Consider the following 72,089-nt stretch of genomic DNA (forward strand, 5'->3'; position numbering starts at 1 on the left):
TTGAAAAACTATTTTTGGAGAACTTTGAATGATTACTTTTTATTTTGTTTGTTGTTTAAGCAAAAGGTTATTCATTAAATAACACCATAAATATTTGTTTAATGAACTAGTGCCTAAGCATGGTGTTGAACATTCCACTTATTTTAGTAATCATGCATGATAATCAAGAGCGTCCTTTTTTGTAATTTCAAATTTGAATTTATTGTTCTTATTACTTGTAGTTTGTAATTTGAACCATATGTCTTATCGTCACTTCAAGTCTTCAACACGTCTGTATTGAAGATCTTGGTTTCCAAAACCGTTCTGTTTAAAAACCAAGAAACGCAACAAAGGTATGATATATATACCTTTTAAATGAAGATAACACAATATTAGTTATCATGTGTACTCTATATTCGTAGGAAGCATCCTACCATTTTTATAATTAAACATGATCCTATAAGATGAATTTGTACTTGTCATTCATTAAATTAGTAATTATCCTTAAACCTGATTCTTTTATGTATTAAAAAAGCATGTTGAGATTTCATCACACAAATAATATAATAGAAATCGTTTGAGGTATTGAGAGAATAAAACGTTTGATGCACGAATAAACGTATAAACCAGTATGAAGTTGCATATTTCACATCTACAAAAATCTATTAACTTTTACATGTATAGAATTATGATATATTGATATACATATAAAATTGAAACTTTTTTGTGGTTCTCTCATTAAATAAACAGCCAATTTTAATTGATTTATGCTAAGACTCTAAGAACATAAAAAAGGAATTGAACTTGTTTTTTTTAAGAACAACAAAAGATTTCATAAAAGATTTAGTTTAATAACAAGAACTTCAAGACTCTCCGTTCCTTTGGTCACAATAAAATTATATGTATATATGATGTTTTTCAGCTTAAACAAGAGAAACAAATACCTAACAACTGTTTCGTTTCTTATGGTATGAACAAACTCAAAATGGACAGATGCTAATATACATTGAGGTAGGGCATAGATCGATGTGATAGGCTTATATACACAGTGAATTCAAATATCGTATCAAGCATCCAAAATCTAGGTATAGTTATGTATATGTATATAACTACATACGTATATAAGGTGTAGTTTTAGGTGTAAAGAGTTTTTTTTTTAAACAGTTTTTAAATACATTGTACTAATACCATTTAATTAGCAGTCTTTGAAAGTCTATATTAATAAAGAACAGGAGATTCATGTCAATCCATAACCAAGGGTCACAAATTGTTCCTTTAACTAAAACTGATCGAACTATAAAGTGTTATGACTAGTCGAACTTCTTTTAGAATCGTAATAATTATATATCCAAAGTATTTAATCACTCTAAAGCGGACCCGTCTCTATTTTCCCTTTCTAATTTACTTATTTTAACTAAGGAAATTAACAAAGAAATTAATCCATTCTTGTTGAAAAGAATAATCAAACTTATGGTAAGTATTAATATTTTATTTTATTGCACGTTAAGAGGGTGTCGCCCATAACATCCCGCACCGAGGAATTTCTCTTCTTCCACGTTACTTTTCTCATTTCATCTCTAAGACCATCCCAAATGCTAAATGTCTAAATGCATGCCATGCCATCATTCTCCCTCATGCTCTTTGTTACCACACACCCTCTATCTTCCATTTTTGTTGTATTTTCTCTCACGATATCACAAATGCATTCATTTAGTCAAGATTTTTCTACCTTCTCTCTCCCCTCTCTCCTTAAGCTCATATTCCATGTCACAATTCACAAGTGCACCCTACATACGCTACCTTGGGTTTGATCTAACATCTTTCTAAGCTCATGATGTAGGCATCTCTCACATCCTTAAAACTTTTTAAAATTAATAATAAATGTAAACTAATAAAAATACTTAAAATATAAGTTTTATTAATAAAATCATTAATAGAACAAAAAAAAATTATTTCATTAATTTAAAACCAAACATAAATAAAATAAAAAATACATAAAGTTTGTTTAAATTAAAGAAAAATAATGTCTGTCTTTAAAAAACTTTAAATATTTATTTATTTATACATTATTTATAGTAAAGTTTGTTTAAATAATAAGTAAATAAATAATATTGGCGAGAATAAAATAATTTAAGTAATCATGTTTGTTTAAAATAAAATAAAAAATAAATATATGGTTTAAGATATAAACAATAATTTCTATATATCGAGATTACACATTGAACAAAATAATTGTATCACTCATCTTCTCCGGCTCCCTTGACAAAATTTTCTCATGTATAACCATTCCACATTGAAATTATAAGGGGTGGGGCAGCGATATGGGCTAAGGTGGCACCTACCCTTCATCATTTCCGTAACGACACCCGGTATTCTTGTATTTGGTGTCTTAAATGGAGATAGTCATGTGATATTTATTATTTTTATTTGGGCTGCACTTGATAGCTTTAACTTTTAACAATTTTCACACGTATATCAAGCATTGTCCAACAAAAAAATTCTGAGTAGTTGACGTTTCTTGCACAAATTTAAGCCATCGAGCTCGATAAGTTATGATTTTCTTTTCTTTTTTAATGTTTTTTAAAAGGCTCACCAAACAATAGAAAAATGGTATAAAATGGTTGTAATTTTGTTTTAGAAGAATCAAAATTTATCACTTATTAGTTATTGAATGTTAACTATAAACTTTGCAAACTTGATTGTGAATATTATATTAAAAACATATCTTTTCCACTTAATGAATGATGAGATTTCAAGCACAAAATATGTTTGTTTATCATTGTTATTTTGTTTTTGTTAGAAGCTTAGACCTAATAAAGTAACACATAAGCATGCATGGTGTTTCGTTATACTAATTAAGCATGTGAGTGACTCATCAAGCTTATATCCATGTACGTTTTCTTATATTAGAACTGCTTTTTTGTTGTATTTGTCAACTTTTTATCTTATAAAGTTTATAAATACAACCCAAAAAATATTACAATGAATATATAACTATCTAAGAGAAGAACAACAATATATATGGAACATCTTAGATCTCCTTTTTTTTTCAAGGTATAAAGTTAGTCGCTTGACGCGGAGAACATATTCCTGTCCACTAAAACGTAGCATGGTGGGATATAGGTGAAAATGAGATGCTCGTAGTCACTAGTTGAAGCCCAAAGAGTCTAGTCATGATCTGGCAATAAGCATTAAAAACTTACACAATAACGTACTAATATGAAGTGCGATGATTAACTTAATTTGTTGTATCTTATTATGAGAAAAATGTTATTTTTTTTTTCATCAGTTCAATCCCCCTAGACATCTATTTATTATCTAATAAACTCGTTATAAGAAATTTGTAATGTTAATCATGTGCATCGTATCTTGCAGGGAAACTTCTTACTAACTTCATAAGCATGATCTGATTAGATCTTAGATGTACTTTTGTACTTGTACTAACTTATTTGATTCTTTATCCCTAATCATAAAATTATTTAAAACCCAATTCTGTAATTATGACATTAATTGTTATATAGGGGGGAAGAATGTGTATAAAGAATTTTCAAACACAAAGTCCATTAAACAAAAAGGGACAGGATACCTACTTAGAAGAAGATGTCCCTTAACTCCTATCTTGTTTGGTTTAGTGGTTTTAACATGAAATTTAGAATGTTTTAAAGATGAGGCAAAGACAATCAAGACCTAATTTATGTTGTCCCCACAAAGACAGAATATGTTCAAACACATGTTTCTACACATGAATGAGGTGGACCCTTGTCTTCTCATGAATTACACTTTCAACCTTTGAACTACATCATGAGACCCTCATCACTCAAGTATTCAAGTTTGATATAGACTAAATCTTTGGTGGGAGGATAAGAGAAGCTATGGCTGTTCGTATATGTCTTCGTCAACGAGGCCATGCTGGCCCTAATACATCCAACCACTTGTTCTGTTGTCGAATTTGTTTGTTTGGCCTGTAAAGAGTTTTGGAAACTCAATAAATGTATGATGTGGTATTTTACGTAAAACATTTATGCGGTTTAGTTCATAAGGACTGATTCTAACACACATGAGAAAAAATTAAATGCGAAAAAACTAAAGATTTTCTTTCAACAAAGTGACTATTAAGAAATGAAACCTTGATCTAAATGTGTAATTTTAGACCACCAAATTATTATTATTATTATTATTATTATTATTATTATTATTATTATTTGAAAAACAATTTAATAAAAAGACGGATAAAGTGGCTTGTGGCTGAGTATATTAAACTTTAGGGAGTGAAGTGCAATTTATATATAATATTACTAGTTTGCACATTCCATGGTTGTAACAAGTGAAGGCCTTCAAAACATATTGTCCCACTAAGGGTACAACACATTAGAAGAATATATTACTTTAAAACTGGACTGAAAATAGAAAATTCATATGGATGATTGCCTTCCTTCGTGACCATATGTAATCAGGTCAAGCCTCTTTCACCAAGAAAAAGTATCCGGTTCTATTGCATGAATTTTAATATAAAGATATACATTTTTTTGTTTTCAATAAAACTAAAGTATAGTTGATTTGATCACGAAACTATATAAGTTCTTGCTTAATGCTTTCTTTGCATGTGCATCTAGTATATGTTTCTTTTGCTTCAACCTTTTAATTTGTCACTCTGAGTATTTGAAATGGATGTAATAAACACACTTTTACCCTAATCCGTATATGATATCCGCAAATATTTAAATTTAAATAAATAATGCAAATGAAAAAACTAAATTGGTGTATTATTCTTGGGAAAATTAGTTATTTTAAATTTTGATTATAGTTTCCTAGACCATTAAACTTATTAATTATATCTACATTTAAAGAGTTTATGCAATGCTTTTTAATTATTTTTTTTAAGGAAACTACAATGATAAAAAAAATAAAAGCTTATTACAATATATTTTAATGTATTTTTACTGTTTTAAACATATCATTATTGAAAGAAAGTGTTTAGTGGGTGATGTTGGGACAATAAGTAAAATATTTGAGGTCCCGACATCTCACATGGGATTACTATGACTCATGTTTATGTATTAGGGGTTTTGAGATCTTTTAATTTTACTATGACTATGAGTTGAGCTATAGTCAAAGATTTCATACAATTTGCTAGGATTCTTGTTCGTCATTTAGGGTTCATTCGTCATGGTTTTCCTAGGAATCCTAACAATGTTGACTTCATAGCATCCAGTCTCGTTAAACATGTAGTTTAATATAATAAGGAAAATGGTAAGCTATTAGCTATGGTAAAAACGTTTTCTATTATTGGTTGTTGGTTTCTTTAACTAAGCAAAACAATGTTGAGGTCGTTAATGCTTGATAGTTCTTTAGTGTTGGTTTTTCCCTTTTTTGGGGCATTTTCTGTGGCGGTGATGTTACATGATGTAAAGGAGAAGGAGTATGATCAGTGTTTTTGTGCAAAACCGTCTAAAATGAGTTTTTGAGTGAGGAAAGGAAAGATAGATAGAGTCGGGGGCGAACGCACTAAGAGCGCGATGGTTTATAGGAACCCAATAATTTTATAAATTTTACATACAAAACGAAGCATAAAAATTCTGAGTGAACCCGTAAGAATTTTAACGATGAATCCATAGCAAAAATTCCAAGGTTACCTTTATGATAGATCCATTGTCCCTTAAACCTTCTGCCTTGCTAAGTCGAAGGCCAACAGTAAAGATATTCACGAAAAACACACACAGATTTGGTTACCATATTTTTTTTATTGTGTGTTTTTAATCTCCTCATATTTTCTTTTATTTGTGATATTGTATTTTATATTGTTCTCCGACTTGACCCAACCAACCCGAAAAATTTAACGTTTGGTTGTGTGAAATTTTATCACCGAAAAAGTTGAACCCACTGGGAAAAAAATCTTGCCTCCGTCACTTGATAAAGAGGGTGTGTTTTTTTAGACGTTTTTAAGCCGGCTTTCATCATGAGAAGGGCAAGCCAAAGCATTGTAGTAGGAAGATGATTATGTATGGTCGGTTCTAGAAGCTCTAATGTAAATGGAATTTTACTTCTTTGTTTTACGCTTTCCTTTTTTTTTTTTTCTTATACCGTTGTCTTTGCTTAAATAAAGACGGTTTTTTCTTATCATTTTTTTGGATAATTGATATTTTAACGTAAAAAATGAATGAAATAGGTAGAATATAAAGTTTAAGAAAGTAATGGTGATTAACCTCTTTAACATAGTCTTTAGAAGTATGGTTGGTAAAACTTTATTCGTGGTTAGTTCTAAGAAAATCTAGCAATATGGGTTACAAGTTGTTTGGTATAACAATGCTTTTAAACCAAAACTGTCTACTTGATAATTATTTTGAAATAACCATCGGAATAGTTATAAATTTTTATCTTAATGATCTTATGTGATTTTAGGGGGAGAAAACATGACAATATAATAATAAAAAAAATAGCAGCATATTTAAACATCACAAGATCGACATTATATAAGTTTCACACGTACAATTGTTAATTTGAAGCTTTAAAAAAATGATTAACTTGTAATTTAAACATGTAGATTAGCCATATATTCATTTATTTGAGGACCTCATTCAACTACGTGTATATCTTGTTATTCGTTTCCCATTCACAAATTAAAAAAATAATAATGAAGGAAACGCCAAAATTGGCAACAAAATTTAATAATCAAATTCTCCATCACGGTCCGAGTAATACCGGCCAACAAACAATCGTAATATATATTTTAAATGCAAATGTAACATGCATCTTTTTATAATGTAAATATAATAACACCATGTTATAGTTTATGTAGCAATTAAATACCATATATTAAAATTAAATTGGTAAATAAATTGTCCAAGAGAGCAAATGTTGACACCGTCGACAGCGCCGACCAAGTCCGTCCAAAAACACAGTGCCACGTGGGATTTCACCACCATCTACGGTCCTTGCCGGCAGGCGCATCATTCCCAAGTTTAATAAGTCATCATTATATTATAATAAAAATGAAAATAAGAAACATCGAATCTTTAACTTATTCTATAAACTAATTCATATTTTAATCCTCTCGTTTAGCAAATGGAACATCTTTGAAGATTATTTAAAAGTAGCATATTAAAAGAATTTGTTGTAGTTATATAAAACGACCATTTTATCCTTTTAAAACATGTATTTGTGTAAATTACTCGTACACTAAGCTCTAAATTCATGAAAAGTTTTGCTTTTACACTGTGTTTTTTATTTTTAATTGTTTGACTAAATTATGTTTATAGAGTATAGTCCTTTTAATTTGTTAAAAGGGTAAAATAGGTAACTTTATAAAAATTTAACGATACTTGGTGTCGGAACAAAATCATGTTACAAATTGAAAAAAACACATATCTCAAACAACCAATTTTTTAAGGTTTTAGACTTTTTTGCTTTTACCAAACCACTAAGAATATTTGTGTTATTAACTCGATCAACAATTAGAAATGTAAGATTTTCTATTGTTGGAACTACCGGGATCACCCATCAACATATTCTTTCGTTATATAGTTGAGTACAAATCTCCTACGATTTACTAAACACAAAAAAAGAGAAAATGATTAGTTAATGAATTTTTTTATAGATATCCGTCGAAATTATATTCACACTGAAAACGACTTAACTGCTTGATATGTTGTATTTGAATTTTATCTTCATGATATTTTCAACGGAAATCACCAGCAGTTTTTAATCATTTCCTGAAAAAAATGATTAAAAAAATCACATCCGAAACTGTATCCTTTAGTTCTGTTAGTGAAATATTCATTGGGGGAACTGAGTTTATTTCGATGCAAAACAACCTTCTATAGCAACCGATCTCTCTAAGGAAGGGAGGAAATCATCAATAATTTGTCAGTAGTTACCGAAAGGTCAATTTACAACATATATTATAAAGTTTTCTTTTGGTTTTATGCTTTGGTGATAGTCCATCCATTTCCAAATTGTGTAAACTTGACCAAATTTATAATAAAAGATCTAAACCTATATAACAGATTATACTAGTTACCGAAAGGTCAATTTACAACATATATTATAAAGTTTTGTTTTGGTTTTATGCTTTGGTGATAGTCCATCCATTTCCAAATTGTGTAAACTAATACCCATTTTTGTTATTTGTCATTCTCTTAGTCCTTCTATCTTTTCTTTAACCTATTTTCAATATATAGTTTGTTTATAGATTTCTTGGATACCCCCATGCGTTATTAACATATTACCCGACCCAATAGGTCATATTTCTTTCAGTTTATAGCACCCCCACCCAAACACCGTTGCATCCTCGTCGCTGCCTATTTAGATCTGATTCCTAAATTTTTTTTTATATATAATGGATATCATTACAGAACTCTTAAATTATTAATGAACTCTAGACTCAAATAATGTTAATATACAAAAAAAAAATTATAAAAAAAAGTTTGTTGTTAAGAGTTCCTTAAAGTTTATAAATAATTTAATAATTCTGTAATGATATCCATTATATATATATATATATATATATATATATGAATATATGTGTTATATTATAAAGAATGTTTTTGTTGGTGACTATAGTCCTAAGTATAAATATGTGGATAATGGAAGAAATAGCATTTATATTTCAAAGATTGCAGTTTCCCCTTGCAATATGTTTTGCAATGACTATAAACAAATGTCAAGGTTATCGTTATCTACGGTTGGTTTGTACTTGAAAGAGCATGCGCTCTCGCAACCACAAATATTTTGAGAGCTACAAGCAGACATGTACTAAATATTTTGATTCTTCATAAACAATGTATATTGACCAATACAACAACAAATATAGTGTATAAGGAAATTTTTACTTATTTGTAAATATTTGTGTAATGTTTGTTTTGTAATTCCTGTAATTCTAATGTAATTTTTTTTTGTATTGATAATATATGATAATTGTGTTGTTGATCGTATTTTGCTTAATATTTAAAGTTTTAATTTTTCATCAATTCTCATGTAATACACGGGGCTCAAACTAGTTTATAATAAAAGATCTAAACCTATATAACACATCCTAAGAAGATTAATAGAAAAATATAGAGATAAAAGGCGTAACCTGCATATGATGTTTATTGACCTAGAAAAGGCGTACGACAGTGTGCCACGTCTACTCCTTTAGGATTGCTTGAAGAGTAGAGGTGTTCGTGGAAAATATATAAAGATAATTAGGGATATGTATGCCAAGTCTGAAACAAGCGTGCGTGCACCTGTGGGGGATACGGACTTCTTCCCAGTAGAGGTAGGCCTTCACCAGGGATCAGCATTGTGCCCGTTCCTTTTTGCAGTAGTCCTAGATGAGTTGTCAAAGTTGATTCAGGATATTGTTCCTTGGTGCATGCTTTTCACCGACGATATCATGTTGATCGTAGAGAGTAAACAACATCTGAATATGAGGTTAGAGGAGTGGCGTTCTGCTCTAGAGAGTAAAGGTTTAAAGATTAGTCGGTCAAAGACAGAGTATCTTTACTGTGACTTTGGTGGGGTAAACGATGATGAAGACGTCCAAATCACAATTGAAGGCCAGGAGGTTCCGCAGGCAACCAAGTTCAAATACTTGGGATCGTTTATGCAAAGTGGCGGGGCCATAGATAGTGATGTAGCCCATCGTGTCCAAGCAGGATGGTGTAAATGGAGAGCTGCCACAGGGGTATTGTGCGACAAGAGGTTCCCAACTAAATTAAAAGGAAAGTTTTATATGGTTGCGATTAGACCTGCGATGCTATGCAGAACAGATTGTTGGGCCATCTAGAAGACACACATGCGCAAGTTGGAGGTAGCAGAGATGAGGATGCTAAGGTGGATGTGTGGACACACAATGTTAGACCGAATAAGAAACGGGGCTTTTCGGGAAAGACTAGGGATGGCTAGTATATCTGATAAGATAAGGAAAGGCAGATTGAGATGGTTTGGACATGTAAAAAGGAGACAGACAATGGCTCCCGTTAGATCAGTGGAAAGCCTTATTATAGAGGGGAGAAGGGGTAGAGGTAGACCCAAATTGACTTGGGATGAGAGGATTAGGCGTGATTTGCTAGACTTGCACCTCTCTGAGGACATGGTTGAGGATAAGAGTTCTTCTAGACGTAGAATTAAGGTTAAAGACCTTTAGAATGAGGGGATATTATTATTATTATTATTATTATTATTATTATTATTATTATTGTGGTTGTGGTGTTGTGGTTGTTGTTAGTATTATTATCGTTCTTACTATTAATTCTACTATTAGAATTATTATTTTCTACTTATTATTATTTACTAATTTCTACCGTGTGTTGTGTTTTTAGTTTACCTATAGTGAAATGTTGAATTAAACTGACTAATATCATAGTCTTGTAGTTGATTGTGTGTGTTTATATATATATTTACTTACTTTTGAGTTGGGGGTCTCGCCGGAAACAACCTCTCTATCTTTAGGGATAGAGGTAAGGTGTGCCTACATCCCACCCTCCCCAGATCCTACTTATGATAGCCTAGGCTATTTGTGGTGGGAAATACTGGGTATGATTGATTGATTGACTAGTTGTTCGCGGAACTTAATAATCCAGATAGGAGCACTCATATTCCCACCACTCGTTAAATTATTAAGGAAAATTGGAAATAAATAATCCCACCTTTTGTGTATTGACCGATAATAATTTCACCTTTAAAAATCACTTGCAATGGTCCCACCTTTTAACTATTTTTGTCTCACTGGTCCTCCGTTAAAAAATACTTAACATCGTTATGTTTTTTCCCTAGTTTCAAACCGAAGTTTTAGGGCTTTTGATTGGAAGAACGATATGAGTCGACCGATTTAAAACTTATTTCGAAACGGTGATTCAAATGGCTTAATTTTTGTTAATTGGAAATTCAAGCACCCGAATTGAAACATTGTTTCGTCGTTTGGATCACCATTTCGAGATAAGTTTTACATCGGTCGAATCGTATCGTTCTTCCGATCAAAAGCCCTAAAACATCGGTTTGAATCTAGGGAAAAAAACATAACGACGTTAAGTAGTTTTTAACGAATGACCAGTGAGACAAAAATAGTTAAAAGATGGGACCATTGCTAGTGATTTTTAAAGGTGGGATTATTATCGACCAACACACAAAAGGTGGGATTATTTATTTCTAATTTTCCAATTATTAAAGATTTGTTAATATTTGTAAACAGGTTAAAATGATTTATATGAGTTATATCATCATATTAATTAAACAATAGTTCCTGATTGGCTAATTGCATAACGAACTAATTTTATCTTACTATATTGTTAAAGCAACATATATTTTCCATATGTCATTTAACTAGGTTATCCACATAGGATGCAAAGTATATAATTTCGATAAATAAATTATCCATCTAATAAACAATTTAATTTTAAACATTAACTCCTATGTTGTAGAATGTTTCAAAATAAATGGTTATAATCACTATTTATTGAGTAACAAAGGCAATTAATTGTCTTCATTGTTATTTTCTAAAATTTGGAGGCTTTGTTATTATTATTTATTTTTTGGATTTTGAGAAATTATTTATGAACGTCTGGACTGAATGTATGAATATTTGGATTGAAATAGTGGTTTAAGTCACGAAGTTTGGATTTTATTGTTGTTGTATTAAACGGTTTAATCAAAATTATAATTGTTATATCTCATTGTTATATTCATATTTGTAGAATTCTTTATGTTGTGTACTTATATGTTTATAATTAAAATAAAAATAGTTTTATTGCATACATCTTATGTTACAACATCTACGTGTTTACGATTCATATCTTACAACATATGATTTTAGTACATGATGAAGTTTATGAGACACGGGGGAGTTTATGAGACAAATCGGCCAATACAACCGTGGTCTCCACACGTTTCAAGGGACCAAAGTCATATTGGTCATACAAACCCCCCGGAAGAATACTCACCCCGTCCCCAAGATCCAATAACGCCCTAGACATTTGAAAATCACCTACTTGAATGTTAATTAAGGGTGTTCCCGGATCTTGAAGCTTAGGAGGGAGATCTCCTTTTTTTAAAACCGCACTTACCTGCTCGGTTAAATCCACCCATTTAGGCACTTTTTGTTGCCTCTTTTGAGTGCATAATTCTTTCAAAAATTTTGCATAAGCGGTCACTTATTTTATTGCTTCAAGTAAAGCTAAGTTTACTTTAACCTGTTTAAACACCTCCCACATTTCTTCCTTTTGAGGACCCCGTTTTGAAATTACATTTTTCTTACCCGGGTCAAGTAAAGCCGAAGGAAATGGAATTACATTTGATTCCACTTCCTTGTTTTTATCATTTAAATTTTGGGCTTGACCCGAGGCTTGAGATGGTTTCTCAAAAGTGACATGTTTAGTGGGTTTATTAATTTCAATTTCTTCATCATCACTTTCCTTACCCGTGATATCCTCAACTTCCCCATCAACCAATTCTTGTGACAAATTTGCCTTATACTCTTTACCACTTCTCAACACGCTAACATAATTAATAGGAACATTACGAGACGAGTTATGAGAAGGGTTTGCCTTGGTGTCGCTTGGCAATTTACCTTTGTTTTTCTTCAATTCCGCTACCTCAGTTGCAAGTTGACCCATTTGAGTGGTCAATGATTGAATGGCTTTATCATGGACTTCATCCTTTTGCATTCGGGCTTCATCAAGTTGATTCCTTTTTTGTATGTCTTGTTGCATTTGACTTCAACATATCCATTACTTCATTTCCACTTGATGAACCTTGACCAGAAGACCCACTTTGACCTCCACCCGTTCCTTTAAAGTGATTTTGACTTCCTTGATTGTTCCCACTTTGAGCATTCCCTTGATTGAAATATTGTTGACGAGGGACAAAATAGGTTTGAGAAGTCCCTTGGAAGTTAGGGTTGAGTTGAGTCGATGGGTTGCCATATCGAAAATTGGGATGATTTCTCAACCCGGGGTGGTAAGTGTTTGAATTCATGTTGTAGTTCCGACCACCCCCTTGACCTTGAATTGCATTTACCTCTTCAACTTGCCCTTCCACACCGGGACACAATTCACTTGCATGTCCCAACGCGTTACAACTCGTGCATACATCATATATTTGATTAGAAACTTGAGGTTCTTCATTGTGAACCACATGCACTTGTGGCCTTGTGGTGGCCGGTCTTGCTCTTCTTGCGGTTTGAGCCTTTCTTTTCGATGTAACTAACATTTGTTCCAAGAATGCCCAATCATCTTGTTCATAATTTGTACCAAATGTACCATTTGTGATTGACATTAAGTCCCGTTCGTCTTCTGTACTCAACCCCTCATGAAAAGCGTTCAACAATTCCCAAAGAGCAATACCGTGGTGAGGGCAATTCTTGATCATCATGTTGAATCGCTCAAAGGCTTCATGAAACATCTCACCCGATTGTTATTGGAAGCTTCTCAAACTTTGTCTTGCATCATTTGTCTTTTGGGCAGTGTAAAACTCTTCCAAGAACCTTTGTTGCATCTCGGCCCAAGTATAGATTGATGCGGAAGGCAAGGTGTAAAACCATCTTTTTGCCTTATCTTCTAACGAGAATTGGAATAACACCAACTTAACCTCATCCGGTGAAAAACCTTGACCCCCGATCGTGTTGCAAATCGAATCATACGCCTCCAAATGGAAATAGGGTTCTTCGGTTGCTAAACCCTTATACTTTGGTAAACTTTGGAGTGTGTTAGTTCTAACCTCAAATGTTCTTCCATTTTGATGTTGAGGAATGACCAACGGAGATGGGTTGTTTGTAATGATCGGTCAAAATTGAGCCTCAATTCCCCTAGCCATCTCTCTCACGTGCCTTCTCGGTACCCCCATTGGTACTCTCGGTTGACCCATTTGCCTATACACGGGCCTTGGCGGTGGATATTGTTGGAATTGAGGTTGAGGTATTGGTTGTTAAGGTGGTTGAAAATGAGGTTGTGGAGAAACCTGTTGCAATGGTTGTGGTTGTTGCAATGGTGCTTGAATGACATGTGGCCCGCCCCATTGTTGCATTTGTTGTTGCGGAACATACCCCAATTGACCTTGCACCTTACTTGATTTCCATCGCCCCCACTCGAATATCCCTCTTCATACTCTTCATACCCTTCGCTATTATCACCATATCGTGGCCCACCAAACGAATGTGGGCCCGACCTAAGACCCGGTGAAGTATGGATTATGGGTGGGTCTTGTGGCAATGTGTATGGTTGATTATAAGGCGGGTTTTGTTGAGATTGGAAAGGCGATTGTTGTTATGAGTTTAATGATTGTCCTTGAACAAGAATGGAGTTGTTAAAAGGTGGAAGGCCGGGTGGTGGTTGAAAACTGAATACGGTTGAAGTAGGCTCACTTGTAGGAGTTGTAGTAGTAACGGTTTCATTGGGAGTAGGATTTTCTGGATTGATAGGTGGTGGTATGGGTGGTACAGATTGACCCGAAGCCATGTTTGTGGTGTCAGTTGTTTGACTGTGCGTGCTTGCTGTCCTGGTAATCTTATTCTCTCTTTGAATAATCCGATTCTGACGAGCAGATCTTTCGATTTCCGTATCACAAACTAACGGTGATGAATACCAAGAGTTTCGCGTATGCATATACCTATAGATACCTGCACACTAACACAACCTGTGTAAAACTAACAATAACAATTAAACAAAAACTACAAAAGTAACACACGTTGCGCACTACTCCCCGGCAACGGCGCCAAAATTTGACGTGAGGTCGAAGGCTCACTCAAACTTAAACCAAATACTACTAAATAGATAGCGGAAAATGGGTATCGAACACGAGGAGTTTATGGAAAATGTGTTAATAAGTAGCTTAACGATTAAACTAATATAAATATAAATGACGAAAAAGTAATTTCCAAGTTGGTTTTGATTTGATTTTATAAACTAAAGTAGACTAAACGAAAGTTGTAAACGAATAAATAAACAAGCATTCCTCTCGGGGTTCGGGTTATTGCTCAACACTCTTGTTAATGTTCGATGGATAAACCGTAATATCTTGGTTTTGTGCACATGTAATTGTTTGTGATTAATCAAGAACTAAGTACTCAGATTCCTAGAATGCGAGGTTGTTACTTAACAATCAATCAATACTATTCTTTCTAGTTCTACCCACTAAATCTCGATTGCCAACGACACCAAGAACATATGGCTAAAAACTAGATAGAAACAATATGGACAAGCTACAAACAATCACACAAAACACATGATTATACTAACATTGATATTTAGATAACCAATCCAAATTCAAGAACAATAAACAAAAGTGTTTTGCAAATAACCTTACATCCCGAGAGAAATACCGAAGGAAATAGCCACTCATGGCTCGTGAGATCATTCTTGAATCAAATATCTTGTTACTAGCAATTCCAAAAATAAACCAAATGATACAAACACCAGAAATATTGTTTTTGTCCTCCAAAATCGCTCCTAGGCCGTTCAAAATGAAAAGGTCGTCCAAGAGTCACTCCAAATCGGCCTATTAAAACACATGCATGTGAGTCTCCGCCCCGGACCGTGGGCCACGGTGTCAACCGTGGTCCACGGTTGACCAAAGTCAACCAGTCTTCCTAGCCAGACCGTTGGCCACGGTTAGGACCGTGGGCCACGGTTCCCTTCACGGTGCCCTTTCTTCTCCATGGTACGGTGGACTCTGGAATGTTTGCTTCAGGTGGACCGTGGGCCACGGTGGAGCTCATTCCCGCGACTTGTTTTCTTCGTTTCTCTCACGTTCCAGCTCCGTTTTCTTCACCGTTTTCGCCTGTGTGCTCGTAACGTCGCTCTCTAGCTCCTCAAACCTGCAAACACACTAACAACCATAATCAACTAATCCCACGGAATTAACTTAATCCCGTAAGCATATTTTTATCTTTTGAATCACTTAGTTGCTTTCCTACGGGTCGCCCGTCAATTTTGTCTCAATTAGGTCACTCAACTTTCAATGTGTCTCAATAGGTCACTTAACTTTCAAATTTAGCTTAATTAGGTCACTCAACTATCTTTTTTACCTTCATATTATATGTTTATAAGCAATTTAAACGACATTAAAACCAACATTTTTTTATTTTTTATCAGTAAATGTATCACTTACGATAATATAGTAGTTGTCCCTCTCGTTTTACAACACAAATTGAAATTTAAGTGACATAATTGAGACAAATTGAAAGTTGAGTGACCTTATTGGGAAAAAACAAACTATGAGTGACTTAATTGAAACAAACTTGAAAGTTGGTTATTATTCTATAGTGTTTCCCCCACCCGATTACATGATATTCACACACCAAGTTATTGAATGACTACTCAAAAACAATAAGGAACACCATGCGAATCTAATCCAATAAATTTACCCTATTCTTTATCAATAATTAAACATACAAATCAAATTATATTATATTTAATCAAACAACACCATAAATACATCAACTTTAATAAGTTGGTTGCGGCTCAATGGTAGAACGCTCACTTTACTAGTGAGAGGTACGGGGATCAAACCTCACTATCACCAATTTATATGGGAGATATGAGGGATGACCCTGACTTACCAGGGTTCGAGTCCTGATCTCATCCGGTTTTACCGGCTGCTCGCTGTCGTGCCGTTTGGCGGGCGTGGGGGTCGGGTTTTATCCAGGGAATCCCTCAATAAGTGGACCGCTAGGGGCTCAGTCCGTCCAGACTCGTGACCGGCTCGGGCTACCTTTAGCCATTGGGGGCCGCGTACAAAGTATTCAACGTTGCTTAGTTGGTTGTTCCAAAAAACTGAATATTTAGCCATTATTAGCTAAACCATATGTTGCAATGCATTTACAATTATTAAACACTTATTGAGACACATTAACTATATATATAAAAAAAAGCAAAGCAAAACAAAACATCAAATGTAATCATGGTGCAATTATTATTAAAATCTCGTCTTATAACCATAATATATTATTAAAATCAAAACAAGGAATCAAGGATATGCCTTTATTAATAAACTAATGCATTAAATAATAATAAAAAAGGTCACACACAATTCGTTGGAGAGAACAACCTAATTTTTTCAGTTTTTCAACCAAGTTCCTAGTCATTTCCAGTCAAAGACATAAAGAATAATTATAATTAAACAAGTACTTCTGTTTTTAACTATTTACAAAAATGCCATATGGGGTGTTATATAAGGGTGGGGGTAGAGGGTGTCACAAGAAAACCATTATTTCCTTATCATCTTCTCCAAACAACAATCCTCCATCTTAATTTGTTCTTTTAAAAAATGGGGAATTGTCAAGCAGTAGATGCAGCTGCTTTAGTCATACAACATCCGTCTGGGAAGATCGAAAGGATGTATTGGTCGATAACTGCTAGTCAAGTTATGAAAATGAATCCGGGACATTATGTTTCTCTCATAATTCCAATACCCGGTGAAGAGAACAAAGATGATTCTGGGAATAAAACGGTTCGGTTTACCCGAGTTAAGCTTCTTAGGCCTAGTGACACACTTGTTCTTGGTCGAGCTTATCGACTTGTCACCTCTCATGGTTAGTTTCATTAGTTATTACTATATCCTTAGTTTGATATATGTTTGGTGGTTAAATTTAAATACTTAAATATGATTTTGTTATACAGAAGTTATGAAGGTGCTAAAAGCCAAACGACAGGCGAAGAAGAAGGAACAATCAGAAACAATAATCGAAAAGGAAAACGAAGACGAAGAAGAAACAACTTCAGAAGAGGTGAATCATCTTGGTCAAAAATGTAATTTTGAAATAAAGTTAATACAATGAAGAATATTTGATACTTATATATTTTATTATGAATTATTAGGTGATGGCACATGAAAGAAAAATTAAGCAAAGGTCTGGATCGTTTTCAAGGTCAAAATCATGGCGTCCATCGTTGCAGAGCATCTCTGAGGCTGCTATTGCTAGCTGATCATAGGTTTTCAAGAAACATGTTTGGACCGACAACAATTAAAAAACACAAGTGTATAGTTAAGACCGAAAAGGACGAGCAACGACACTAATTGATGTATTGATTTTGAAGAAATATATATACTAGTGTGAGGTTGAAGTTGCCTCCTTTTTGTTTTATTTTAGGGACTGATTTCAAGAGCTTGTAAACAAGAATTATTATTCATATCATAAGTATTGTTAGGGTGATTTGGAGTCAACAAATATGCCAATCATGAGTAACCGGGAAGCTTCATTAGCTTAAGATAGATTAACGGTTCAACCAATAATGTCTCAGGCTCTCAATATTTGTTGTTTAGAAACTCACTAAGTAACTGGTTAATTTCAAGGGTAGTTCGGTCTTTTTGTACCTAGTATCGATGCTCATGCACATGGTACAACTCAAAGCATTGTTACAAAGAACTAGTCAAGAGGGTGTACACGAAAAATAGGTTTACCAAACAAACACGTCCTTTACCAAAATAGACCTCAAAACTAACCAATTAGGTAACCTCAAATAAGATCACTGGCTAAGGAGGCTAAACTTTAGTCATCACACTAAAGTACTAAACATATTACAACCAATCAAATCAATACACATGTAAATTGCTAGATAAATTTTAGCCACCAGCTAAGGCTTAGCACAACTTTTAACCGCCGTCTAAGATTTAGCCCTCCATTTATAGACACCGGCTAAGATTTAGCAACGCTTTATAAACCAATGTCTTTTTGTTAAAGTAACTTGGTCAACTTGTCCATTTTGATGATTTTCTTTAAAATAGTTGGTGGTTAGTTCTTAGCGTATAAACATCATTACCCATTAACCTTTAGTGTTTTTGGCGGATTTATTATATAAGATTCCAAAGAATGAACACAAAATTATATTAAAGTTACCAAAAAAAATTAACACAGGGGTATGCTTAAAAAGTAGGACACAAGCTTATATGCTATGATTGCTAAGAATGAACACAAATTGTACAGAATAACATAAGTATGCTTTCCTAAGAATGAACACAAATTATACAGAAAAACATACTATGTTGTTTTCTTTACAAAAAGTTGTGATGCTTAAAATTGGACATGGCATTGCCAACTATTGATACAAAAGCGGATATAGACTAAATCAGACGTTCTTTTCTGGTACACAGCATTAACACCATTCTTAATGTTTGATAAGATAAAATAATTTTACATTTGGATGTATTTCCCTGTTTATACTTCATGGCTTTTATACTAGAATGCGATATATGAATCTTGTTCCAAAAAAACAACACAAAAAAGCAAGCTATCAACTTCAGAAAGTAGGAAGATAGTGAGCACTTGGTGCTTACACATGGCATCATTGAAGAAATAACATCAAGTTATTTCTAGTGACAAATGACTTTTTAACCTATATCATGCTCAGCCAAATAACTTTTATTAAATTATGTTTTATTTAAAAATCATACTATCTCCCACAGATACCATAGTCACAATAGCTTTTAAAAAACAAAATACTTCAAACAAAACTTAATGTATATTTCATGTTTAAAGCTGTAACAGCAAAAATTAAAAAGTTCAAAATTTTCATAAGCAGAAACTAGAAAAATTAAAAAACATCCAAACTACAATGGACTTCCAAAATTACTGGCTCTCACCTTTTGAATAACGCCACCAAAGTTACTAATCATAGTCTCCTGAAAAAAACCGAAGGATCATTAGATGTGAAAACAAAAACATGAAAATAAATGAGATCACAACTTGTAAGCACAAACTTACCATAAAAACAAAGTTTTGCCATCAACGCCTAGTGGTCTTGCCATTAGACCGTTTGCCCGAATACAAATGTTTGGGTTTCAGATTAGGAATAACTCTATCACCCTCACCCTTTCTAGCGTCCTTGTTCCTCTTCTTAATAGAATCCCTACCCAGTTTAAACGCCTTAACCTTTTGAACAGAATCTTTAAATCCCTCACCTGGAACCAGCACATCCATTGGCGGTCTTGACCTTGACCTGGACCCTGACCTGGACAACGACCTCAACCTCTTCTTCTTATTCGAGCCCTCATCATCCACATTCATATCATCACCACCATCATCCCTTGACCTCTCCCTCTTCCGACCCCTTGACTTGCTTCTGGCCCGTTCTATGGCTTTAGACGGGTCAAGCCCCAAAGATGACAGCTGGCGACCCATTCTTTCAGAACTGAACTTTCTATCCTTATTGAACTTTCTTGGCACGATGGGTCGGCTTTCTGCAGTGCTCTTTTTGATTCTGTGTTCTCTGATGAGTAAGCTTTTCTTTTTCCTGATTTCAGCTAGCTCCTTTTGCTGTTCTGGGGTTAGATCCTCTACGTCCATGTCCACCTCATGATCTTCCTGCTCCTGCCGAAGACCCTCTTCTTTCTCCAATTCCTCGAGCCTTTGTAAAATATCAGGATCCACAAAATCATAAACATTATGCCCGTCAAGTATTTCAGGCATGTTATCTTCTTTCCAGTCATCATTTGCAAGAAGATAATGTTTCTTCAAACTAGCAGAATAAACACCAGCACCACCATTTTCTTCTTCAAGATCTTTTTCAAGTTTCTTCTCTTTTTCTGCTTCTTTACCTTTTGCTTCAAGAACCGCTTGTGGTATAAAAGCGGGTCGTTCTTTCTCATCGCGCGGTTTTGGAACAGCAACATGAAAACGCTGCAAAACAGAGTCCATCTTTTTAGACTTCATTTTAACTTCAACTCTTTGATCTAACAACCGTTCACACGCAGCGTTTTTAACAGCAATCACACCCTCTTCGGTCAACGTGCTCATAGTCAAAAGCACATCGGCACCTTCTCTCGCCTCGCCACCTTGACCGATTAACGTTTTCATTGCTTCTGACTTCATTTCCTCAACCAACTTCTTGTCATCCTCAGATATTCCTTCCAGTAACTGCAAATCCGTCTTGTTGCAAACAATAATCAGAGGCTTGTTCATAAACAAAGACTTTATACTGTGAAAGAGTGCTGCCTGTTGAGCAATCGTGTATCCACACGAACCAGAAATATCAAGAAAGAACAAAACAGCAGCTCTTAGATGTGCTAACGCGGTTATACTACACATTTCAATAATGTTACGGTCTTCAAACGGTCTATCCAAAATCCCTGGTGTATCAATCACTTGATACCTCAGGTACTTATAATCAGTATGACCAACAAATAAAGACTTTGTGGTGAAAGCATACGGCTGCACATCAACATCGGCTCTTGTAATCTTGTTAATAAACGAACTTTTACCAACATTTGGATACCCGCATATCAATATTGTTCTCGTGTTGGGGTCAATAGAAGGAAGTCTCGCCATGTGTTGCCTGATTTGGTCAAGATACGCCAAACTAGGACCGATTCTTTTGGTGACAGTACACATACGACCAAGAGCAGCAACTTTCAAAGCTTTGCACCTATAAAGCGAGTCACCATATTTCAACAATTTCACATAATCTTTTGCAATTTTGGAAATAAGGTTTCTTGCAGTGTTGATTTGACCAAGGGCGAGTTTGTAATGATCTTTGTTGTAAAGCACGTGAAGAAGATCACCATAGAAAGGATGGATGTCATCAAGCCTTGGAAAATCTTCAATGATGGTGGTAAGCTTTTCGTGAAAATTCGTCTGTGTGAATTTCACTTTTCGCATGTAAAATTGACGAATGCGATTGATTGCATAGCCCTTGTGAACAACAGTAGGTGTCTGCCTCTGTGTTCGACTGAGTATTATATCAACAAAATCTTTCCCCGTAGGTACTTTAGTGATTTTCTTGAAATTATACTGCACCATGCCTGAAAACTATGCCAAAACATTGCAAAGACGGAAGACAGAACACTATAAGCAGTTAATCATAAAAAAGTAAAAAACCTCAACAACAACTACAGGTACAAGAGTGGCTCGGAAAAGCTAAAACCAAGCTGAGCTTAAGCAATCCCTAGCTTCACTTTTTCGAGATTGAGCCAGCTAGCAAGCCTAAATAAGCCCACGTGGACATAATTTTGTTATCTATTATACTTACCAACTATTAATTATTATATATAAATAAATTATAATAATAACCAAATAATATGAAGTCGTTATATACAAAATTATAAATAAAAAATAGCCTAACAACAGTATATAAAATAATTAATAAACAATAAGCAAGTCAAGCCCGAGCTTGAGGTATTAAAACATAGAGCTCGAATGAGCCGAGATTGAGCTAACAGCTTTTTATAAACTTCAAATCTAAGCAGGTAGTTCCTAATGCATCATCTAGATAACAAAACCCTAACTTATATCAGCAATAAATCCAATCGCATCATCGATTACAGTAACGTAAAGCAAATAACAAATGAATTTTTCAGCTCAGAAACCTAAATGTCAATTCATCAACAGATCTAATCATATAACGAAATCAATCAATGAATCGATTACTAAAAACAACGAATTAGAAGCATCAATTAGAGGGTAAAAGAAGGATTTACCGGATAGATAACGGCTGAACAACTGAAATTGAAGATGAGCTCTAAAACCCTAGAGAGAGCTGCTGGGTACAATGATTTACAACCTTGAAACCCTATTTCTCAAAATGAGGGCTTTTTATAGCAAACGTTGAATTTGGGCCACAATCTATTTCTTTAGCCCAATTCACTTGTCAACAGACGTTTATTTTGCCCAGTTATTCACTTATTTTGGATGTGGAACTAGAATTCGGTTTTTTTTATAACGTTTGATCAACAAAGTAAAGATTCGGGTCGGGTAAGAACCGGTTCCAGATCCGGAACAGGTTCTTTGAGGAAATGCAACATGGTTCGGGTAGTGCTTGTCCGAAACCGGGTTTTATGCTTAGGTCTACTAGATAGTGGATTGGTTTAAAACATTATGTGGGTAAGGGGCATGTACAATATGAGGTGGCACCGACATGATTACTTGAAAGGCCGAAAGATACTTGTAAACATTTTTTAATTTTTATTTTCTTTGTTCAATGAGTGTAACTTAAACAAGCTAGCAAATGATTAACCGACTGTTATGTTAAATAGATCAACTTACTAGCTTTCTATAAAACCATGTGTAGTGGATGGAGCCCCTATGGGTGTGTTTTGTGCCATGGGACGCCACGACACCATAGAGGCTTTTTGGATAAAAGGGGTGTAGTGGATTAAAATTAAAACAAATACATTAAAATAAATCACTATTACTAAAAATAAATCTCGTCAAGCTTATATTTTTTAATAATTTTATCCTTTTTTATTTCAGCTGGCCTCCGGGCATGTCCGGTAAGGTGGTCGCTCGGTTCTCGCAAAAAAAACGAGATCTTTATCCATTTCATGTCGTTCAATACATCGGCGAGCACCTTGTTGGAATCAGAATTTTGTTGCATCACTTGAAGTCATGTAAATCGGTGAATTGGCTATACATTTCGTTGAATTCTTCTTTAACTTCCACACTCGCCCCTATTGACGACGACCCCGCCGATTTCCTCTTTCCACGATTTCATTGAGGCAACTCCGCATACTCATCATCGTTATTACCGACTTTGTCGTCGTTTAAGTCTATGTTTCGAGTATCGGACTACGATGTTTCTGGATCAATCAAGGACAAGGTTTTGGACCTTTTTGCTCGTCGCCTACTTTCGGACCCAGCGGGAGGTACAACATTCCACTTAGGGTGATAACGGAGATGATTCCAACAATTCATATATATAAAGTTCCCCCGAACACTTTGGTACTCAATCAACGTCGCGGCAATGATCTCAGTATCACTGGCACCACTAACCCACGATTTAAAACCCCGATTGTAGACCCCTTAAAAGAGTTTGCATTTGGCGCATATATCGGACCATTTTCTCGATATAGAATCTGTCTTTCGGTATTTATCGCCTTCGCACATTTCCTTGAAAAAAATATCATGAACTTTGTCCCAAAATATGCCTATTTTTTGGAAGTTGGCTACAAAAAAAAAATAAAAAACATATTAGTAGCCGTTAATATTTTGTTTAAGGAAAAATTAATACATAAATAAAAAAATTATTAAGCACTTACAACATTCGGGATCTTACGAGACCGCGGTCCACGAGTGTGAAAGGGTCAAATACTCATCGTGGGTTCATAGTTGTGTTGTTTTCTTAGTACGAGGCTCGATCATGACTTCTTTTTATGTGATTGTCCTCGTTCAGCTTTGCTCGATCCGACTTTTTCATATTTGCTCGAACCGGGTGTGTCTACGGTTCATCTTGAAACACCGGGTTGGGTTGCTTCTCCGGCACCGTCTCGTCTTGTGTCACCAGGAAGTTCAAATGAGTTGGTGGGTTAAAAACACCAGCTTGTACGTTGGTCGAAATTAAAACCGGCCAGGAAGTTGAGGGTTGGTTGACTCGCTTAGGCGCTGTTCGGTTGAGTCGGTTATGTAGTGTTCAGTTGGGTGGTGTTCGTGCGTTGGTTGGTTTCAAATTATCCAAAACCGAACATGAAAAGTTTTATTGTTGTAATTTTGGTAGAGAATGAAATAATGAGTTGTGTTCTAAAAATTTTGATATGTTTGATTATATAGAGGATGAAGTTTAATAAATAAATTGTCCTTTTTTTTAATTTCTAACCGCTAACAACGGCTATATTGACAAGAGCAACCCCAAGTCGACGCATTGTGAAAAGTCCCCCCCCCCCAAAGTGGCCCGGGGGACAGTGTTCCCCAGTGCTTTGAAAGGGGAGAGGGGGGGGGGAGCGCCCCACTATGCTGGTCTATTGGTCTAATGAATTTTGTAAACGTTAATATTAATACTTTTTACAGTAAAAGAATATAGCTAATTACCGTTTTATAATTTGTTAAATATAATTATTATAATCCTTCATTTAAATCCAACTAGCAAACAGCCTGCTGGTATACATGGATACCAACTTATACCAGGCCAAAATATCACAATATTAATGAGCACATTCGGTATCCATGTTTTTCACAAAAGCTTCATACACTCAACTCAAAAGTGTGCAAACTGTCACCTTTGAATCCCTTGGTAGAGTGACACAAAACATACTCCAAAAGCTCAAAAATAGTTTAACCGGAAGCTAACTTATAAAAACAATCTTTAAATCTTGAAATAATGACCGAGCACAAAGTTTTTGACTGTTTGTTTGAAATTTCGGTTGAAGGGTAATCGTGTAGCAGAAATGCACTCTTCGCTTGTACACCGATGATAACTATGAAGCTGGTTTGGTTTTGGTTTTGGTTTTGCCACATCTGCACTATGTGTCAACTTCCTGAATCTGACCAACTGTGGCAACATGGTATATAGATTATTATGATAATAATACTGTTTGTGACTTTGTGTCATAACATGGATTCACTATTTATGGAAAAATGATAAAAAAAAAAAAAAAAAGAAAGTGTTTGCCGGTCAACCGGGCCGGCCCATAATGAATTAATGACCCGTACTAAAATATCAGTTTCAAACCCCCCCCCCCCCCCGGGGTTGATCGCATACCCATCCCGCCCGCACAACTCGTTTTCCACCTCTACCAAAGGCCAAAGTGGCAAATAACTATATAAGAGAAAAGAAGTTACACCTGCAAGATCAACAGCTAAGTTTGCTTGAGTATCTGCATCAGAGTTCAAGTCCTGAAAATAGGAAAAAACTTAAAACAAGTTATAAAGGTTAATAACAAAATCCCTGCATCAGTTACATGAGAAAATTTAAACATTTTTTCATGTTTTTCGGATGTTCCATAAAATATTGTTGCATTCCCATTTATGCTAAAATTTCTATGTTACAGTTAGTTATTTCAACAATAAAATATTTGGCCTATACTTAACAAATTACAAAAGAAATATATTAAAAAGGTTTCAAATTTCATAATCGTTTATGCTTCAAATAAATCATCATAAGTAGACAAAAGAATATAATAAATTAATGGCCGTGTGGAAAAGTGTGATGTTACCCTTAAGACATGATCGATCTGGAAACAAATGAATTTATCCTTTAGTTTCTTTGCTTCTTCATACAACTTGCTAATATTCTGATTTTTCACTTTCCATAAACCTTGAACCTGTACCATAAATATTATTATAGTATAACACTAATCCAAGATGCAACATTATTAATTTGAAATACAAAAGATACACACCTGCATGCAAACGAGTTTGGAATCGCCTAAAACACGTATACTTGTAAACCCTTTGCTAAGAGCATATCTTAACCCTAGAATACAAGCTCGATACTCAGCAACATTATTCGTTGCAATACCCAATCCCTCACGCAATCTACAAATCTATATACATAAAAAAAGGTAGATCTATTATTAAGTATCAAAACAAAAGAAAAAACTCTAAGTATACATTTGCTGGGATGTTCTTCAGGTCTATTTATGAGTTATACAGGCTATTAAATTTTGAAATTTTTATAACGAAATTCAAATTCAAACAGAATCAAGTTTAAAAACAGATTCAAGTCAACCGAATTACAAAACATAACTTCTCTATATAATTGTAAAACAATAAAAGTTATTAATTCAAATTCAGACATTCTGGTCGAATAAGTTTAAAAATTCAAATTCGAATTGTCATACCAAATTTCCATCATCAGTTCTTAAAACAGCTCCTGCTCCAGCCTGCCCGGGATTTCCTTTAGACGCACCATCAAACTCAAGTACACAAGTACGCTGTAATATAATTATTATGCACCAAAATCTAACAGCATTAGAAATATGATAATAATTTAGTTCGTGCATACATCACATATCACTAATAGTACTCACCGTATTAGTTAGAGGTTGGGTTGCAAGATGCTCCAACTTAGGAATCTTCCTTGTAGGATCACTTGAAATAGGTGTCAACGCAAAGGCTTCCTACAAGTTATTTACAAAAAACATTAGCGATACAAAATAATAATCATTTGCAACAATACAATATTGCACTTAACTTACCCCATCCTGAAATTTTCGTTTGGACAAATGATCACTCGATGGCTCACCTAATGCAAAATGTGGTTGCTGCAGAGAAGGTTGCCACTTTATTGTTTTACACAAATAATATATGTCAAATGTCTTTTTAGTTTTACCTGGAAAGGACATGGCACAAGATTCCCGAATATCTCTTCTGTTAAATCTGAAGCCTTGATTGAATAAAGTGCATTTTTAAGCCCACAAGAAATCATATATTCTTCAGCTTCTTTTGGCATGCTGTTACCTTTATACACACTAACAGGTGGATCACAAACCTATCAGGGTCACACAGATGCAGACGATATGTTAAGTTTGTTTGTTTGTTGGTTATATGTAAAACACACGAATGGTATATGAATTGTTAAAACTAAATCATACCGAGGATCCAACTTGAGCCTGACAATCACTTAAGTTCTTGTACACACCAACAAGATCGCCTTTACGTACGACAAAGAAAGCATTCTTATCTTCTCCCAACATCTTCTTCGATTTAGAGTCTGGTTTATTGGTCTTGGATGAGTCTGATTTCTTGGTCTTGGATTTACTAGCACTCGCGGCTTTACGCGTAGAGTAACAACAAGCTTGAAACCTTGTTAAAAGAAATCCATTTTTTGCGGTGATGCTAGCAGAATGATGATCAATCCTAATAGTTCTTCTAAATGATAAACTGGTGAGTCCACTAGACAAACATCTTGCAACAAGATTGCTAGTTGTCCTTGCAAATAAAGCTGATGAACACGCATTAAATAAAGAGTTCATTACAAAGTAGCTTCTCCAAAAGTCCTCTCCATACTTTCTGTAACAAGAAGTTCTTATTCTCACTAATTAGCATATTCTCCTTTTGTTATTATTATTCAGAACAAGAAAATACAATGCAGATTGCTAAAAATGATAAATCTAACTAGCAGAGTCGTGCTTGCGGGTGACGGGTGCAATCCAACCCAACCCAACCCAACCCAAACCGAAATTTTGACACAACCAAGAACACAACTGAACCCAAAAATCGTGTCAGACATTAACACAGCACGCATACTCACAGGTTGACCCGAACACAGCCCGTTTGATCCGAAAGTTAAAATTTTATCTTTTTTCACATATTAATACTTTAAATTTACATTTTTACAACAAAAAATACAAATGCATGTAGAAAAGTTGCATTTTAAATAAAAAAAATCTTATGTGAAATTCCTTTTTAGGTTTAAATTTTCATATTAGGTACCAACCAATTTAATTCATTACATAAAACATTTTAGAAAACCAAAATAAAAAATAAGCGTGGCAAGCCACACAAACAATACCAATAACTTTGTGGTTACTCACCATGACTCTTTCAATATTATTAAGAACGAAAACCACACTTTAACTTTACAATTACCCTAGACCATCTATTTACATCACTAGAAAAACTATACGAACCCTACCCAAATACATCTCACAAAGATTAAATCCAGGACCATTTAGCTAAAGGGTCGGGCAGGTGGGTTGAGCCCGAAACATAATCAATTTCAATTGTAGGTGTAAATGGATTTGGGATAAGAAAGGTTTGAAGCATAACGAAACGAATAAATATATAAAATAAATAAAAAACATAGCGGAGAGAGAGAGAGAATGATACCACCAGCGACGATCGGAGATGGCGTTAAGGGTTTTGTGACTAATCGGACCTTTCTTTTCTTACTTGTAAGCTTAGTAAGTTTCAGGGTTTTGTTGTTATTGTATTTAAGTCGGTAAGGGGGTCCGTGGGTGTAGAGGTGCACAAATTGGGTTTTTGAAAATCCGGGTTCGTGTATTGGGTAATCGGGTATTGGTAATACCCGGGTCGGGTTTGGGTCCAGGTATTGTCTCTAAAAAACATACCCTATGCATCGGGTTCGGGTCAGGTATAGAACCGGGTATTCTAAAACTAGGTATTTGAATACCCTATTTCCGGGTATTGAAAAAACCCTATTTTTGGGATTTTTTGGGGGTTTTCTCCGGGTTTTTTTGGGTATAGATTGGATTTTTTTTTAAGAGTTACAATTTTTAGTGGTATATTTGGGTATTTGTTAGGTATTTTTCGAGTAATTTCAGGTATAGATCGGGTATTTAAAAAACCCGGTTCCAGGTATGGAACTAGTTCCGGGTTTCAGGTATTACCGGGTATAAATTGGGCCCGGTTCTGGGTACGGGTTTTGGTACTAAAATGCATACCCTATCTGTACCTTACGGGTAGGGTTGGGTACTGGTTCGGATATTAAAAAAACCGGTTCCGGGTATTTTTTTCGGGTCCGGTTCCGGGTTCAGGTTTTTTGTGCACCTCTAGTTGGGTGGGTGTGTGCTCACTTCGGCTTGGCCTAAAACTGCAAGTTTGCTTCATTTTTTTTGAGCTAATGTCAATTTTCGTCCCTGTGGTTTGCTACTTTCGTCACTTCAGTCCAAAGTTTGAAATTTTGTTAATTTAGTCCTTATAGTTTTAAACATTAGCCAATTACGTCCTCTCGTCTAACGGCATCCAACTATGCTGTTAGTTTAAGGGGTCTTTCTCCTGTTTATATTTAGTTAATGGTCAGTTTCATCCTTGTGGTTTGATACTTTTGCTACTTCAATCCAAATTTTGAAAATTTTTCAATTTTATGTTTAATTTATTCAAAATTTTTTTTTGTCTATAGCCCTTAAGAGCATAATCCAAGCCCAAAACCATCGAGCATCGACCAAAACAGGTTTACGTTTACTCTGTTGATAACAATAATCATACCCCCCTCGTATTTAGTTTCTAGACATTTTCTAAACTCTCCCCCATGGTGGAATTCATTGGTAAAGTGGTCAAGGTAATTCCCTAAAACTAGGGGTGCTCACGGTCCGGTTTTTAGGTCAAACCGTCAGTAATGGTTTTCGATTTTTGTAAACCAAAACCGAACCGTTGAACTCTTGAACCGAACCAAACCAAACCGTTAATAACGGTTTGGTCCGGTTTGGTTTCGCGGTTTGGTCTTGTTCGGTCTTTATACAATATGTCCAAAATAATTCATGATATGTAAATATTGTACAAGTCACAATAATTTATATAATTTAACAAACAACTTATTTTTACTTTTTTAGGATCTCATTAAGAAAATAAAAGGCCAATTAAATAAAAGCCAATTAAAGTTTGTTGCATTTTTATTTGTGCTTAGCCCACTTTTTTTTTATTATTTGTCAATATTTAGTAGTGTATATGTATACACATATATATTATGAAATATTTAAAAAATACATATAAATAAATCATATAGTCCGGTCCGGTTTTATACGGTTGGTTTTCGGTTCAAACCGTAAACCAAACCGTTCACTAAGGTTTAGAAATTTTCAAACCAACCGACCAAGAGTAAAGAAAAAAAACCAACCGCGAAACCAAACCGATGGTCGATTTGGGCGGTTTTGCGGTTTCGAACCGAACCATGAACACCTACCTAAAACCGTACTATACCGATAAAACTAAAGTCGTTTCTTTGGTTAATGCATAATAGTTACGATTTAGAGATTAACATATTGTAGCAAACATCTTGGTCGAAATCACATCAGGAGGTCGAATATCCCGCATTTCCATATTTGCTCAAGAAATCGATACACTAGATCGCATATGTGTTCTTCAAATCGTGGTATTGTTCTTGAATTCTTCATATCGACTACAATTCTAGGGTTGAATTCGACGAATTCAAGAACAATACCACGATTTGAAGAACACACATACGATTTAGTGCATCAATTTCTTGAGCAAACATGGAAATGCGGGATACTCGACCTCCTGATATTAATTTCGACCCAAATGTTTGCTACGATATGTTAATCTCTAAACCCTAACTATTAGGCATTAATCAGAGAAACGTTTTTAGTTTTTTCGGTATAATTCGGTTTTAGGGAATTACCCTAACCACTTTACCAATGAATTCCATCATGGACTGAAGTTGCAAAAAAAAAAAACTTAATAAATTAAATATAAAATTGACAAATTTCAAACTTTGAACTGAAGTAGCAAAAATATCAAATCACAGGGACGAAACTAACCATTAACTAAATATAAACAGGAGAAATACAAAAATAACCCTAAAACTAACGGCATAGTTGGATGCCACTAGACGGGGGGACGTAATTGGCTAATGTTTAAAACTATAAGGACTAAATTGACAAATTTTCAAACTTTGGATTGAAGTGGCGAAAGTAGCAAACCACAGGGACGAAAATGGCTATTAACTCTTTTTTTTTTTAGAATTTTGGAAACTTGTTCGGTTTTGGTTTGTTTGAATATATGGCTATTCAAAAAGTTTATGGTTCACGGCTCGTTCGTAAAAACCTCGAATCTAAAAGAGACGGATTGAATCGGCTCAATTTCTAAATGAGCCGAGCTCAAGCCAGAGTTGGCTCGGCTAGTTGCTTGTTTATATTATACCCTAAATTTTAATATATAGCAATAATAGCATACCAAAATTGGAAAAAAAAATAAAAATAAATACATGTATTATGCCCAAGCTTTAAACATTATTAAAATAGAGCAAAAATAAAACCATAATGTTATAAATTCTCTAGTTTATAAATTTTATAAAAAATATTGATGTTAATAATTGTATTTTTGTTGTTATATATCAGAGCATGCTGGGATTGAGTTTGAAAAAATGCTTATTGGTATATTGGTGTTTTCAAAAAGCCAATAAGTTAGCATGTGTTTGGCAATCACATAAATCTTTTTTATTTTTGTTTTTTGAAATGGTTAAAAAGCAATTTTCTAAAAGCCCAAAATCCTGACTTTTTAAAAAAGCGTATGAGCCAAAAAATATTTTTCAAACTCAATCCCAAACATGCTCTCAATATCTAAAAACATAAACAAATAAAAGTTAAAAAAAAAAAAGCTAGCAAGCTCGAGCTTTAAATGAGTCGAGCTCGAACTTGATTTTTCAACTCGATAAAAAGTTAACGAGTCGAGCTCAGGCCAGCTGGTTTAAGCTTTGGCTCGGCTCGATTACAGCTCTAGCCAAGACCGAGCGACGGGCCTTTCTATTTATCCATTTGAGCTTGAAAACTTTGGGAAAAAAATGTAACTCAAAATAATGAATTTTGAACTAAGTTGTTTTGTTAACTAATAACTAATTATTATACATTTTGACTTAAATACTTACTAAGTTCTTATAATCACTTAAAACAAATAAAAAATTTATAAGTTCAGTTTGTTTTTCCTGTTTTTATTACATGCAAAACTAAAAATCAACTGCAAGTTCACTTTTTACAAAAACATAAAACTAAAACGTCGATTTTTATTTATGTTTGGTTTTTCGTTAGTGGGAAAGTTCGAATTTGACTGGAAACATATAAAAGTTAAATGTAATCTATGTTAGAAGAACCTGTTCTTTTTAACAAACAAATATTAATTCATAATAAATGATAAGCTATGTAGGATTTAAATTCACATACATATTTATGTATATAGAAAATGTCTAGCATAAAGTTAATTTCGATCAGAAAACTGTGTAAAAGTTAACTATAATTAAATATCATGTTACAACTGGTAACATGCATGAAGTGATCATTTCACCATTGTGTTGTATTTTATTTTTAATTATTTGATTAAAATAAATATGATCATATCATTATCCCATTAATCATATTCTGTACTTTGATCTACTTGATTTTTAGTTATTAGCAGACTAAAATTATATAATTGAGTCATCATTTGGTAAGATTTATTTTACCTAACATAGCAACCCATTAAAGTTTAAACCTTTTTTCCAACTCAACAGCCACACCAACCTAACAACCTACCCACCCACCAACCAAGACTTTTACAAGTTACAAGAACATAAGGGCATTTGTAATGTAAAAGCCCATAATATCTACCAAGAATACATGTTTTTTGAGGCTTTAAAAAGTTAGCCTACCAAGGTTTTATCAAGTTTGGTTGAGTTGTAATTGGATGCCCTAACAGCCAAATATAATCGCTGAACTATAGAACTTGTTCTATTACACAAAATACTTGTTACATGACATACATAAGAACATAAAAGGCATTCTAGTTCTACAATGACTACAACATACTAGCTCATTAAACGCACACCATTTGACCATTTTCTTGTTCCCGCTCGCGCCTCTTTAAGATCAATCTTACTCGGTTATATAACATATGATCAGTTTGCGTTTAACTAACGGTGTGACTATGGTTTTTGCTAATTTTCGTTCCACTCTTTCCAGTCATTATCAACGTGATCTTGAGCCCATTTAACCGCAGCTCGAGCAGCTTGTGGCCCTCCCGGTAATTCACTCTCGTTTATAGTATCCGCCATCTCCCAAAAAGGATCAACTAGCAGAGTTCCCGGGCCACCATATTCCTCATTCATGAACTTGGCAAATATCTATTTACAAACCCAGCTCAAATATTAGTTTTAGATGCAAAATTCACTTAAAGATAGGACTATGAACACCGAACTGTTCGGCGGGAAGTTCGTTTATGTTTGTCCATTTAATAAATGAACGAACTTGAACAAAGAATTTCGTACAATTAACTATAAGAATGAGCACAAACATCGGCCATGTTCAATCAATTGTGTTCGTCTAAGTACACTTATATTCGTTAATGTTTGCCTATTAAAGGTGTTTAATACTTTTTTATAACTTTTCTAATTTTATCATATAGATTTAAGGAAAACTAGTAACTATAAAACAAAGATATATGTGATTAATTTATATGTAAAATTAATATGAAACGCCAACACAAACTTGGTAGTTGGTAGCAGAGTGAACCGTTGACACTGAGCATACTTGATTAGCAAATCCAAATTAAAAATTGTTTGTGTTTGTTTGTTTATGCTCATGAACCGTTCACGAACAAGTTCATTTCCTTAATGAACGATCACGTCCAAAAAATTTCATTCGGTTAACTGTTGGTGAACCACTCCTTTGTTCGATAAAAGATAAACGGACGAACAAGAACAAGGCTTTGCTTGGTTTGGTTCAGTTTTAGCAAATATGTGGATGAGTGATTAATGATACCTCAGTACAGATTTCGACTACTTGATCAACAGAATCTTCAAACACGTCTTTCTTCGACAGCTTCTCGATTAAATGATCCCTAAACTTCTCGGTTTCCTAAATGTTTAACACACACAGACATTTCATCAAACACTTGGCGGGCATTCCTTCAAATCATTCAAACAAATCACAAAATTAAAACTGGGTATGCTTACAGCTTCAGAAAATTCAGGAATTGGGTCTGGGAATTTGTATTCAGCAGCTCTAACGATTAGGGTTTTAGTGTTTCTTGTGGTAGTATGTGAAGGGTTTATGAGTTTATGGAGACTGGATTGTTTAGTGGAAGAGTTAATTGGGTAATGAAAGATGGGAATTGAAACCTGTTTAATGGAAGAAGAAAGTGGAATTGAGGAGATTATTAGAGAAGAAGAAGAAGCAGCAGCCATCTCTGTAACTGTGTATTGTATTATCCACAAAAAAACGAGAGGGAAAATGAATAGGGTTTTAGAATTTTGGATTTAGCATCTCCTTTTTTTAAATTAAGAAAGAAAAAAGAGTTATCGGGTGGGGTCTTAGCAAGTTAGCGAAAGCATGTAAACGAGCCGAGCTGTTCACGAGTTACTTGGGTTCAGATCAATAAAAGTTCAAAATTTGCCGAGTGTTATCGGGCCCACGCTAAGATTAAGCTCGTTTAGTATTGTTGTTAGAGGTGCACAATCGGGTTTTTCAAATACCCGGGTTCGGGTACGGCCGTGTATTGGTAATACCCGGGTCGGGTTCGGTCCGGGTATTGTCTCTAAAAACCATACCCTATGCATCGGGTTCGGGTATGGTATGAAACCGGGTATTCTAAAACCGGGTATATGAATACCCTATTTTCGGGTATTGAAAAAACCCTATTTTTGGGTTTTTTGGGGGTTTTTTCCGGGTTTTTTTGGATATAGATTGGAATTTTTAAGGGGTTACAATTTTTAGGGGTATCTTCGGGTACTTTTCAGGTATTTTTCGGGTAATTTCGAGTATAGATCGAGTATTTGAAAAATCCGGTTTCGGGTATTGGAAAAACCCGGTTCCGGGTATGTAACCGGTTCCAGGTTTCGGGTATTACTGGGTGTCACACCCCGCCTTTGGGCCCAGGCGTGTGACTCACAGTTGGTACCACTTTTGTCAATTTATCAAAGTTTGCAGCGAAAAATGTTAATTTAAAATATTTATTTTTATAACATAGGGAATTAAATACGCTTCTTCGTTTTACAAAATTAGCTGAGCCACCAGCTGCATACTATGCCTAGTGATCTTCTATCTCCACTGGCATATTTACCACTATTCCTTACTCCTGGTTACCTGAAAACAGTTCGAAAATATGTCAGCTATATGCTGATGAACACGCAGACTTGATAAAAGGTTTTCACAATTCGTAATGACACAACACCAATAGCATTCAACGACTCAGTGGGTCTCAATCCCATCTTATCGAAACTAAACATATGCACAAACCACATAATCGGACTTCACTCGCCCTAGAGACAGTCACTTGCCTCATGGTTAGTATGTCAGTAGTGTGCCCACTACAGTACATATATGTAAGGATCCAGACACATGTGTATTTTAGCCTGAGTGTTTAGTTTTACCTTGTATCAAAATGTTTTAGAGGATTTGAACCAACCCTCATGCAAATACTTTCATAACTCTTTACATATGGATAACAGTCCATAGGTTATAAGAGTAAATATCTTTTATCAAAAGACAGTACATAGACGTATTCACGTCGAAAACATATACTATAAAAAGGTTGAGCGTATTCACCTTTTGATACATCAATGTATCTCACTGACAAATGCTTGTTCTTTATCTCGGACCTATAGTATGAGATAACATTCTATAAATAACTAGATCTATGATCTAGCTTTAGACTTTTAGTCTATTTGCATAACCCTTACCTTGATATCCATATCATTTTATAGAACATTTATGTAGCGTTTGGTATGCAGCAATGACAGGAGGAATGGAATGATTCATTACGTGGGAATGAAAAACGTGATGTTTGGTTGCTCAATGGAATGGAATCATCCATTACACATGGAATCCCATTCCATCAAAACCATTCCTTCCACCCCCTTCTTTTTTTTCATTCCATTCCTCATTCACCATATTTTCTCAACAACTCCACCACTTAACAACAACCAAGCACCACTATATCACCACCACCACCACCTGACCGCCACTACCAACACCGTCGCCACCATCACCACCACCACCTTACCACCAGCGCTACCGCCCCGCCGCCGCCACCACCACCTTACAACCAGCATTACCACCGCCACCGTCGTCTCAACCATCGTTGCAGTAACCACCACAACCGTTGTCATCGCCTCCGCTTGGCCATCACCACCACCACCATTTTCGCTGCTTGACCACCACCTGATCGCTACCATCGTTGTCGCCACCTTACCATCGCCATCACTACCAATGCTACCACTACTTAACCACCGCGACCCTCCACCACCACCGTCGCCATCGCCACCACCATTTTTGTCACCGGAGCTACCACCACCGTCACCAATGTAGTTTTTTTTTATTTTGGTAAAAAAATATATTGAGATAGGAATGTTTTTATTACTTTATTTCATTCCTATAATTTTTTTTATACCAAACAACATAAAGTAATAATTCATTTCATTCTTATAGGTAATGATCCATTCTATTCCCTTGTCTATTCCATTCCTTCTCTCATTCCATTCCCTCTTCATTCCATTACCTTCAACCAAACATACCCTTATATGCTACGTTTCTTCATCATGAAGAAACGTATATATCAAATTTCTTCTTTCATAAGAAACATCTTTATAATATAAAGAACAACATTTCATCTATAATCTTATCTTATGAAAGCTTATATTTCACTTACTTATTTGATCAAGATATAGACTATATCCCCGACTAGGGTCTAAACCATATATAATAAAATAATCGGGCAGAACCCCTACCTTGTATAGCTTATCTACGAAATGCTTAAACTTCACGTGGGCAACATTCCTACTTGCACGTACTTCTAGACAACGAGTGTGTCAGGAATGACGGGATTTTGGCACGAAAACCGAGGTAAAGTGTGTGTGATGTGATGGAGACTTCATCTCCATGGCTGCCTATTATAGCCAGAAATCGTGCATCTTCGCGTCACGCGAAGAATTCTTCGCGTCGCGCGAAGGACAAACGTAGCCACAATTTATATTATATTCCTTCGCGTTGCACGAAGGATACTTCGCCTCGCGCGAAGTTGCTCAATAGGCTTGGTGAGTCAGCCGCTAGGCCTGCCATGTGTCGACACGTGTCAGCACCAGATGAGGTTACGTCAAGCTTCTTCGCGTCTCAAAACGCCACATTACGCCCATCTCCCGAGTCCGAGTGCGTGCGCGTCGGGTGCTTCGTACCCTCCGCTAGGACTAGTGAGAGTGGTTAATCACATAAGAACATTATCATGGAAAACTCCTCCCTTATAAAGTGCTCTTCTTTGTTTCCCACTTTCCATGTGGGATGGAGTTTCCATACTTATTTTCCTTAACATAAACATGCCTTCATTTCTTTACTTTATTTTTTCCATTACTTATCTCATAAATATTTTTGGTCCTTCATCCTTAAAAACTTGTCAAATTTGGACCTAAACTTTGGGAATGTTTCACCGGGTATAAATCGGGCCCGGTTCCGGGTAGGGGTTTTGGTACTAAAATGCATACCCTATCCGTACCCTACGGGTAGGGTCGGGTCGAGTACGGGTTCGGGTATTAAAAACCCGGGTATAAAAAAAACCGGTTCCGGGTATTTTTCTCGGGTCCGGTTCCGGATTCGGATTTTTTGTGCACCTCTAATTGTTGTGCTCAAGCCTTTTATGAAAACATTGGAAAGAGTACAAGCGGAGCCTGTGAAAAAATATTATTTTTACAAAGTTTTATTTGGAAGGAAAAACGATTACAAAAATGATTTTTCTTTATCAGAACAACCTTCAAAAAATTATACATAGATGAATTTTTTTGGGTATAAAAATGAGTTTTTGATAATTTGTTCAAACGTAAAGTTCATGATTGTTCCATTATCTATCTTTTTACGGTTAAGTGCAGATTGCATGGTCAACACCATTTTACAAGATGAGTACTTGTGTCTTTTTGTCAGTTTGAGCACCTGTGGTGCCCATTCTTGCGCAATTCGAACTCCGTCATTAACCCAAAGTTTGGTTGATTGTTTGAGGCGGTTTGACCAAGGGGTATTATGGTAATTTCACCATTTTGTGCACCCTTTAACCTTGAACTCAACCTCCTTTTCGCAAACAATAACCTCCTTGTCATCAACTTCGATCATATGAATTTCAGCTCTGATCATAAGTTTTCCGGTTGAAATGCTGATGATTCGAGATACTATAATCGACTGTCCTTACTTCACAGGTAAGAATTTCCATTTCGGTGTTGAATTTTGAGTATTCCGATCGAGTATGCATTTTACAATCGATTATATTTCATAGTGCATATTTTTGAATTATGTATGACATTATTTATGTGTGTATATGTATGCATCATTGTATGTATTTATGACCATTATACCCCTGCATATGGTTTTTTTTTGACATTATGTATGTATCTACATTATATCTCTTTATATGTGTATATATTGAGGGACAAATTGGTAGTCATTGTGGTGGTCAATAGTGCTTAACGTGGTGGTCTATGTGAGGGTCAGCAGTGGTCAAAGTGTTAGTCAATTGTGGTTAGTGGTGATTGATCGAAATCAAATGGTCGGTCAAAATTCAAAAATAAGATTAAATCAATGTTCCTAATCATCTTAACTAGTTAACGCAAGTAAGGTGTCGAACCACGAAGAGTCTGTGGTCAGTGTGTAGTATAATTGATTTTAAACATTATGAAGATTATTATTTTATGAAGTAATAGTAGAGTGTTGATAACACCTACCAATAGTTTGACATTGAAATACTACGATCACTTAACAGGTTGTAAACAATTAGTGGAAAACAAATCACACCCCATACACAAATGCTTTGCTTTAAGCTAAACACACATGAAAATTCAGATTTATCAATATATATTCCTAATCATTGGTATCAACAAATCGCATGCAACTAATGCAAGAAAACCTTCATAACGCGAATTAAAGACAATTGCACACTTCATAAACCAAAAACAGTTAACAAATCTAGCATAAATCAGTCTTAATAGCAATCCTCGTTTCACAATGTTACTGATGCAAGGAAATATTAAAAAATATGAATCAAAGACAATTTTCACAATGTTACTAATGCAAGGAAATCTTAGCAAGTATGAATCCAAGACAATAATGACAACTTAATCCACACTGTTCAATCTATTACAAAAGATCAATCAAATGTGCAGAATGATAAACGTAGATTACATAATCTTATACTCGGGTATGACTAGAAGGAATTAGACTCACATAGCAATCACAAGGCCTTCATTCATGAGTGGACAACCATGAAGATTGATTGGAGTATGATTAGAAGGCTTCAAGTTCGTCCAAAATCGCCATAAACTGTTGCGGCTACATGATAAGTGATTAGGGTCGTCAGAATGAATAATATACTGTAACCCTACTTTTGTCATTTTTAACCTCCTTCGCGTAGCGCGAAACCTCCAAGCAACGTCCTTCGCGTAGCGCAAAGGACAAAATAGTCGTGTGACATAAGTCTTCACTCTTGGCGTAACGCGAAGACCAACAACAATAACAGACAATATTTTATTCAGCTCTTCTGCTCCGTTTTGCGTGCCGATCATCCATGGACTTCAATCCGTGCTTGCACAAGTCCAATTTAAATGTCTTTAACGTCCAATGACCTCCACATATAAAACGCGTATGAAGTATCGTAGTTCACACAATAAACTAATTAAAAACTATACAATTAACACACTAATATGCACGGGTTATACCTAATCATCAATGATCAAAGTGGTGGTCAACAGTGCTCAACATGGTGGTCAATGGCGATCATAGTGGTGGCCAACAGTGCTCAATGTGGTGGTCAACATTAGGATTAGTTAGTTGATCATGTTAATAAGGATTTTGGTTTGCTAGGCTAGTTAATTTGGTCAATCTAATGTCAATAAATATTAAATTAGTGAAAGTCAAACGAAAAAGTCAAAGGACGGTTGATTAAAATTTTGGTGGAAACAGGTATAATACAACGAGGGTTCAAAGTGCACATATTTCACTACCACAAGGACTCAAATTGCAAGGGTATAAGTGTTTTTTTTTACAGGTCTTCTTACAAAACATACATAAAGATTGGGTTAACAACGAGTTCGAATTGCATGAGAATGCACACAGGTGCTCAAACTGCAAAAAAGTCACATGCACTCATCCTGCAAAATGATGTTGACCACGTGAATGTAATATGCACTTAACTAATTTTATTATTATTATTTAATGAACCTTTCATTATATACATACATACACGCCATGCTTCAATCTAATTCAATAGACATACACACCATGTAACTATTTTTCTCTTAATCTAATTTGCATGTTATACATCAATCTCAACCCTATCAATTAAAACTCTTATCTTACCTATAAAATTCAATTGTAATAACATTAATCACATCAATATGGCATACAAATTTTTATATCCCAACCTTATCCATTTTTGATGTGTTGTCCCATTTGAAAATAAATTTCTATATATCATTTTAATCTCCAAATTATATTTTATTCTTTAAATATGCATGATCATATGGTGCCAACATTCCAAATCTAACACTACTACCAACTAGAGATGAGATAGGGACCGTACCGGTATCGACCAGTCCCGGTCTCGAAAATCCCGGTCCTGAAAATCACCAATTTTTTGTACCGGTACCGAAATCTTCTCGGTACCGGTACCAAAGGTAAAAAAATCGGGAAATACCGGTACCGGTCCTGATACCGAAACTCAAAACTTTGGTACCGATTTGGTACCGACAGTACCAAATCGGTACCGATTTCGGTACCGGTGCAGTACCAATACCGAATTTGCCCATCCCTACTATCAACATTCTAGTTACGCACCCATGCTACTATTCATACATCTCAATTTTATAATATATCACATCAAATGTATTTTATGACATTTCAATCTCACAATAGCAACATAACATCACCTCGGTTTTTTTGAAAAAACAAACAAACAAAGAAATAGAGGGTCAAGTCAAACAGTCTTCTTCACAATCTACATACTATGGCTAGGAATATGGTACAAGGAATTATCGGCTTCTCGTAGAAAAATAGTATAAAAAAAGGCTTTTATAATTTCTTTTTTATATCATAATTACTAAAAAGAATTTGGTTCTTTTAAAAAACTTGATATCGGTAAATGCGCGAGTTTAGAAATTCATTTCAAACAATTGAACCTTCTCGAACTGCTTCTTTTTAAAAACCAAAAATATTTGTGCAAAAATAATAGATGCAAAGAAGAACAAAAGACTTTGTACACGTAATGGATCTTGCAGTGCTATTTCTGCATCTCCCTGATCAAATCCACCCACATTAGGATTACTTGTCAACGGTTGATCCAATTTGATAGATTCGCCTTCTGAAACAAGCAGTGGCGGATCCAGGAATTTTTTTTAGGTGGTTCCCTCTTAATTTATAAGGTGGTTCCTACGCGTCTTCTATATATCCGTACACTATTATTTCGAAACTCGGGTGGTTCCGGGGAACCACCCGTTTGTATGCTGGATCCGCCCCTGGAAACAAGAAATTCTGCCCCAGAGGGATAATATCAACCACTTGACGTCCATCTGATGCATCCGCTATGGTTATTTCGTATCCCCCCCCCTTTTTCTTTTCGTAGGATTTTGTTTACTATACCTGATGCTGTAGCATTATAAACTTTATTGTTACTTTTGTTCTCGTCAGGATAAATCTGGCCCCTTCCGTTATTTCCACCTATGTAGATAGGATATTTTAAGAAGTGAACATCTTTCTAATTAGTAGCCGGACCCGGGAAAAGAATAGGAAAGGTAATTTCACAATATTTAACTAGGAACATGGTCTATGACAAGAATATCTTTTTATTGGGGCGATAGCTCTGAAAAAACAGATTACCCATCTTTTCTTTATCTCGGGGGAACAAAATCACTAGCACTACCTACCACAAGTACTCTAGAACTTTTTTTTAATTAAAATTAGTTAAACACAATATAAACATAGGTTAATTTAGTGACAAAGACTTATCACATGGATTTGAAGCCATGCATACCACATAGATGACGACGATATTACTACATGGGTTCAAAGCTTGCCATATGATACCTCGTCCCCTTATCAATTTCACAAGGACATTAATTAACTTCCATTTGGCTCTTCTTATTTGGCCATTTCCTTAATTTATTGGTGACTTAACACCTTGAGTCCTCATATTCGAGATTGAAGATACACTCGAGAAAGACTTTCAATTAAAAATATATTCTTGTATTGAAACTATAATTTAGGGATGGGTATTTGGTACAAAGTACCAGTACCGGTTCTCATATATAAGGTATTCAGTACTGTTTTTACAAAAATTCAATGCCGGCATTTTTGGTACCGGTACCGTTACCATATAGAGATGAGCATTTGGTATTAAGTACATGTACCGGTATACCGTTGCTATATCAATAAGTTCGGTATGATATACAGTACCCACCTTTTCAGAAATTTGGTGCCAGTATTTTCAGTATCTGTGCGGTAATGATCTCATCCCTAAAGTATACTTCACATTTTGTTTTATTAATAATTTTTTAACGACCAACAAAATTTTATTAATAATTTCAGTTGTTTTGTTTTGATCTCTCTCTCTCTCTCAAGCGAGAAACCCAGCAGGACGTAGAATGAAAGGAAACTGAGAGCATGCTAAAAAGACCCTTAAACATGGTTTTACTCGAAACTGTAAAAACAACATATATATATATATATATGTTATTTTCACTTAGGTGTGTTGCATTCTTATGGCAACACTTAATAGAACTTCATATGCATAGTTACCACAAACATAATTTTATACTCGTAAACGTAATTTTACTCAAATTTAATTATCAGTTGGAGACAGAACACATTTTTTTTTATCTCATAAGCAAACACACAAATTTAACAAAGCAGGCTAAGCAACATTCTTTGTTTTGTTGTTTTTTTTGGTATAGGTTAGCAAAGCATCTTATGACAACACATATGTGCAATTAATTACTTGGACATGATAATATAGATTTAATAGACACATTACTCCTCTTTTAAAATAGAAATGGTAACTACGGTAAATTTATTCAAATGATACTATGTGGGTAAACTCCATTGATCAATAACCTAATATAGCATTGTTCAACTTCATTTTTTTCTCTCACAATTCTCAATCCTGTTTGATGTTTTTGATACTTGATCATGCTCACACCTTTGCGCCATTTAGCCAGATTTCATCATGAACGGTGTTACCGGCAGAAAAATTGGATTGAGTCTCCGATGGCTGGCATCCATCATGAGCAATGATACTGAAAAAAGCCATTACCAAATTTTAGCTATTTTGATGTACTACGGAGGCAGTATGTTTAGAAGGTTTCCATTCGCATATGAGGCTCTCCATAACCTCTTCTTCGGTACCACTTTCATGATGAAATGCGGCCAATGGAGTTCAGTTAGAGCCATGGGGCTGGTACCAGAGCCGAAGAAGCTAAATTTTACCCAAAAACCTCTAGAAACCCAAATTCTTGTGGTCGGCTTTAGGTTTTGGGGGTGCTGATCGTTGTGGTGGCGTCTTTGCTTTAACACTAAGTATTTCATCTAAACTTTGTGAATACTATAACTATTTCATCTAAATTTACCGTTTGTTTGATTGATTTGCAATTCTTCTGCCGCGTCCCGTCTCACAACAAATGGTGGAGTGCCGAACGAAAATGTCATGAACTGAGGTGTATAAGCATGCATAAAAGATAATGGTCTGAATGTATTGTTTTAAATAAACTGTGATGATGTAATTTAGTGATACCTGCAAGCTTTTCTTGAATATGTGGTAAAGATTTCTTAAAAGTTAAAATAAACCAGATGCAAAAAGGAACTAAAATAACATATCCATTTACGTATCTTGTTACTTTAATGGAAAGTTTGAAAAATATAGAGATGCCCCATAACAAATTGAAGAAACAAATCCCAGTCAGTATCTAGAAACCATGTGGATGCTTCAACTATGATAATTGAAGGAGAAATTGACCACACGACACCTCCTCCGTCTTGCCCATATCTTCAAAACACGAAGCACTAGAAAGGGATAGAGACCGGAGTCTCTGGACCACCTTCCAACGCTTAGGTCAATATTCGATGCGGCCGTTAAAGTGTGTGCGTGTGTGTGTGTAAGTGATAGTATTTGGAGACTTCGCTGAAGAAGAATGACCTCTTTATGTTAACGAGTAGGCTTCTATTTATGTACTAGCCTTGTGAGCTTAACTCTAACTAGAGTGTTCCCGACGCGCTTTGCGCGGGGAACTCGACAACGGACCCGCATATTAAAACGCGAATACACAAACACATCGTAACGAATATCACTTCGGCACAACAAAATAAAAGTTTATCTAACTATCAAAAGGACTTGGTTGGTATTGGTTAGGCTCATTACGGCATTGATGTGGTACCGACACTCGGTATGCGGTAACAATACAAAAAAAATATTCTATTGCGAAAGAAACTCCGTTTTCATCGGAACCTACACATAACTTGTTGCGAATACAACTTCGTTTTAACGGCATGACATACAAAAATATGAGCATGTCGTAACGGCATACTAAAGTTTTTAAAATATCGTATGCTAAAGATTACCAAAGAATCAATAACTTAAATGTATAAGTATTAACAAAAAACTATATGGAAAGGAAAACACATGTTAACGTACATACTAAAACCATGAAAACTTTGGGATGCTAAAGTGAAAAGTAAACAAAGTTTAGCAAAAAAAAATGTCATGGATCAAAACTAAACAATTTAAAACTTGAAGGACTAAATTGAAGCAATCTAAAATTTAAAGACTAAGATACAAAATTATACTATATATTAAAAGAAACGCCGTATATTAAGGTGCAAAATTAAAACTCCAAGGCTTGTCAAGATTGGACTTGTCCAAATTAAGCTTTATCATATATTGGGCTTTGGTTCATTTCAGAAGGTACCTCTAGTTCTACTACACAAAATTCATGTCCTCAATTTTAGGCATTCGACACAAGTTTTTTTGAAAAAACACAAATCATAATAAAGCAAAATACCAAATCAACGAATTGTTAGGGTTTTACAGACAACTTTGATAACATGGATCTGTGGTTACAACAAAGTATAATAAGCAACTATTTAGAGTGATCACTTGTTTTCAAACAAGAACTGACTGCATGTTATTGATCTGAAATACAATTGGGTATTAATACGTCTTTGATCTTTTATTATTATAATTCAGGCCATGCCTACTTACGTGTGACGAAAAAACCTCAAAACCATCTTTGAAGGACGGATGAAGTAGAACTGGCTGATATTCATGGCCTGGTTTCTCGCCACTTCCAGTGTCACAAGAAATGGAAGATTTCCTTGACAGAAGGAAATCTCCCAAAGTGGCGCCATGAAGGTGATATGGGATCACATCAAGGGAAACAATCTGTAGGTACTGGGTTTTCTTGGAATCGGGTTGTTCAAATTTGCCTAAAATTCGAATAATCCTATTTGAATTCGCTGAATTTGAATCCATTCAAATAAACATATGTAATAATATGCACACACACAGTTTATCAAGTCTCCATTAACATTATGTTATGGATAAAATTACTGTGATTTGTTACGGAGTTCTTGTAATTTCATTTTCTTTTCTTCCTGTATTATTATTGTTTGTTTCGTCTTATCAAGGGGTAACCTCTTTAGAGAGTAAACTAGTATGTTAGCAGTTTTTAATTTGGTTTGAATGACACTAAAAACGGTCATCCGTTAATTCACTTCACAATGCATACAACATACCTGGCACATATTCAGTTCACTATGCATAATACAGCATACCCACACAAAGTTGAGTTCAAAATTTTGAACCATCTAACCAAACCTTATCTATGAACCCTTTTATCGTAAGCATACTAAACAGGTCATATTCAAGGGAAGGTGAATCGATCATGAAAACCTGGACACAAACTCGAAAACCACGTCGCACGCATGGACCCGAACACAACATGAATATTCAAATGCTAACATGAACACGATCCGTTTAACCTGATTTTTATCTTATTAATACTCTTTTAACAACTAAAAGTACACACACGCACACATAATAGCTCCATTTCAACTATAAAAGAATTTTTACTTGTATCCTAGAACCATCAACTCAACCCAAACCTAACCAGTTCAGCAAACTTGTGCAGAATCAGCCAAAAACTGTTTTAGACTATATCCAAACACGCAAACATTAAGAATTGCAAAACCCAACTCTCTTCAAAGTAATACTATTTGAACAATCATTTATTTGTTTGACTGTTTACTTATTTGGCGAGGTTTTAGTTGAGCACATTAGCCAAGTAGCGAGTAGGGGCCGGGAAAAAACTATCATGTAATTCGGGTTTCGCTAATTTATAAAGGCATCCAAAAGAACACCAGCCTAGTACACCATTACAAGGGGCTCAGAGTGATAATAATGATAATAATCTTTACCATAAATATTCATAATCTTTAAAGCAAAATAATGTTTACCAGTAAGGGCAAAAGTTCCTCAACGACACAAGCCAAAATCTCTGTACCAAAATTTCTAAGCATCCCTACAGTTGACGGATGCCCACCCACACCAAGTTTGACAACATATTCATCATGCTCGAAGATGATTGTTTAGAAACCGATGCTTAGTTCTTTTTCATTCATCTCATACACATGATCTCTTGCATCAATTAAAGCACTCTACAACAAAGTTGATTTAGGTTCAGAGCAGGTCAATATTTTTTATAAATTGCTATTAAGTCAAAAAAAACATGATTACTACCGCGATTAATTTTTTTGTACCCATTTGACACATTAAGCTTTTTAAAAAATAAAGCATTACCCTAACAGGGCCCATCAAGTGAGCGAAATAAAATGGTGATAAAATACCTGTCCTAACTTTGTAAGGAAATTGCTTGCAAGATTCAATGATGTGAGTCTCACATCTTCATTAGCCTTCAGTGCTTGAGAAATTGAGAAAGCTCCTTCATCCTAATAGCAAATCAATCCAAAATGATGAATTAAAAACAAGTTTTATTTAAATGAGAAAGTATTACAGGGAGGGAAGGTGGGTCCTACTCTAATTTCATTAAATCCTAAATCGAGTGACACGAGAGCTTCATTGACCACTTTTAGGCTGCGAGCTAGGGACTTCGCACCCTGCATGAATAACTTGATATTAGCTTATGAAAATAAGATATAATCATATAATACAAAATTGCTATTTAGAAATAAGAACCTCATCACTAAGCCCGTTAGCCCGTAGATCCAAAGTGGAGATTGTGTTGTTGTATTTTAAAGTGTCTGCTATGTATTCTGCACCTTTTGCACCTATCTGTTATGAGATCAGATGAAATAGGTCCAATGAGTTTTCTTATGTAAACTATTATTGTGAGAATATTTTTTTGTTATTGCGTGTAAAATAAAGTATTAAAAAAAATTATTGACAGAAGTGTTTACCTTGCACCAACCAATCATGAGAGTTTTTATATTTCCATGAAACTTAAGAATGTCAGCCAAAGCTTTTGCCCCATCTGATCCAATTGGATTATAACCAAGTTCAAGCTGTTTACATGATAAGAAAATATAAGTTTTATTTGGTTTTCTAAGAATAATGAAAATACAAGATCTAATTAGATACCATATTATGAAGTGTTGACTGTTTATAAATATCTTAAATACACTTAAATAATGACACGGTAAAAATTAAAAAAACACACTCAGAAGCCAAGCCAATAACATAAATTTGGTAGCGATAACAATGTGCAAATAGATAAACTTGAATATATAATCATTGCAAATTTCATTGGACGAAGGAATCAACTTACAGCTGTTATCACACTATTATCTTTTAAAACTTCAGCTATTGCAGTGATCCCTTTAGCATGAATGTCATTTCCTCCCTGAAAGTACATAGTTATTTCTAAATAATATGAATTGTATTTACAATAATAATAAAATAAATTTGAGCCCACTGCTCACCAAGTCTATATTTGTTATTGAACGGTTCTCCTTTAAAGCCTCAGCTATTTTCTCAGCTCCCTGACGCATTTTAAGAATAAAAACCATACGATGTTACAACAAAAAATTGCATAAACATCAGTTTGATATATAACATAATACCTCGTCTTTAATGTCATTCATGTATACATTAAGCCACAACAAGGATTTACTTCTTTTTATGTATTCTGCAACATGAAGCGCGCCTTTTGAGGTTATCATATTGTTGCCAATGTCAAGAGCCGTCAGTTTCCCTGCTTATGAATATGAACTATACATGTCAACTTAACACGATATATAGAAAACACAATGGAAAAGAAAAAAAATTTACTAGTAAGAATATAAAACCTTTATGTGAAGACAATCCAGCAATCAATGCACGAACTCCTTCATCTCCAATTGAGTTCCCATGCAAAAATAGTTCCTGCATATTCATTAAACATTTTCACATTATAAGATCTTGAACTTTGTGATATAAAAACTTAAACAAACATATTAATTTCTGTAAATACCCTTAAAGTTTTGTTACCCTCAAGCCCTTTAGCAAGTGCAGCAGCCCCTAAAGCACCACCATAGTTTCCACTATAATAATAATAATAGAACTTGTTATAAGTTACATTATAACCATGAAGTATATTTATAATCATAAAAGTTTTTACTCACTTTAGATACAAGCTTTGTAAAGACTTATTCTCAAGAAGTGCCTCAGCAAGACCAGAAAAACCCTGTCCACAAATCCAGTTAATATACAAGAACTATACAAATACAAATAACTTAAATAATAAACGCTAACATAAACATGAAAACCAGACATACAGAATAGTCAATCAAATTGTTGTTCAGTTCAAGTGTACGCAAGGTTGAGTTTTTTTTTAGCATCCCAGCAATAGCCTTTGCTCCCTGCAACAAAGAGATGTATACATTGGATGTTATTAATATAATAATATCTAACCGAAAACTATTAGTTTGGAGTTTGAAATTTTATTAAAATAACTGACCTCATCTCCAAGCCCAGTACTATTCAGCTGGAGCTTCTGAATACCATTATTTTCCACTAGAATATCACATAAAATCTGCAGAGAACGTTATATGTTATTCGGTAAAAACCAAGTGATGAATCAATAATATACTAGTTCACCTTTGCTCCTTCATCGCCAATATTGTTTCCTGATAGGTTAAGAATCTTCAAGGCAATGTTTGATTGCAGAACACCATCAAATGCTTTAAGTCCTTCTGCAGTTATCCCATTAGCAGCAAAATTCACATCTTCAGCAACCTGGAAAATAGTAAGGATGTCATAAATACATAGTTTTAATCAAGGGGTTATGGTTGTTAAACTTAGCATGCTATATCATAGATACAGAGTTTTAATGCTTCACGGCCAGGTTAGTAACTTCTAGTGCTATTCACGCACAAAATTAATAGACTCTCCATCTTGAGAAGATTTTGAACTATAATTCAGATGTTTAAAAATGGCATTCATAATGCAGCTACAACATTTTAGAGGAAGACTGATTGTAGCAAATAACCATAAGAAAAAACAATATCAAATTATCTCCTACAAGTCCTGTATAGCAATTAGCAAACCTAACTTCAGAACCGTAAGTTACTTTAGTGAGCTTTGTGCTACTGAACTTCAATCATTATAACATACATCATTGCATAAGAACCAGTGAAACAAATAATGCAGATTAAACAAGAGCATGATATTAAAATCTAACCTGGTTGTATGCCAAACTCTCTGCAAGGTAAAATAGTCCTTCATCTCCAAAGTTACGACCTGCCAAATTGGGACGGAATTTAAATATCATAAGCTTTGCAAAGCAAGCATTAAAATGATACATAACATTGTTATATGAAGTCAGTTTGCAAGTACCTGACATGTCAACAATACTGAACGACCTAAGTTCTTTGGCAAAATCATTGAGTTTGAGTTTGGATTCCCTTTCAATTTTGGCCCCAAAATTAGATAACAAGTTTGTTCCAGCAGCAAGAGACCATTTCACCCCTTCGGTTGGTTTATTCTCAGCAGCTGGAGCTTTTGCTTTCTTGGGCATCATCAGCTTCTCCACCAATTTCCACATAACTGTCAGCTGAACAACATAATTAGTGAACCAATGAGAAGTTTCTATCACAAGATAGCAATATATATATGACCTTCTAGCAATTAGTATTTAATTTTACAAACCTAATTCCAAGTTCTTTAAAATTGACAATAAATTCTATATCACAAGATTAAAATAAATCTGTTATCAGTTATCAGCACATCAAATTAACCCTAAAGTTCAATTAATGGTGTCAATTTTACACTACATGTAAAACTTATATTATCTTCCAATTGAATGTAACAAACTGATTATATTATATTCAATAACAAAAGAACAAGTAACAGGAAACGTAACAGTTTCTCCACCAATTTCCACATAAATATCAGCTAAACAACATAATTAATGAACCAATGAGAAACTTCTATCAACTGATATAGGTAATAGGGGAGGGCAATAACCGGAGCGTTAATCAAAACCAAACCGACAAAAATGAACCAAAATTAAACGAAAATCGATTATCGTTTTTTTGTACCTTCGGTTAACCGAAATTAACCAAACCGAACCATTCATATTTTCATATATTAAATAGCTTTTATGCCTCCATTTCATGTATTTCATGTTTTATACCTCCATTTCAAGTATTTATTCCTTCCTTTCATGTATTTATAGCTCCATTTCACATATCACTAAGCATAAATTGTAACCCAAGTTTGGTTAACTAACCAAATAGACTGAACCGATTGGTTAACCGATGCCTACGGTTTCAGTTGAGACTAATACCCGAACTAAATTGTGCACATCCCTAGATAACACTATGCTAATATTAATAAGTTATTTATGTCTAGGTCCTTGCATGTAAGTAGTGTTTTACATATAGCCCCCTTTCCATCTCTATATATAGAGGGGCTTATCTCTTGTAATACACACACTTCATATAATTCAAATACCAGTTTACACATTATATGTGAGCCTCTAGCAATAAATATATGGTTTTACAAATCTAATTTCGCTATAGAAATGACATTAAATTCAATATAGCCATCAGATTAAAATAAATCTATTATCAGTTTCCACAGCACATCAAATTACACCTAAAGTTCATTTAATTCTGACAATTTTACACTATCTGTACAACTTAGAATCTCTTCCAATTGAATGTAACGAACTAATATAAAACAAGTAACCGGTAACATAACAGAACTAATCATATCAGTCAATTAGCACGTCAATTCAAACCTAAAGTTCATTTAACTGTGACAATTACAGCATCTGTAAACCGAAAAACATCATACACATCAATATCATCAAACTAAAATCAATCTACTACCAGTTACCATAGTTATTAAAAGCCCTCGCTTCTTGCGCCTGGGCCCATTTTTCAGCCGAGGTTCACTAAATGTGCTTCTAGTTCCTAGACGAGTGCTTCGGCATTGTCTATGCCAAGAGCATGAGAAGATAAAAGCCGAGCAAAGCATACGCAAGGGGTTCTATTGAAACTAAGGTCTAGGAGAGGTCAACTTACATTGAATCTTGACTATTTTAGAGCTTTTGGTACTAATTAGATGATATTAAATGCTATATGATAGCTTTTGTTTATTCTATTTGAAGATTAGTATTATTTTTACTTTACATAATATATTTTTAATTTTTTATTTAAGAGCGCCTTTTTTTCCTTAGGCCCTCGCTTTTTTTGAGGCCTATGCGCGTAGAGCATTTGATAACTATGCCAGTTACTCAGCACATCAAATCAAAAACCTAAAGTTCATCTAACTGTGACAATCTCTTTGAAGTATATTCAAAAACAAAAGAATAGTAACTAGAAACGTACCAAAACTAAGTATATCAGTCAACCATGCAGTTAAAGCGGAAAAATATCGGATAGCAGTCAAGGACCGATATTTGAGATATCGGTTATCGCAGTGGGATATCGGTAACTTCAGTATCATGCAGAATTTATATATATAGCAATTTAACACTAACAATTCAGTATACTCTCTTATCATTAACAAATTAATCTTTTGCAACATACAAAACACTAACCATTGTAACAAGTAGAAACTAATTAAGACTTAAAACACTAACATTAAACACTAAAACTTGACAATTGAGACTTAAAGAACCAATATCTGAAAATCGGTCAAATATTGGTCAATAAAGCCAATATTATCAGTAACGATATTTTGACCGTTTTCTGCTAGAGGTCCGATAACCACTATAGCACCGACATCGACTGCATAGTCAATCAATTAGCTGTGACAATCTAACTGTGACAATCTCTTAGGGGTCTATTCAATAACAAAATGATGAGTAACCGGAAACGTAACAGAACTAATTATATCAGTCAATTTGCACATCAAATCAAACCTAAAGTTAATTCATACATATTCAATATCATCAAACTAAAATCAATCTACTATCAGTTATTCAGTACATAAAATCAAACCTAAAGTTCATCTAACTCTGGCAATCTCTTCCGAGTCTATTCAATAACAAAATAACTAGTAGCGTAAACGTAAGAGAACTAATTATATAAGTTCATTAGCACATCAAATTAAACCTAAAGTTCATTTAGTTATAACAATCTCTTCCAAAAATTTTCAATAACAGAACGAACGAAGGAAATGTAAAAGAGCTAATTATATCAGTTAATTAGCACATCGAACCAAACCTAAAGTTCATCTAACTGTAACAATCTCTTCCAAGTCTATTCAATAACAAAAGAACAGTAACCGGAAACATAACAGAACTAATTCTATTATTTAATTAGCACATCAAATAAAACCTAAAGTTCATTTAACTATGACAACATCTTCCAAAAACTTTCAAAAAAAGCAGAACGAGTAACCGGAAACTTAACAGACTAATTATATCAGTTACCTAGCACGTCAAATAAAACCTAAAGTTCATCTAATCTAACTGTGAATTATTCAATAGCAAAACAACGAGTAACCGGAAACCTAACAGAAATAGCAATACCGTAAGTGACGACAACGAAGCTGCCGACCGGCAACACAAACGACGCAATTTCCTTCACCGGAACCGCGGCTGCTTCCGACTGCGACTCCGTGTAAACTTTTCTACTTCTTCGTGAGCGGCTAGACGGAGTCGAATCATTTCGTACTACAAATGTTCGGAATCGCAAACGGCATCGTGCTGAGGTGACACGGTGTGGTGTGGTTGAGAGCCGGCGAAGGAGGATACAGCCGCCGGTAGGTTTAGGAAGAGGAGAGTAGACGGAGAGAGTTAAAGCAGACTCCATTGAGAGTGAGGAATTTGGGGAAAATGGATAGAAGAAGCAGAACAAGGTGATGATGAAGATGATGTGTCGTCGTGTAGAAAATGCGGTTTGGATCATATATTTTGGGCCTTTTTTTTCTTTTGTGGGCCGTTAAGGGATATGAAATCAGTGTTGGGATCGAATCTGATGTAGAGGTAGAGGTGGTCAAAACCGGTTTGGTCAACAGCTGGTCAAAACCGGTTTGACTCAAACCGAACCGATTTAAAAGCAAGATAGGCCGGCCTGGTCACGTCGGTTCGGTCCGGTTATAAACCGGTTTTCCTCAAACCGGTTCGGTTATAAAACCGGTTTGTTAGATGTTAAGGGGAACCGGTCCTAAAACTGGCGGTTTGGGTCGGTTTGGGAACCGCTAATATGATGTGGCGGTTTATAATATGTTTGAAAACTCATATGTTGAAGCTGGTTAAAACCGATTCGATTTGGTGAAAGAAAAACGGGTTTTAAACAGATTTGGTCATTTTTCCTTTGGAAACAGGTTTCTAGACTGAACTGATTTTAGGAAAGCCGGTTTTGACTAGCACTGACTTAATTTGATTCAGTTTCCAAAGTGAGATGATATTTAATGGACCTCTAACTCATTGACTCAACAGAAGCTTGAAAATGATATATCGTATTTCTGCGGTCGATAAAGTTTAATTATATTCTCAACTGAGTAATTAATAACGGATTATCTTTTCCCTAGAAGACTAGCAGCGCTATTGTTTTGTAGAGGCAATCAATTTCCTACTTGCTATAATAGAGATTGATTGGAAGGAATCAATTGATATGAAAGGTTAGAGAATCTATCTGATAGGGTAATTGCAGTTGCTAATAGGATAACTCAGATGAATCGTAAGTGTGAGATCCGAGCCCCGGTGCGGAAGCGTGAATAATGGTCGTTATAAACGGTGGAGCTCGGATCTGAGCTTGGATCGAATCGTATTCGCTCTTGAAAGGGGGTTTTGGACGGATGAGTGGTGTTTGGGAGAGAGCCTAAATCGATTACAATGAACAATAGACTGGATGAACAAACTTATGCAATCGATTCACAAAGATAAAGAGGTGGTAGTATGATTTCATTAACCAAAAGATTTTCATTACAAAGCACTCATACATACAATAAAGATCAGCCACCTCCAGGAGAGCTCATCCTGGAGGCGGCGGCTCTCTCAAAGAGATAAACTCTAGATCTCACACAATACACAATACACTCATACTAGAAAAATTAACAAATACATCTATTTATACTAGTCTAGCATGTCTTGGTCTTCAAGCCATCCACCCTTGGTTGAGACCAAAAATATTAATTATTTTTCACCCATAATAATAATAATTCAATGCGTCGGTCTAAAATATAAATCCCAACAGTAAGTATCAAAAAGACAATTCAAATAGGTTTAAATATATTTTTTTCAGTTACTTATTGTATGATTAGTATAATTGCAGGGGTAGAATAGTCAATATGGAAAAGTATAGAAGTTAAGTTGCTGAAACCACAAGGGCTGGAATGAAAGATTGCAGAAAGTAGGAGGGCTAGAAACAGCAAGCTGGAAATTATCTAACAAGAATGGTCATATATATATTAGCAGATCTCATCTTGAGATATTATCAAATCATGTTACTCACTCTCTCAAGCCCTAATAAACTGAAGAATCAAGAGATCTTGATATTTTGTTCCGCTGCGTTAATCTCTTGTGATGTTCTCTTTCTTTTCTTCAATTTGTTATTAGATTAGGTGGTTTTGTGTGGATTGTTGATGTATTTTGAATTTATTAGATCATAGTTGTTTGTTGATTCTGAGTTGGTAAATAAAATTTGGTTTATGTTCAAATTTTATCATGGCATCAGAGCTAGATGCTCTCGATTCATGTAGTTTTTGATAAACAAACATGTTTTTTATCGGTGGTGTAGGGTTTCATCGATCTAGGGTTTGTTCCGATCGTTTGGGCTAGATCTTGGGATTTTTGATTGTTCACTTCTTGCTTCTTTAAAATTGATTGAAAAGTGTGTTTGATTTCTTTTCAGATTGAAGGAGCAGTTCATCTTTTTTGGAAGTTGAACATCGGTTTTGGGCGTTTTCTGCTCACTACATATTCCTACTCGATTCTTGGCGAAGAATTAATAAAGTTCTTGTTCTTTGCAATATAAAATCAGTAAGGAAGGATTCAACAAAAGTGGATATATAAAATAAAATATAAATCAAATGGTGAGATTGAAAGGTTCAAAGCTAGACTTGTGGCTAAAGGTTTTAGTCAAAGAGAAGGTCTAGACTTTGATGAAACTTTCTCGCCAGTGGTTAAAATGGTAACTGTTAGAAGGTTTATTACTCTAGCTGTTAGTAATAATTGGAATTTGTATCAACTTGATATAAATAATGCTTTTTTATATGGTAGTTTAGATGAGGATGTGTATATGACTTTACCTGAAGGCTTTTTTGAAAAAGATGATAATAAAATGTGCAAACTTGTGAAGTCTTTGTATGGGTTGAAATAGGCCCCTAGGAAATGGAATGAAAAATTGACAAAAGTTTTACTTGATGATGGCTTTGAACAAAGCATAAGTGATTATTCATTGTTTGTGAAATATGTTGATAATGTGATTGTTATTTTGTTAGTATATGTGGATGATATTTTACTAACTGTCAATGATGAAAGTGAAATAACAAAAGTTAAAAATAATTTGAGTTCTTGTTTTAAAATAAAAGATTTGGGAATTCTCAAATACTTTTTAGGAAATGAGGTTTTGAAATCAGATTTGGGTATAACTTTGTGTCAAAGAAAGTACCGTTTAGAGTTGTTATCCAGCTTTGGTATGACAGCTTGCAAACCAATAAATACTCCTGTTGAACAAAATTTTGTTGTAACTGATAAAACTAATTCTTATAAAACTGACTTTGAATTAAAAAACATAACTGAATATCAAAAACTTATTGGTAAACTTATTTACTTGACTTTAACAAGACCTGATATAGCTTATACTGTTCACTGTCTGCGCCAATTTATGCATAGTCCTTTAAATTCTTATTTACAAGTTGCTCTTAGGTTGTTAAGATATTTGAAAGGTTCACCTGGTAGAGGTGTGTTATTTAGTAAAACTGGTCTTGATCTTCGTGAGTATGTGGATTCAGATTGGGGCAGGTGTCTAGCGACAAGGAGATGTGTGACTGGTTATTATGTTTTCATGGGAAATTCCATGATATCTTGGAAAAGTAAGAAACAACAAACTGTGTCTCGATCGTCAGCAGAGGCTGAGTATCGAGCAATGTGTAGTGCCACTTGTGAATTGAATTGGGTTGTAAAAGTTTTGGATGATTTGCATGTTGACCAGGTTCTGCCTGTTAAGCTTTATTGTGACAACAATGCAGCAATTTTAATCAGTGCTAATCCTGTCTTTCATGACAGGACAAAACATTTCGAAATTGATCTTAATATTGTAAGGGAGAAAATCGCTTATGGTTTTTTGAAAGTTTTAAAAATTAATACTGATCAGCAGTTGGCTGATATTTTTACTAAAGGATTGAGTGTAAAACAACATCAATTTTTGAGTAATAAATTTGGTTTAAATGACATGTTTACACCTGTTTGAATTGAGGAGGGGTATTAAAAAGACAATTCAAATAGGTTTAAATATATTGTTTTTAGTTACTTATTGTATGATTAGTATAATTGCAGGGGTAGAATAGTCAATATGGAAAAGTCTAGAAGTTAAGTTGCTGTTGAAAGGTTGCTGAAACCACAAGGGCTGGAATGAAAGATCGCTGGAAGTAGGAGGGCTGGAAGAAGCAAGCTGGAAATTATCTAACAAGAATGGTCATCTATATTATTAGCAGATCTCATCTCGAGATATTATCAGATTATATTACTCACTCACTCAAGCCCTAATAAACTGAAGAATCTAGAGATCTTGATATTTTGTTCTGCTGCGTTAATCTCTTGTGATGTTCTTTCTTTTCTTCAATTTGTTATTAGATTTGGTGGTTTTGTGTGGATTGTTGATGAATTTTGGATTGATTAGATCATAGTTGATTGTTGATTCTGAGTTGGTAAATAAAATTTGGTTTATGTTCAAATTTTATCAGTAAGCAACTGATTTATCCTAGTGTTAACTAATCTTATCTTATCTTACAATACTAATAAAAGAAAATGTTGAAGATTAGGTGTCAACCCTATATTTATTCTAATTTCTAATCTCTTATCTCATTCATTCTAGCTATCCATAGGTCATGGGTCAAAATCATTTTGGCAAGCGGGTTATAACATATGGTGGATTTTATAGCACAGTGTCATTTTATACATGAAGTTTGACCAACTACGCAACTTTAGCATATTTTTTAAATTTATTACAAATCCACACCTGACGTTTCCAAAACCATGTTATTTTAGTAATTTTTATTAACTTGTTTGTTTTTCCTTTAAGTCTACATTAAATTAATTTATAAACATTTTGAGAATCACAATTGAAATAACGGACCTTATTTATTTATATCGTTTGATAAGTTCCGTATAATACACGGGTTCAAAATATAGTGATAAATTATTTTAGAATCTAACAATCATTAACTTTTTAAAATAAAAAATACTTTCAAAAATGTTTTGCTATACATTATATATAGATAAATATCAAATGTTGGTGCCATAACTCCTTCTTTAAAAACCAACTGTTTTCTTTAAAAACCAACTGTTTTAATATTTATGATTTTAGTTTGAACAATGAAGCAAGTGTGTTAGTGATAGTGTGTTGGCCAAGGTGTGTTTTGCTAACTTCATTGGTATCAGGTATCTAGAGTTTGAATATTTGTGGCTGCATATATGCATCATTTTTTAATCTATTTTAATTTTAATTTTGGTGGGGTGTGGCATCACATTTTTAAAAGGACTTTTAATTTAGATTCTTTTTTTAAGGATTTTTTTAGTATAATAATTTAAGAAAATTGACTTTTAGATTTACTTTCGGTATTGTAACGAATTTAAGTGACGCCAACTTTAAACGCAACGCCTCGTCACTGCAACACCTGCGTTATTGTTTATTTAATTTCGGTATCGTAACAAACCTAGCCAATAATGGAATTATTTTTTATGTTACTTCTGGTACGATAACGAACCTTATTGTTACCGACCGAATGTATGTCGACTCGCTGCAACGCCCGTGTTTGTTTTGTTTTTTTTAATTATGTCAATTTTTCGAAATTATCTCGTCACCGCAACACCCGTGTTATTGTTTAACAAACCTAGCCAATAATGAAATTATTTTTTATGTTTAATTCCGGTACAATAACGAATCTAATCGTTACCGACCAAATGTATGTCAACTTGCCACAACGCCCGTGTTTGTTTTGTATTGTTTTTTTTAATATGTCAAATTTTTGAAATTATTTTTTGGGTTTACTTCCATTGTTGTGGCGAACCTATAGATACCGACTGAATTTTTGTCACAATGCCTGTAATTTGTCAACCGAATAAACGTCGTTTTACTTGTATTAGTTTTTGTATCATAAGCTATACGTTTACTAATTTATTTTTCTATCAGATACCGACCGTGTATGTGCCGCTTTCATCATAAGTTGTACATGTATTGACACTATTTTGGGCGTTCACATATAATTTTTTGATTTAGTATAGATGTCGTGACAAACCTAACTGATACTGACCGAATTTGCCTTAATCCGCCACAACGCGGCGGGGTTCAAAGCTAGTTAACATAAAAATTGAATAGGCATCACATAATTGTTAGATTAACATAATGTTGCATTTTAAAAGTATTTATGAAATTGATTTTTTTTGAACGGTCAACAAATATAGAATGCCTAGATATTCCGTACGGGACGATCCAATGGCTAAAGGCCACCGCCAGCTAGCCCAACTCAGCCATACGGAGCTCTTAAGCACCTCCAACTCTCCAAGTTATCCCCAGTTCCGGGGAAAACCACCCGCCCGAAGGCCCACTGATGGTAAACCCGGATGCCCTCAGAATCGAACTGGAGATCACAAAGATCTCAGTTTTCCTTCATTTACCGCATATCTCTCATTATATATAGGTAAATACCATATTTTTTTTCAAGCACTCAAATATATTAAAAACGAAAATTGGAAACTCTCGTCCGGTAGAGAGGAGCTCAAGAAACATACAAACAAAGATAAAAAAGAAAGCATAAACCGAACCAACCTAGACGAGTGCTTTTACACATATATAATAATGAAACAATCTCCTGTCTCTTAAGTATAATAGAAAAAGTTCTAATTATAAAGTTTTGAATTCTGGTTTACATTAGAAAAACATTGTTTCTGATGAGACGTTATTTTTGTCCAATATAAGTGGAGATAGAAACATATCTCGATCACATAACTAATCGAATATATTGTTACCATATATTCACCCATGTTTATTCTAGTACATAATCATTGTGTAGTTTTGTTATGATTGTATTTCCTTTTTACCCTTGTAACATTGTAGCTAATATCCTTAATCAATAATAAATACATAACCACCTCATTCAAGTTTCATATTTTAAATCCATCTTCATTTATTTCCTCCAACGAGGTTTATTTATTATTGTAAACTCCACGTTTGTTCGCTTTCTAGAACATGGCGGCCAGCATCTATCTTCCCTCAACTATTCCGAAAGCTTATAGCCATCCCCGCGTTGGCAACTTCGTCCCCAATAAACCTAACGCTTTGTCCCCAACTCGTGTTAACTGGTTCCCGGTTCCCAATCACTTTTGAGCACGCAAAATAAATCCTTGATTTTTCTTGTACCTGGTATGGTCGGTTCTTCCAAAAATAATATGGTTCCACGTATCAAAATCCATATGAAATTAATATCAAAGATACAAGCAGAAGATGAAGACGGCAGCCACATTGAAGGAGCAAATAATCTTTTCTTAAACATATTTATTTATTGGTTTAGCAAGACTCGTTACTTGTTGGCCGAGTTAGCAAGACAAAAATTTGTGGGAATTGGGTCATTCTTTTAAATATGTTTTATTTTAATTTTTTTTATGTAAGCAAGCGTGTTGCCTTTCTTTCATAAATATGAATTTTATGTTTGAGGAAAGTGAATATGGCGTTGTTATGCATCTAAGTTAGATGCAAAACCTATCAAAACTGCGTAGTTTTGATTAGGTATATTGGTTTTTAATGGTCCTAACTATTTTTGGTCACTGTTGGTCCCAACTAATGAATTGGCTACTGATGGTCCCAACTTTTAAAGTATTTGTTCCTAATTGTCCGCGACTAACAGAATACTAGTGCCGTTAGTTTCAGGTCGTCGGGAAAACACTTTTGGCCAAAAAATTCAAATTTGTTGCCAAAAAACACCACCTGAACACCGCAACCACCACCAATTGACTCACTGCTAACCAACTACCACCACTTGAGCACCATCAACCGATTCCGACGATGGTTCTAAGGTTTTCGGCGACCTCAATAATTGAGGCTTTTATTAGAAAAAGGTTCCTAAAGGTCCGACACGAAGTTACCAAGATGTTTGGGACAAAAATGTTGAGTTTTCGGGAAACAAAATTGAGTTTTTCGGCCAAAACCGTTTTTCTGGCGACCTGAAACTAACGAAGTTAGGATTCTGTTAGTCGCGGACCGTTAGGAACAAATATTTTAAAAGTTGGGACCATTAGTAACCAATTCATTAGTTTGGACCAACAGTGATCAAAAGGCAATAGTTAGGATTATTAAAAACCAATATATCTTTTGATTAAAACATCAAATAAATAAAATTATCATGTCTTTGAGATCATAAACAAACTACCAACTCTTATCTTGTTACGAGACGTTGAGATAGACTAAAAGAAGAAAACATCCATGTCACCGACTTTCACTTTCTCTGCTTACGAGAAGCTTCACCTTTCATTCTCCCATTTATTTCATTCATCTCCAACAACATTTACTATTAAAAAGAAAAAGAAAAGAAAAAAATATTGAAACGAATCTTAATATAGAGGTAGGGTAGTAAAATGACCCGCAAACCAAAGAAATTTCCCCGCGGAACACCAATGTATAATCCGCAGGTCGTCAATAAGCATCCACGGGAAAACATAGCGGATCGCATAAGGAACCTCACACGAAGTCCCCACGTGATAAGGAATAGCAGTTGTAACAAACTGTTTCTAGAAGATTACCATAACACCTTGACAACGACATCAGCCAATGAAAGGAAGACAGCTTGACACTTGGTAACCGCCCTAAACGTGGCAAGGTTGTCATATCCTTTAAACGCGTGACACGTGTCCATTCAGGTGAAAGGGAATATCTTGACGGTGACAACTCCACCAATCACCTATCCCCATCCCCAGTTATATATACTTGAATCATTTTCATGAGGTATTCATTCGCTCCCCACATATTATATCAATTACTAGTACTTTGTACTTATTCCGTTCACAGTACAGTACTTATTCTCACGCCGAAGGGTGGTTACGGGAAGACCCCCCTCTAGTCCTGCCCGTAACGAGTCTCACGGTGTTTATTTTGCAGGAATTAAGTTGAGATCTAATTTCATTTGTTAGCGGTTCGTATTACAGTTCATCTCGGTCGAAATACCAATCGAATACCATCTAGGTTCGATTTGTGTTTCTTCATTGGTGTCATCCATACTTTGAGGTTAGGATCTACGTTTTTTGTAGTTTGTGTGTGATACGATGAGTCAGAACCAGCAGCTTCCGATGACCACCCCAATGAGAATTAGACGAACTGAGGGTTCTGGTGGTCCCATCTTAGAGGACGCCAGACAGGAGCCTCGTCGTAATACTCGCACCCCAGTGCTGGAAGACAGAGCTGGGGAGTTCCCTAGATTCGAGGGTGACGAAACGCGGGTTCACTATCGTCAAATCAGATCTGGGAGGGCAACTTTAACCCCGGAAGAGTGGCTTCCTCAAGAACAACATCGATTGAAAGAAGAATATGAGCAGATGGTAAGAGACAGGCAGATTCAGGCGAGAACTTTGACCTACGAGGACTCACCACTTCGTTCTCTCTCTCTGTCAGCCATACGACGAAATCCATTGAACCCAGAAATAGAAGTTTTGAAACCTTCATGTGAACACCAAGGTGAAGGGGGTCGTGACAGAGGTCGTCCAGTTCAGCGGAGTTTACCCCGCGAAACTGCTTATAACCAGAGTCATGCTTCCAGGAGACATCGCGATACCACGTTTCAAGAGGAAGAATACGCGAGTGATGATAGCCACAATTATGGTAGGGAAGGGACCAGTCGTACGCCGGTGAAAGTAAGGCACACTGAATATTGCAGAGAATAGGGGTGTTCAAAACTATCCAAATCCGAATCCGTATCTGAATTATCCGACTATCCGTATCCGAACTATCCGAATTTTCGAATATCCAAAAATCCGGATATCCGAATCCCAGATATCTGCAAATTTGGATTCGGATTCGGATATCAGTTTTCAGATTTTTCGGATAGTTCAGATATCCGAATTATCCGATATTTAAATGTTAATATTTTTTAATTTTATTTTATATAACAAATATAATAAAAACACTAGATTTCCCTCTTCTCTTCACTCTTCTCCACTCTAGACTCAAACCCTAGATCGCCTCCACTCTCCTCTTGCCCTCCACCCTTCTCCATCGGCGTCGACCACCACAGTCAGTCACTCCTCCAGCCCTCCACTCGTCCTCCAACGCTACTCCGACCACCGGCACACCACCTTCTATTTTTCCCGATGAGGATCGATGAACTCGATATTGATCTATGAAAACGAAAATGCACGGAGTTAGTTTCGGTGCGTTTCGGTGCTAATCGATGAACGAAAACGACCGAACATGTAGAAGATATGTAAATATTAACTCGTTGAAGCTCGATTATCAATTTCGGCAGAGGTTCGTTACAATATGTAAGAATATGAACTGTGTGTAACTCTTATGCGTGTATAACTACCTAACACACCCTATTTATACTCATACCACATTCGCTACTTAACATGCTATTCGTTACATGCTTGTACAATGCACGTTCGTCTCTTAATATGCTCTTTCGTTAAGCCTACATGCTCCTCATTCGTTATGATCAAGCATGCACATACTTCTTCATTCGTTAATCATTTAGTCTTCTGTTCATTCTTTTAGCTAGCTTGTATTCCAATCACCTTCATTCGCTAGCCATTCAAGCTTCTCATTCATTGACTTTTGCATCTTATACAAAGACTAAATGCGAGCTGGTTCAACACCCAGCACTTGTCACATTTCATGTACTAACAAACTCCCCCTTGACAATTGCTGGAGTTAGTTTAACTTTTAGTCTTTGTCGTTTTCAGTTTGTCTTCACTTGTGTCTTTATACATATAATGTCATGAAGAAAATGCACTAACAAACTCCCCCTTGGCATTAGTTGTACGTCTCCAATCTTTATCAGCATCAAGCTTGTACACACGATCAGCATCTTCACTCCCCCTTAACTCGAATAACTCTGCCATACCTTAAAATCACCATCTTGAGAAGATTCAATGATTGAATAATCATCACTTTCATCATAACTGCTGTCAATCAACACATTCCATCAATAAACCGTCAAGTTTTATCTTGATTTAGCATTTGAGCACAAAATAATATGAATAAGAATGTGTAATGGTGAAAACAATTTTTATAGCACGGAAAAATAATTTGAAAATGTGTATCGCTTGTCGGAAGACAAAAATAAATTGGAAAGAAAATCTTTTTGGCTTTTAGAAAATTTAAGCTAAAACATACCTAAAATATTTTTGATTTTTCAAATTTTATATCAAAACACACCTAAAATCTTTTTGTATTTTTCTCAAAATAACGAAAAGAAAATTAAAGCGGTAAATGTAAGCAGTACATATTTTTGTGAGAAAGATCGCCACATGGGATCATATTGACCAGTAACGTCCTAAACTACACTTCAATTTCAACGTTATTATGCACATAACCTAAACATGATTGCAGATATGATTGTCCACTTTAAACTTTATACAGATACTTCAGTAACTTTACGATGCGTATTAAGGTTCAATTAAGCACAAATCTTATGTGGATCCCACCTGTCAGACATAATTTTTATATCTCTTAGACAGTGAATTTCACATGTACGTGTTTCATTTTTCTTTAAATTAATTAGCTGTGACTCATGCAAAAATAATAAAAAGAAAATAATGCAGAAAGTTAAAATTTTCCCTTAAGATCGGTATGACTACGCGCAGATAAGGTTCCATTGAACAAAAATAAAAAGATAAAATAAGTTGAAGTTGCATAAAATCTTAACTCTCAATTCGGGTAATCCCGTATTATCGCGCGAAGAAAGTCCAAGATTTTATACGAAACATCAAGAAAATAAAGCAGAATATCCAAATCTTAACCCTCAGGTCGAATAGTCTTATTGCCCAGGAGAGGATCCAAGATTTGAATAAAAATAAAGAAAAAATGAAGTTGAATTTCTTTGCAAAATGAACACATGCACACACAACAATCTTTAAACTTTTTGGTACTTAATATAGATATTAACTATGCATTAAGATGTAACACCATTAGATTTGGCAAGCATTTAGGTTTATATCTTTTCAGCACTTATACGATCTATTAAGCCTATCTTACACATCATACAATTGATCTTACGACACTTTTTAGTCTACTTTATTCATGTGTTAGGCTCGTTAAGTCAATGTACTATCATTTCCCATATATGTCATGTCACATTTCTCAAATTTTATATTTTTCAAAATTAACAACATATTTTTGTATTTTTATATTTTTCATACAGAAAACACAATCTTTTTGGATTTTTCTAATTTTCTCCCCTAAAAATATAAACAATAACAAAAAAAATTTGTAGAAAATAACAAAAAATGAAAATGATCTTCCAACATGGATAACTCTTTTGAAGATCTTGTTCACCAAAAAGAAATCTTGCATTTTAAAATATAAATGGTGAACAAGTTTGCCGATTGAAAATTTTATGAATTTTTAAAACTTTGCAAATAACAATCAAATCAAACTAAACAAAACAATATGCCGAGATGATCCACCATCAACAAATCTGATTTAGCAACAATCCATATAACGTTGATAGATCTTCTTGGATATCCCTGCACAAAAACTAGATAATTTAATGAGAAACTGGAACCCAGACCAAAGTCTTAGGTCGACCACTATCCTCAACATGATCAGCACATGCTGATGGAATCTTTGGTTTCCAAACTGGTAACTGTTTATCAGCTTGTTGCCTCGGGTAAGGTTGTTAAACAAGAGAAAGCTTGTTTGGAGAATCAACACGTGTTTATCCCTTTTGCCTTTGACACTTTTGGTTACTTAGCTCCAGATGTCGTGGACCTTCTAAACAGAGTTCAAAAAGTAATGCATAGCAATTTATCGGCTCATAAGAATCAAAACTTTGTTTTTAGTAGGATTGAGTTTGCTATCCAATAGGGGGTTGCGGCACTTACCTGCCACTTCATTGTAAATCGTTTGGTTGGTTTTATCAGATGAGATTAACCAGTAAAAAAAAAAATTAACATAAAGTCTTTGTTGTTTAGCTTTTCGTTCAGATGTCTCAAATTGCCCAAAAGTAAATGAAACCTTGTTAACATCTGGCAATTTGAGTCATCTCCTATAAGGACAATCAACAATCAAATGTCCCTTGACATTGCAGTAAAAACATTTTCTCAATTCAACCCACGTCGAAGATGATTATGTTACAAGCTTAGACGCGGAGGGTTGAATTTTCTCACTTTCCTTCTTTTGGAAAAATTCAAGATTTGAACATTGTGCAAAATTTTCCAATACATCAGAACCAGTAGATTTAACAAATTTGTTTTGTTGAAACAACACTGGTTTGGATTCCTTTTGGGGTTTTGATTTTAACTTTGTCTTTTCCCCAATAGGCATCACTGATGCATCACGATTAAGAAAATTCGAGTGATCATAATTATAAACTTTTTCAACACACTCAGGTTTAACAAGAGCTATCGGAAAGCGCTCATCAGCAAACATCTTGTCAACACCTTTTAATTTATAAACATTCCAGTTTTTACCCTTAACACTCGGTTTTGAAAATGATTTTGATATCTTTTCAGAAACAACCTTCTTCTCACATGTCCTTGGTGTAACAACCAATTTTGGTTTCCTAGTTTTTGATTTCTCAGAAGTTTGTGGTTCACAAAGAATATGATTTTCAACAGGTATATTTTCGTTTTTGTGAACCACCACAGGTTCAACCACATCTTCAATAAGAATATCATCATTAGTCTGACAGAAAACCAGATTGCTTTGAATATGAGATTTTGGAGTTAAACACTTTGTTTCTTTCTTAACAGCCGTTTTTGGATCAACTGGTTTAACTTTCTCCTCATTGATTATTTTAACCTTACTAACAGTCACAGGAGGATCTACTGTCAGTGGATAGTCAATGTCCACTTCTTTTAGATCTACCGTGTCTAGTCGCATGGTATAATCATTTTGAAAAGAAGGAGGGATTTCAACAAACCCTAAACCAGCTTTACCACCCTTTCGGTGATTGCTGTTAACTTCAATGATTTCATTGAGTAAAAAAGATGAATTTCAAAATTTATCCAATTTATTCTTTAACTCCAGCACCTCATTTTCAAGCTCAGTTATTTTGGTTCTCAATTCCAAAATTTTTTGAAATTGCTTTTCGATGATTAGTAATTTACAACCTATGCTTTCAAGTCATGATTACTAATCAACATGGCATTAATATTATCTTTAGATTTTTTATTATTTTCAGCCACTTGTCGATAGTTATCACGAATACATGTTAAATCAAAAACTAATTGCTCATTGTGGTGACGAATTAATTTAGACTTGTATTCACCACACTGAGAACAATCAATTTTTTGAGATTCATCAACAATAGATGAATTTAAATTCTTAGCACAAGTTTCACAAACGAACGAATCAGATGGTTTAGAAGATACCTTAGGTGACGTTGGCACAGAATCATAAGATTCATAAAGATTATCAGGAAGATTCACCTTTGTAGGCACGATCATTTCCATCGCATTTGGATCTTTATCAACATTCATTGATGAAGTGGTCTTGGATATCGCATCTGCAAGCATAGACCAACCATCATCAACATGAGCTTTCTTCAAATCCATTAACCAATCTTCGTCCACTTCAAAGTCAAAAGATTCTACTGATGAAATCTCATCAGTCACCGCTGACGTCTGAGAAGATTTAGATGAAAATGATGATGTTGAAACAATCTTTCCAAGAATAACTCTTGAATCTTGACCATAAAGAATGTCAAACAATTTCTCTTTAATCTTTTCATCTGATACATGAACTTTGTTTTTATCCATTTCCTTTAATAGCTTTAAAAATCTCTCAATCATCACGATTAGACTTTCATCAGGCAAATGCTTGAATGTATCAAAACCGGGTTTAAGACTGCAATAATAAGCATATCGTTGATCAAGAGACAACCAAATCTCATATGAAGTTACGCATTTTGCGTATGCCTTGGATTCTCTGGGTTCATATAGTACAACAAATGATATTACAGTTTGAGGTGTAGCAAACACCCTCCTTTCACGATCAACCTCAGCTTTCTCACAAGCATTCCATTCAAACTCTGGTTTGTACATACTGTACGCATCATGTGGTTTTTTCAATCGTGGACGACAATATTCCCTTTCTTTGATCGGTATCAACAAATCTTTATCAAGCAAACTGATAATTTCTTCAAAACGAACTTTCCAATCCATGAGATTAGCAATATTTGTAAGTTAAGGAATGTTGATCTTATTATTAGAAGAACTGGTTTGATCGATCGAATTAGTAGCAACTGAAGAATGAATCGTCTTCATCGTTGAAATTTAACGAATACGCGAGCTGAGCACCGACACGAATCAAACTTTATGCCGTTGAAAAGTTTGATTAAAAGACGTTCGTTAAGCTTCTAAACAATTCCGAACTCGAAAAATAGCATGTTAACAGCAAACCGCAGCTCGTTAACAGTCGTTTAGCAAATTTCAGCACAAAAACGGCACGTTTCAGCCCGTTTTCAGTAAGTTCAACACGTTAAACAGCAACTTCAGTGCGTTTTCAGCACATTTTAACCAGTTTTTCAGCAAATCAGCACCTTTCAGCAGGTTAGCAGTGCGTTTCAGGATGTTTCGGGTTCGTTTCAGCACTATTTTGACAGCAATTCAGCACTTAACAGCTCGTTTCAGCAAAATTCAGCACTTTTCGGCAAAAATCAGCACCAAAACAACTCGTTTACAGCAGTTTCAGCAGAAAATTCAGCACGTTTAATTAGACTTCATTTAGTTTCAGCTGGTTTTGACAGTAGTTCAGCAGAAAAAACAGCAAAATTCAGTACTTTTTGGCGTGCATTTGGTTCGTTCCAGCACTTAAAATCACGTTTTGGACTCGAAAACAGCTTGCTAAACAGTAAACTCAGCATATAACAGCATGTTTTTAATAACACAGTTCATCCAAAACAGATCCGAACTTTCAGTTGTACTCGCTTAAAACTTTCTTTTTCTTTTTCTTCTTCTTTTGATGTCTGAACAGCCCTAAAACTTCCTAAATTTTCAACGACAATTTGGACCAAATTGCCCCTTTGCGCACACAACTTAATCAGCCCCAAATTAAATCTTTCAAGCTTATGAACTGATTCAAACAAACATCAATACACATTGAGTGACTGAACTAAAACGATATGAGGTAACGAATGAACTTATACATGTCGCACACGACAAGCCGGAATGCCTTCTTCTCTATATACACAAATGATCAGACTGCGATAGATGATTGGAATTGAAACGTGACGCAAACAACAACAAACTGAACCGATAGTACAAATCAGAGACAACGCAGAATCAACTCGAATACCGAAACTAGAACAGTAACAGAATTAGGAATTGAACAGAATATGTAATGTACACGATATGAACAGAAATTACTAACTGAATCGTTAGTACACTTTGATGTGAATTCAGCTGTAACCAGTTAAATGGAAACACAATCTGATCTGCTACGGAAACTAATATGTGACCGGAAAAGTTAGTTATAACGCCGGAATAATGGTTATCTCGCCGGAAATACGAAGCTAAGCTCATAACCATGATGTCCGTTCAATCCCAAGCACACTCCTAGATGAATCCTAAACAATTCTAAATGTTAAACATCAATGGATTATCATCTGAATTAAATGAAAATGAAACCGATGAACATGAACGCTTCGGAATCAAAATCGAGCACAATAGGTTAACGCTTTAACACGATATTCAGCGATTAGACGTAGAATCGAGCACCGAAAGCTCTGATACCACTTGTTTTTCCCGATGAGGATCGATGAACTCGATATTGATCTACAAAACCGAAAACGCACGGAGTTAGTTTCGGTGCTAATCGATGAACGTAAATGACGAAGATATGTAAATATTAACTCGTTGAAGCTCGATTATCAATTTCGGTAGAGGTTCGTTACAATATGTAAGAATATGAACTCTGTGTAACTCTTATGCGTGTATAACTACCTAACACACCCTATTTATACTCATACCACATTCGCTACTTAACATGCTATTCGTTACATGCTTGTACAATGCACGTTCGTCTCTTAATATGCTCTTTCGTTAAGCCTACATGCTCCTCATTCGTTATGATCAAGCATGCACATACTTCTTCATTCGTTAATCATTTAGTCTTCTGTTCATTCTTTTAGCTAGCTTGTATTCCAATCACCTTCATTCGCTAGCCATTCAAGCTTCTCATTCATTGACTTTTGCATCTTATACAAAGACTAAATGCGAGCTGGTTCAACACCCAGCACTTGTCACATTTCATGTACTAACACCTTCTATCCCCGTCAAGCCCAACATCCACCACTAGGGGTGAGCAAGAAACCAAAAATACCGAACCGAAACCGAAAAATCCGAACCGAAAAAACTGAACCGAAGCATTAACCGGCGGTTTATTTTTGTTTTTTTGAAAAACCGAATTTTCGGTTTCGGTTCGGTTTTCCATTTTTAAAAAACCGAAAAAAACCGAACCAAACCGATATGTGTTTTTACTTAAATATTAATACAATTATATGTGTTTTTTTTAGATGTTAGGACCGGAAACAAAACACCAAAAGGATCTATCGTTGATGGTGATGAGGATTATGAAGATGAAGAAGATTGGGAGTAAACTTTGAAGATGAAGAATGAATATTGGAACTAAACTTTTAGTGTTTTTTTGATTATTCATTCTATTGAATTTTAAACTCTAGTACTCTTGTAAGTTTGTATGTTTGGTTTCACGTAACAAATGGCTATTTTTGTTTTTTTGGATCTAATATGCATTTTCATTTTTTTGGAATTTTTTTGCAATGCCTACACACACATAAAAAAAACCGATTATAACCGAACCGAAACCAAAAAAAACCGAAAACCAAACGGTTTGTGTATTTGAAAAACCGAATTTTCGGTTTCGGTTTCATCTAAAAACCAAACCGAACCGAACCGAAACGTGCATAACCCTATCCACCACAGAAGATGAGGGAGACAAAACAAAGATATAATGTTCGACAATCTTAAATGAAGACGAAGCGACGGTGATTGGTGGATTCCGGTAACTCGTGGCCGGCGGTGGTTCGTTGCCGGTAGTTCTTCATAGCTTTGGCCGGCTGTGTTTTATCCTTCTTACAAATGAGTGGTGGTAATTTGTCTCAAATGTACATATGGATATTGCTTGTAGATATTGCTGTACACAAACATTTTATTGGACTTTCATTTTCCGAAACAATGCAGTTATAGACACAAACTAGTTTTTTTTTTTTAGAATTTCGGACATCCGATTCACTATCCGAACAGATATCCGAATGGATATCCGAAATTTCGGATACGGATTCGGATAGTGAAATCCATTATCCGAAATGTTCGGATATCCAAAAGTCCGGATATCCGACTTTGAACACCCCTAGCAGTGATACTAAAGAAGACTTTACAAAACCCTATCGTCCCGCAGCGTTTGCAGAAAATATAAATTCATCCCGCGAATTGCCACAACCCCTTTCCCGACAAATGTGAAGATCCCAACCAATTTGAGCAAATACAATGTGATGTCAGACCCGAGTGATCAGTTGTTAAACTTCACTGCAGTAGCGGGAGTCAGCCAAATGAACTCTCCCATACTGGCGTCACATGCTTGCATTAACTTTGACTGGCGCTTCTTGGGAATGGTTTGAGAAACTTCCTGATGGCCAGATTAAGAGTTGGGATGATCTGGTGGCGAAATTCTCTTAGCATTTCATCAACAGCGTAAGCATACGCGCGACCCGTCTGAAATCCTTAACGTCGTTCGCTGTGATAATGAATCCATTGAGAATTTCATCACGCGCTTCAACAATGAAAGCCTGGACATTGGAGGAATCAACGAAGATATGCTAAGAGGAGCATTCAGACAGAATGTCCAGAGCAATGACTTGATTCGCTGTCTGACAGGCCACGATAGAATGCCCAAAACCTGGGATGCCATCATGCCTGCAGCAAAAGTTTTTGCAACAACAGAGAAGCTTTTGGGACGAGACACACCAAGCAACCCACCAAATCAGAGCCCAAGAACACCCGCCCTAAAAAAGAAGAACGAGGCTCGATCTGGAACAGAATTCAAGAACCTGCTGAAACCCCTAAACAATTTGACGCAAGGTCCTTGATTAGACAAAAGCATAAAGATTGCGGGCAGGGACAAGAGAGTCACAAATGGACTCCCTTACGAAAACCCTCAACAGAAATCCTAACCACTGAGAACATCGAGTTCAG

At 35.1% G+C, this 72,089-nt stretch overlaps 4 protein-coding genes and 1 pseudogene across 5 annotated transcripts; 1 reads left to right on the forward strand and 4 right to left on the reverse strand.

Annotated features, from left to right (window-relative positions):
- The first annotated feature begins 17,148 nt into the window (after window positions 1–17,148).
- LOC143613717 (uncharacterized) lies at window positions 17,149–17,981 on the forward strand. The gene is made up of 3 exons (XM_077087357.1): window positions 17,149–17,482; window positions 17,571–17,677; window positions 17,769–17,981. The coding sequence occupies exons 1-3, from the start codon at window positions 17,218–17,220 to the stop codon at window positions 17,874–17,876; spliced, it is 480 nt and encodes a 159-aa protein (XP_076943472.1). The 5' UTR covers window positions 17,149–17,217; the 3' UTR covers window positions 17,877–17,981.
- A 1,662-nt stretch (window positions 17,982–19,643) lies between these two features.
- On the reverse strand, window positions 19,644–21,708 carry LOC143613720 (nucleolar GTP-binding protein 1 pseudogene; annotated as a pseudogene).
- Window positions 21,709–24,834: 3,126 nt separating this feature from the next.
- On the reverse strand, window positions 24,835–27,322 carry LOC143613715 (uncharacterized). Of its 2 annotated transcripts, XM_077087355.1 has the most exons (10): window positions 27,190–27,322; window positions 26,928–27,086; window positions 26,794–26,859; window positions 26,626–26,715; window positions 26,437–26,529; window positions 25,996–26,139; window positions 25,810–25,917; window positions 25,438–25,489; window positions 25,110–25,145; window positions 24,835–25,053 (listed from the first exon to the last, which is right to left on the reverse strand). In XM_077087355.1, exons 1-9 carry the CDS (start codon window positions 27,289–27,291, stop codon window positions 25,117–25,119), a joined length of 843 nt encoding a protein of 280 aa, XP_076943470.1. In that variant the 5' UTR covers window positions 27,292–27,322; the 3' UTR covers window positions 24,835–25,053; window positions 25,110–25,116. The 2 variants fall into 2 exon arrangements, with proteins under 2 accessions (XP_076943470.1, XP_076943469.1); XM_077087354.1 differs by having other exon boundaries at window positions 24,835–25,145.
- A 5,416-nt stretch (window positions 27,323–32,738) lies between these two features.
- LOC143613716 (protein PLASTID REDOX INSENSITIVE 2, chloroplastic-like) lies at window positions 32,739–34,262 on the reverse strand. The gene is made up of 3 exons (XM_077087356.1): window positions 33,999–34,262; window positions 33,805–33,900; window positions 32,739–33,167 (listed from the first exon to the last, which is right to left on the reverse strand). Exons 1-3 carry the CDS (start codon window positions 34,227–34,229, stop codon window positions 32,982–32,984), a joined length of 513 nt encoding a protein of 170 aa, XP_076943471.1. The 5' UTR covers window positions 34,230–34,262; the 3' UTR covers window positions 32,739–32,981.
- A 12,260-nt stretch (window positions 34,263–46,522) lies between these two features.
- LOC143613721 (uncharacterized) lies at window positions 46,523–53,319 on the reverse strand. Its single transcript, XM_077087360.1, has 17 exons — window positions 53,037–53,319; window positions 49,889–50,098; window positions 49,734–49,792; window positions 49,151–49,288; window positions 49,011–49,085; window positions 48,829–48,912; window positions 48,676–48,737; window positions 48,525–48,594; window positions 48,361–48,436; window positions 48,136–48,266; window positions 47,995–48,054; window positions 47,841–47,915; window positions 47,473–47,577; window positions 47,252–47,347; window positions 47,092–47,172; window positions 46,903–47,004; window positions 46,523–46,713 (listed from the first exon to the last, which is right to left on the reverse strand). The coding sequence occupies exons 1-17, from the start codon at window positions 53,317–53,319 to the stop codon at window positions 46,645–46,647; spliced, it is 1,776 nt and encodes a 591-aa protein (XP_076943475.1). The 3' UTR covers window positions 46,523–46,644.
- Between the last annotated feature and the right edge of the window lie 18,770 nt (window positions 53,320–72,089).

Source organism: Bidens hawaiensis, unplaced genomic scaffold (assembly GCF_021521415.1).
Source record: "Bidens hawaiensis isolate Kalapana, Puna unplaced genomic scaffold, B.hawaiensis_p1.1 tig00038076_1, whole genome shotgun sequence".
NCBI classification, from domain to species: Eukaryota; Viridiplantae; Streptophyta; class Magnoliopsida; order Asterales; family Asteraceae; genus Bidens; species Bidens hawaiensis.

Bases quoted from the DNA above. Each gene is read 5' to 3' on its own strand.
- LOC143613717 (XM_077087357.1), top strand. From the start codon at position 17,218: ATGGGGAATTGTCAAGCAGTAGATGCAGCTGCTTTAGTCATACAACAT. The intron at 17,483-17,570 runs GTTAGTTTCATT...TTTGTTATACAG, and splicing joins TCGACTTGTCACCTCTCATG to AAGTTATGAAGGTGCTAAAA. The intron at 17,678-17,768 runs GTGAATCATCTT...ATGAATTATTAG, and splicing joins AAGAAACAACTTCAGAAGAG to GTGATGGCACATGAAAGAAA.
- LOC143613715 (XM_077087355.1), bottom strand. From the start codon at position 27,291: ATGTTGGGAGAAGATAAGAATGCTTTCTTTGTCGTACGTAAAGGCGAT. The intron at 25,918-25,995 runs GTGTGTATCTTT...TTTATGGTACAG, and splicing joins CCAAACTCGTTTGCATGCAG to GTTCAAGGTTTATGGAAAGT. The intron at 25,146-25,437 runs GTGTAACTTCTT...ATGTTGCCACAG, and splicing joins CTTAGCTGTTGATCTTGCAG to TTGGTCAGATTCAGGAAGTT.
- LOC143613716 (XM_077087356.1), bottom strand. From the start codon at position 34,229: ATGGCTGCTGCTTCTTCTTCTTCTCTAATAATCTCCTCAATTCCACTT. The intron at 33,901-33,998 runs GTAAGCATACCC...TTAAACATTTAG, and splicing joins TTCCTGAATTTTCTGAAGCT to GAAACCGAGAAGTTTAGGGA. The intron at 33,168-33,804 runs GTATCATTAATC...GTTTGTAAATAG, and splicing joins TAGTCGAAATCTGTACTGAG to ATATTTGCCAAGTTCATGAA.
- LOC143613721 (XM_077087360.1), bottom strand. From the start codon at position 53,319: ATGGAGTCTGCTTTAACTCTCTCCGTCTACTCTCCTCTTCCTAAACCT. The intron at 48,267-48,360 runs GTTTTATATTCT...ATTCATAAGCAG, and splicing joins TGGATTGTCTTCACATAAAG to GGAAACTGACGGCTCTTGAC. The intron at 47,173-47,251 runs GTTCTTATTTCT...TTATTCATGCAG, and splicing joins CTAACGGGCTTAGTGATGAG to GGTGCGAAGTCCCTAGCTCG.